Source organism: Urocitellus parryii, chromosome 12, assembly GCF_045843805.1.
Source record: "Urocitellus parryii isolate mUroPar1 chromosome 12, mUroPar1.hap1, whole genome shotgun sequence".
Lineage (NCBI taxonomy): Eukaryota > Metazoa > Chordata > Mammalia > Rodentia > Sciuridae > Urocitellus > Urocitellus parryii.
The window spans coordinates 60,242,474-60,314,562 of record NC_135542.1 but is presented as its reverse complement, the minus strand read 5'-3'; the positions used below and the strand labels follow the sequence as shown (position 1 = coordinate 60,314,562).

The following is a 72,089-nucleotide window of genomic DNA, read 5'->3' as shown; positions in this document are numbered from 1 at the left end:
TAACCGCTTTGCAGGGTGGCTATAAACAGTACACAAGAGACGTCATAAAAGTACCTAACCTTGTGTCAGGAAAACAATAGGATCTCAGTGGACATACTCCTTCCACAATTCCTTTCTAAAGGGCTAAGGAAAATATTAAAGATCTTCCCTGTTCACGTACCTGCCGTGGCCTTTGCACATCCTTGATGGAACATCTAAAGAATCCTGCCTTCTTGCTAGGTTTGGCTCACTCATGAGAACTCGGGGACATTCACTTATTTCAGGCTATCACTCTCTCCCTTCAGGGATCTGGCCAGTCCTTAGGGAGATAAAATGGTGGGATCCCTAGGTCAAGTAGGTTGTTAGAACTGAGATTTCCTTGTTCTAACTTGTATCTAAGAAGCTCCACCTATGGAGCAGACACTCTGCCTGAGACTTCCCATTCAAGACCCTGAACAGCTGCCCCCTGACTCCTCAGGTATATGTTAGTGTCTCCCCAATCTGGTGATGCATTCTCTTCTCTCTCACACCTATCACTTTTGCTTTTGCTCTTGCTTCCATAATATTATAAAAATAAATGTTATCTTGTATAAAGTGAGTGTCTTTGTCTTTGGCGGATCCGACCTGCCAAATTCAGCATCTGCATAGATAGGTAACATTTTAACATTACACCTAATTTACATTTACCACTAGTATTTATTACATTTACCACTAGTATTTATTACATTTACCACTAATATTTCTGATTACCATTAATCAGAAATATTAGTGGTAAAGGAGCCAGACAGGTGGAACACACTTGTAACCCAAATAACTCGGGAGACTGAGGCAGAAGGATCACAAGTTTGAGGCAAACCTCTGCAATTTGGTGAAACCCTATCTCAAAAAATTTTTTGAAAAGAGGGTTTAGCTCCGTTCTCAAGTGCCTCTGAGTCCAATCCCTAGTATTGCAAAAAAAAAAAAAATGCTAAAAGGAGCTAGTCTTCAACATGGGAACTCTCCTTCAAGTTGATATATCCTTGCAGGGCATTATCTTTAAACATAGATGCATGGAATGCCTTCAAGTTCTCTGATTATCCTGCTCACACTGATGTGCTTGTTAATGTCAGCAATTTTGATAGTAACAATAGGTGAGTAGTTAAGTATACTACTGTGTTAAGTATACTGTATTAAGTATACTATTTGAGCATCTTCAGTCGGTGGAAGAGATTTTGGTTTGGCACTGCAAGCTATTTTGTGGCTCCTCCCTCTTAATGGATTGCACAATGCACATGACCTCTGTCTACACTCAGCTAGGAAGACTGATCTCTTAGCTCTGCAGTTGGGCATGACCCATTGGGAAGTGGACAGCCCACCTCCTACCTTAATTGGCAAAGAACATTCTGTAGAATATAAATAAAGCAAACATGGATTCTTGCTTTCTCTTTCCAGCATGGAAGCTCGACCCTTAAGGTCGAAGAGCCGTCCTGCCCCTGCTTTATGAATATTTTCTGTGTCGTGTGATTTTTTGCCGTATTTCTCAGCCAGCTCGCTCCATGCAGGGGAACCCAGCGTCTGTCGCCTGCACATGCAGCAGGCGAGCTACTACCATAAACTCAAATGGTGAAATATTTGCAGCCGTTAAAATGCATTGTATTTGGTGGATGGGCAATGCTGAGAATTAAACCCAAGCCTCATGTAGTCTACCACGGAGCCACATCCTCAGCCCCAATAAAGAACTTGCTAAAACATGGAAAGTGCTACAAGAAAGTTTAAAAAGCAGAGTGGGGGAAAAATTGTATATTCAGGGTAATCACAGCAATGCTAACTATGCAGAGAAATAAATCTAACTGGGAAAAGAAAATACACACACACACACACACACACACACACTTACACACACTCACACCAAACTATGAACTATGTTTTTTTTCTGGATGATAATACTTGGAGTAATTTTTCTCTCTATATTTTCAATTTTCAAAAATGTCTCTAATTGCAATGCATTAATTTCATAATAGAAAACACTAAAGTAAATTTCGTGGGTTTTTAATTACCTTGCTGAATCAGCAGGACCAATGATTTGAAACAAGAGAGGGTGGAGAGATCCAGTAAATCTTCAATGGCTATTTGAACAGAAAAAAAAAAAAAATTGTGCCAGTGGCTTATTGGAGAATACTATGTGTCCCGAAAGCAGAAGCAATCAAAGACAATTCAAATTAATAGCTGAATAAGGAATTCAGATCACCTCTCCTATTATGCCAAGTCTTTAGCAATTCGGAGTCCCATCCACCTTTTCTTTTTCATTTCATCTAAACTCGACTGAAGTCACACCAAAGCAGTGTTTGAAAGTAGAGGATGGTCAGCTATAGAGGCAGGAACAAAATAACACCAACAAGGTCGCCTAGGCTTTACCCCCTCTCATAACCAGAAAACCACAGGCCTGTACTCAGTGGGCACAAGCATAAAACACTTCTTTTTTCTCATTAATCACATTCACCCATGTTCTATTGAATTTCCCTTCCTGATTGTTTTGTTTTAAACTCCACCTTTCACATCCCTTTCAAGGCCTTGTGCTTCCCCCCACCCTACCCCACCCCAGCTCCACCAGCTCAGTCCTAACCCCTGGCCCTGGAGACCTGGGCCGTAGCAGACCTCAAGAAAGGAAGCATTACCTCTCTTTTCCACCCTGTATCCCCACTTTTGCCCCGCCATGGTGGGGCAAGAGAAGGGAGGCAAGCTTGTTTACGTTCCTCTCTTGGCTGCCCTAGCTGTCTGGGCTTTCCTGGAATGAGGTGTCTGCTAGCTGTCTCCCATGTGGGATGCAGGCTCCTCCCATGGGAGATGCTTCCCCGTAAAACTTTCTCCTGGACACACCTTGACTCCTGTGCCAGGCCCTGCATTCCATGGACTTTACTTATAGAGTCCTCTGGCCCTCCTGGGTGGGTAATCCATTCAGACACACAGCTGCAGCAGCGCAGCGTCCACCAATAAAGGGTAGGTACCCAGGATGTCCTACTGAAGCTCATCTCTCCTCCACCCCTAGTCTCAATTCATTCTCCCCAGCACAAATGACAGCCACACTACAAGCACCAACATTTTGCCTAAGAGAACCCCACCCAACAGGGTAGTGAAGTTTCAGTTTTGCTTTCTTGCAGGTACCCCGTCTCTAAAGTGGCTCTCAGAGTCACATGACTTGGGGCTGGGAGGACAGGAGATTGTCAGGAGAGAAAAGAAATGCCCTGAAGCATCCTGGGCCTAGACCTGCTCTCCATCAAACTTTCCCATTCCGTGAATGTCTCTTGGAATATCCTAAGTACTCTGTATAAAGGTTGGAAGTGGATGAGAGCAAATTCCAGAATAAGATTTGCTGCCTCATCATTTGTGCGGAGTTAGGCCTAATGTCTTTTGAAATTTATTACCTTTTTTTTTCTATCTTAGGGTCCGAACAAAAATATCATCTAAAATTTTGTTTTTCAGTGATAAGAGAAGAAACCCAATTCATCTTAGTAAGTTCAGACAGTTTTATAGATCACTCCTTGACACCCATACTCCCTTCCCAGCCATGAGCCTCACTGGGCCAATCCAACTTTTCTTCCTTCTACTATTTCCAGGGCTTTTCCGGGTAGACATAAAATATTAGTCTGCAACTGCTCTTTCCAGACTAGACTGTAGGAAATGTAAAACTGACTCAAGACCTTTCTGCCAGACCACAGAGCCACTTCTACTCCAGCACCAGGTACCAGGACCTTGCCACCAACCTGGGTTTGCCCTAAGGATAAGGATGAAGGCCCCCTTCTGTCTTAGCTTCATTGACTCTATCTGGGAGTTCTGTTTTTCCTACTTCCAAAATTACACAACAGCTGACATACCTATTCTTTCAATTTCTATCTCCTTTCTGCAGCTTTTGAAATATTTATCTAATTGGTGAAATGGGCAGTAAGTGGAGGATGAAGCAAACCTAGCTCTGAGAGAGCACATATTTTTCCACATCCATCATTTAATTCCCAAGTCCTCAGATTTTGAAACTAAAAGCCAACTATGGAAGTACACCTTCTCAATGCCATCCCTCCCCTGAAGCAATTGAGGTCATCCAGCGAATGGAAGAGGAGCTGGACATAGCAGGGAACACCTAAGACAAGAAAACCACACTGGATTATGAGTTTCAGTGTGCACTGAAAAGGGCCTAACACTGTTAGGTTGGGGACTTGGCTAGATATACGACTAATAAGAAAGAGACCAGCAGAGTGTAATTACAGTTTCCAAGTTTCTTCTAAACACCAGTTGAGGGTTCTTTTTATACATTGAACTTAGCGTCCAGAAGAAAACGTGCTATTTAAGGAAAACACCCAGTCTCTCAATCTACCCAACTCACCTGTCCAGCTCCTACCAATCCTTCCACTGCCCCTGCCCATAAACACAAGTCCAGAAGCACAGACACAATCCACATGCCAGACATTTCTCTACGAGGCTGTGTACTTCCATATAGTCACATACACTCCTCCATGTCCCTTGAGTGGCCTACTGCCCCACCTCCACTCTTAGCTCTGTGTCTACTTAGAAAACTACTTCTCTCTTGTATCCAGCACAGGTATCATCTTCTTGGGTGTCTGTAGGAAGCATTAGCCACCTCCTGTGTGTTCCCTATTTGACTGTGAGCTCTACAAGGAGAAAGATCATGGCTGATGCCTTTTATCCCTCACGTCTTGCAACTAAACTGTAAGGGTGGTTAACAATTCTTCAAGCTTTACTCTAAAGAGAATCCAGACTTCACCAGCCCTGTGCTCTCAGAATCCTTTTAACATATCTCATCTCTAATCCACTCACATGAGTGTCACAAGCCTTAACTAATCCCATGCTTTCTGATGCAATAAGGATAGGGGAAGTTCTACAAAATGGTTTTCCTGATAAATGGTTGTCATTACCTTAGGTCATTACCTTAAGATTCTCATAAGACACAGATGCCTTACTTAAAGTTCAAACATCTCTAGCTCTCACTAATACACTTGTCCTCTTCATTACTCTTTAATATGAACAGAGAAGCATACAGATCTTAGATGAAATTATGCTTGTAAAATTTTGCTAAACAAGTCATTGGATCTTTATTTCTACTGCAAACTAGGTCATCTGGCAACAGATAAGGAAAAAAAAAAGAAAGGGAAAAGGAAATCAAGAACGGCCCTGGCCTATCCTGAGTCACTTGCCTCTGGCGATGTATGTATGTGTGTGCCCAAGTACAATAGTCCCCACGAGGAGAAAACAGCTACCTCTTTGCCTGCCAGATGGCTAGGATGGATTCCAAACTAAGAAAGCACCTATGAATTAGGTCATTTATCCCAGCTACTCTAATGCAGAGTTTAGAGGACACTTGTGAGAAAGGTCAGCCCTGGAGGTAAAACGATTTCCCAATAGGAACACTTAGCTCCCTTTGGAGGTTAATCCAGCACCAGTGTGCCTGGTCCCAAACTCTCCTGCCCACAGGGCTTTGAGCCCTCTCGTTGGACAATAATCACATTCAAATCTATATTTTTAAAGTAAAATAAAATGTGTCTTCTCAACCTTACTCTTCCATTAAGCTATTCTGGCCTTCCTTTTACACTAAAGTTTTCAAAAATGTGTCTCAATGACTCTTCTTTCCCACTATATAGAACTATGCTTTATTTAAATCATTATTCCCCAGGATGGCATTCACAAGATTTAACAAGTGAAACGGGATTAATTGAAATGGAGCATGCACTGAAGAGACCAGCACAATCCCGCAGAGCTAGCATGGCTGCACAGAGGGCACCAGTGAGCAGCCCCTCACCCACTCATCCACAAGCCCACCCCATGAGGTTAATCAACAAAGCACCCAGCCTAATGTTAATATAGGAGCTAGAATAAGATGCTGGCTGATCCTGTTTTCGCTAATGCCCTATGGTATTTTTCCAGATCTTCAAGTTCTTGTCCTAACTTAAAATGTCTAAGGAAGCCATTGCCCCCACCCACCCCATTCTCACGTGAACTCCCACTCACAGAAGAGAGATCCAGAGTAGCTGCAGAATAATGCCATCTCTCTCCTAAGAAACTTCAGACCACTCAGCAGATTTTTCGGGTTGAATTGTATCTTCCAAGAAGATATGCTGAAATCCTAACCTGTAGAACTTTGAAATGTGACTTTATTTGGCAATAATGATATCACAGATATCATTAGTTAAGATGAGGTCATACTGGATAGGATGGACCCATGATCATTCCCTTTAAGAAAAGAGAAACTTGGGTAGAAACACAGGGTAACTCACCTTCATAGGTAGGGATTAGGATGTTGCTACCATAAGCCAAGAAACACCTAGGGTTTCCAGAAGCTGCCAGGAGCAAGGATGGATGCTTCCCTCTATGCTCAGAGGGACCGTGGTTCTGCCAACACTTTGATTTTAGACTTCCAACCTCCAGTTTGTTTTGTTATGAGAGAATAAATTTGTTTTGTTGAGTACTCAGTTTTCCATATTTTGTTACAACAGCTCTAGGAAACCAATCAGGAAGCCAACTTGGATCCTCTTAGTACCTCTGCCGGCTTGCAGAGAGCTCTCTGAGATCTCACAAGAAAAGCTAAACCTCTGTTCTTTCTCTTTCTCTCATGCTGACTTCCTCCCAGTCCAAGTTGTTACCTTTTCTCTGCACAGAAAGTCACCTCCAGACTCCCTGGAAGTCCTGTGTCCCCAACTAATAGCTGCCTGAGAAAAGCACTCTTTTGTATTTTGAGACCCAAGATAAACTAAAAATTGAAAGTCTATTTCCAAATTAGAAGATGGCACCTTTGGAAGTTCCACGTGAACCTCTTAGAAACACATTTCATCCCACAATAGAATACTTTATTTGAGGGAGCAAATCTCAACAAGCTGAATGCTGTAATTCTGCCTCAGAGACATAACACTGACTAATATTTCTGAAAAGACATAGTCCTATCTCATTTCTATTCATGTTTCATTCAACATTTCCATTATATGATTGAGACATATTATGGACATGATTTTATAAAATACAAAAAAATTTTTTTTAAAAAAATTAAGCAATAGAAGTTCACCTATGGCTAGATATAAGTATAATTTGGAAAATCTTACTAACTAAAGGTTAGCTTATGCATTTTTTTGAGGTACTGGACATTGAACCCAGGAACACTGAGCTATATCCCCAGTACCACCCCCAGCCTTTTATTATTTTTTATTTTGAGACAAGGTTTCCCTAAGTTGCTTAGGCTGCCCTCAAACTTGTGATCCTCCTCCCTCAACTTCCCAAGTTTCTGAGATTATAGGCATGTGCCACTATGCCCAGTTAGTTTATACAGTCATTAACAATATACTAGTGCTGATAATTTTTAAATATGCAAATATAACCTATACCAATTGTCTCCAAGTTACTTTAATTATTCTCCTAACAGCAAAAAAGAAAAAGAAAAATGCATATTCTCAAAATTTTATAATATATACACATTTGCGATACATTAAAATACATTAAACTTAGAATTTTAAAGATAAAACTAAAGCTAAATATAAAATTTCTTTTGCTTTTACACAGACCATTTTAAGAATTTCACTTTGAAGACCACTAGCTTACATAATAATAAATATAATTTAGGCGAAGAATAAAATCCTGAGTTACTTTTACAGTTGTTGAGGATACTTGGAAGTATTCAAGAAGTAGCATAGAACCAGGCCATGGGAAATCTTTTTGGGGTCCCTCTACTTCTGTGGCTCTTATACAAAACCTCTCTTGGCCACTATTGCACATGTTATCACATTTCTAAAATACAAATATGGATAAAACAGATTATACCAATAAATCATAAATGCTTTCAGCCAATGACATATTGAAGAACAAACCTTAAATTTCAGAACTACATGCATCTTTTCAAGTAGAAATAGCATTAAATAGGAAATACAGTATGATAGGTAGGGCTCTGGCTAGGAAGCCTGGGTTGAGACAAGAGAAATAGGTTGAGAATGTCAAGTCATTTCTTAATCTACACATATAGAAGGTTCATATAATTAAGCAAATACTAAGCAAAGCCAATGTAAATGTCATAGGGTTATTTGGGGTTTACACACACAAATGATGGGTTTGAGTCATTTTTTTTTAATCTACCCACACCAATAATGGGTTCACATGTCTGGAATATGCCACACAAACCCTCTGTAAATGTCTCTCTATACATCTTTCTGGATTTGGTATGGATCTTTTCCAGATATCAGCAAGACCACTGAACTGGCACTTACATAACGAAAGTTTTCATGCTAGAATTATAAACATTTCAGCTCTCATTTACTAAGTACTTGGTAAGTACCTAACAAACCTTATCTTACCCAGTTTCATGTTTCCTCGTGTACAAATGGTATTATAATAATTGCCCCCACTGTGTGGTTAGTGTGATCAAGTACCTCATCCAGGATCACACAGACAAGATTTCAGGGAAGGCAGCCCCATTTCAATGGGCTTCACCACTCTTATACTTTCAAGAGTAGACTGCCTCATTTCACTGGATCAGAGAAATGACATCAATTTACCTTTTAACAACCCTTGCTACTCCATTAAATCTTCTTTCCTACTTGGTAAATCAGACGGTGGGGGGAACACTAAGCAATTAGTTGCCTCCATTCTTGCTCTTTTTTCTTAACAGCCTCAAGTTATTCATTATTGGAAACTGAAAGGAACTAATATATCACATTCTCTCCTACACCAGAATTTGAAATTTATTGAGAGAGACAAAGGAATAAAAATACGGAGAGCACATTAGCACCTCTATTATTAATAAGACTATGTTGAAGGTAATAATTTTGCCCCCAGAAAGCTATAAAATAGGCCCTAATGGTTCATCAATTAAATTTATCCCAGTACCACTCTTCATCCCAGGTCAAAATCTCATTACCTGTATTCTATTTTCCACTGCAAATGAGTCTATTTGCATTCTCCAAAATATCAACAGTTCTGCAAAAATAACATCATGAAGACACTCCAGTGATAAATGCCAGGTATCTTATGTATAAATTTAAGCCTACTCACTGACTTTTCTAGAAAAATAAAATAAAATTCTCAAATAAAATCCTTTTATAAATCTGCCTTCAAAAGGGAAAACTCCAGGGCTGGGATTGTGGCTCAATGATAGAGCACTTGCCGACCATGTGTGTGAGGCATTGGGTTCGATTCTCAGAACCACATATAAATAAACATGTCCATCAACAAATATCTCCAAAAGGTTTCAAGTCTAAAATCAAACTCCTTTCTTTTATATGTTAAAAATCCAAGCCAGATGTGGTGACACCTGGAACCTCAGCTGCACCTGAGGCAGAGGCAGGAGGATTGTGAATTCAAAGCCAGCTAAACAACTCAGTGAGACCCTGTCTCTAAATAAAATACAAAATAAAGCTGGGGATGTGGCTCAGTGGCCAAGTGCCCCTGAGTTCAATCCCTGGTACCAAAAGAAAAAAAAAATCAGCAAGATTACTGAACATTGAAGTCAACAGCTGCTCCAGGGATGTAGTGATCTCTGGTAGCCTACAGTTGAGTCTCCATTGAGTCAAAAACCACAAAGCTATTATCCTAAAGAAGGTGAAATGTCGCATGAAGGACTCCTGATAAAGCCTGGGCCAATAGGCTCAGAGAAAGTAAAAACAATGACCCTATAGAGATAAACCATAAGGAAACTTGACTCTTAGTTATGGATCAAGAAGGAAAAACCATATTCTCTGAGAATTTATGTCTATAAACTTCATCAATTGAGACTGGACTGGAATTTATAGTATGCATGTGGCCAAAAAGCCTCCAAGTTGAAAATTTAGTTTAAAGTAGTCCCAGGTTGGTAATGGCATAAGCTACATAGAAGAATCAAATATAAATTCAGCCTGAAGGAATGCAACATGATCTAGTCCTCAAAGAATTTCCACAGATAGAGGTTTTCAAGAGCATGAGCTAATACTAAAAAACTATTCTAAAATAAAATGAAAATTAAATCAAGAAAATAATATGACTGAGAGTTGATAAGAAAAAAAACACAAACCATAAAAATTTAATCATATCCATAACTAACACAGGTACTGGACTTAACAGGTATAAAATATAAATTATGTTGTGTTTAATAGAATGAGCAAGCTTGAAATTACGATAGAATAAAATAGGTCAGGAAAGTTTAAAGATCAAAATTTTAATTTTAAAAAATTAAAATATAATCCAAATCACAGACTCATGATTGAGCATAAGCTCATTAGATTAAATATAAGCTAAAGAGAACAGTAACACAGAAGACCTGAGGAATTTATCCATAATCAATCACAGAAGGACAAAGAAATGTAAAATATCAGAGGTTAAGAGATATGGAGGACAAAACTGAATATGCACATTCAGAAGAATGAAATTAACCCTTATCTCACATTATATACAAAAATCTACTCAAAATGAATTAAAGACTTAAATGTAAGATCTGAAACTATAAACTAATTTTAAAAAATAAAAAGAAATCTTAGAGGGGTAGAAGGAATTGAGGGAGAGAGAGAGAGAGAGAGAGAGAGAGAGAGAGAGAGAGAGAGAGGAAAACACAAGGAGGTCTAATTCAGTGCTTGTCAAACTTTATCATGTGTACGAAATTTCCTGAAAATCTTGTTAAAGTGAAGATTCTGATCTTATAGTATGGAGTGAGATCTGAGCTCCTGCATTTCTAGCAAACTTCTAGAACAAAGGAATATTGCTAGTTCACAGACCATACTTTAAATAACAAGTGTCTGATAAATATCTAATCAAAGATCCAGAAGAGGAGGGGAAAGGAGGAAATACCAAATTCATAAAATAAAAATATATAAAGTATTAGCTGAGACTTTTTCAAAATTGAAGAAAAACACTTTTAGAATTAAAGGGGTTAATGATTAGCAAATAAGATTTAAAAGTCCACAGAAAGATAAGGAAGGTGTTACTTAGATACATTGTAGTAAAATTACAGAAAACCAAAGAAAAAGATTTTAAAAAGATTAAAAACAGATACATTGCTGAAAAAACAAATGGCAGACTTCTCAAGGGACTCTGTCACAATGGAAGCTGGAAGAACAGCAGAACATGTTTTCGAAGGCTCAGAGAAAAACAACTGTTTCCCTAAATATTTATATATGGCAAAACTATAAAAATGCATTTCCAGAGAAATGAGATTTCTACCAATAAAACTAAAGAATGTACCTGAGGAAGAAGAAAAATAATGCCAGAAAAACAGAGATATAAGAAAAATATTGAGCAAAGAAATTTTTTACAGATGTGAGAGAAAATTAGCAAACTGACTTACACAAATGCTAAAGATAATACCCAATTTATTGCATTTTTAAAAACTAAAGAGAACTCAAATACCACACAAGACAACAATAATATGTAAATTAAAATGTGCATATTGATAGTCCTTTGGCAGCCAGTAAAATATTAGAAATAAGGTATATAATTTCCTAAGCCACATGGGAGGCAGAGTAAAAGGGAGAATAGTTGATTTAAAACAAGAATGAATAGCAGACAAATAGAAGGCACGAAAATAGATGATAGAAATAAATCTAAACAGAGAAGTTATCCCAATGAATGCAAAGGGACTAAACATTCTAGTTAAAAGACAAGGATTAAAAAAAAAAAGACAAGGATCATCGGATTTCTGCAAAATAAAATCTTCTTATATGCATTTGACTGAAGGCATACCTAAAATATAAGAGAAAAAAAGCTATTGAAAAATGAAAACATATACAGTTAAGCTAGGTGCAGAGGCAAACACCTGTAATCTCAGCAACTTGGAAGGCTGACACAGGAAGACTGCAAATTTGAGACCAGCCTCAGCAACTTAGCAAGACTCTGTCTAAAAATATAAAATAAAAAGTGCTGGGTAGCTCAGTGGTAAAGTACCTCTAGCAAAGAAAAAAACATATATAAAATTAAAATTGATACAACTAAAAAGGGAAGTTAATACACAGTATAGTGGGGAATTTTAGTACACCTTTCTTAGTAATTAATAAATCAAGTACACAGACAAAAAATCAGTACACTTGTAGAAATTTGAAATGCCTGCTGGGCACAGTGGCACATACTTGTCCCAGTGACTTGGGAGGCTGGGCAGGAATATCACAAGTTCCAGGCCAGCTTCAGCAAGTTAGCAAGGACCTAAGCAACTTAGTGAGACTGTCTCAAATGGAAAAAAAAATTAAGAGGGCTGGGATATTGCTCAGGAGCAATGCACCCCTGGGATCCATCCCCAGCATGATAGAAAGAAAGAGAGAGAGGAAGGAAGGGAAGGAGGGAGGGAGGGAAAGAGAGGGAGAAGAAGGAAGGGGAAGGAAGGAAGGGAGGGAGGGGAAGAAAGAAAGATGGAAGGAAGGAAGGAAAGAAGGAAGAAAGGGAGGAAGGGAGGGAGGGAGAAAATTGAAATACACAATAAGCAAGCTTGGCATAAACAATATACAAGTTGAATACTCCTAATTCAAATATCCAAAATCTGAAATGCTCCAAAATCTGAAACATTTTGAGCACAGAAATGACACCACAGTGGAAATTTTCACACTATGAAACTGTTTCATGTACAAAATTATGTAAAACATTATATAAAATTACTTTCCGTCTGTGTGAATAAGGCATATAATGAAGCATAAATGAGTTTCATGTTTGGACTTGGATCACATCCCCAAGATGTCTCATTATGTATATGCAAATATTACAAAATCTGAAAAGTTCCAAACCCAAAATACTTTGGTCCCAAGCATTTGAGATAAAGAATATTTAACCTGCATAAAATTCTGCCAACAACAATCCGAAAATACACATTCTTTTTTTAAGCGTTACTGAAAACTAGTCATGTAGTATATAAAGCAAACCTCGACAAATTTCCAAGATTCAGCACGTACTCTCTGATTTCAGTATGTCAAAGTATAATTTTCAAAAAAATTAAAAAACATGACTCACAAAAATATAAAACGAACATGTGCTGAAAAGACAACTGGTAAAATGGTGAAGTTAGTTGTAAGAGAATTTGAGAAACTAGGTATTTATAAGCATTTTTTAGAAAGAACATTCCAATAAGATTGCTAGATTCGATTTTTTAAAAATAAATTAATAACCCATAGGACAAAAAAAAACACAACTTGTTAACTGTCTTCTCTACTGGGTAAAAATCTACCAAGTAACATGTGACTTCACAAAAGTGGGCCTTTGCTCAGAGTGAATTGCTAGTTAAATGAAGGTGCATTTCTCTAGATAGTTGAATAATCCCCGGCCAGTTAAACAATGCTCCAATATGATATGGAAAGAATATGCTGCCCTCTCTTTGCCTTATTCTATGTTAAGATAATTTTTCTTAACATGTGTTAGCTTTGTTGGTTTATATGGAATTGTTTCTGAGCAAGGGGACTCAGAATAGTGGGAGTAAAATTATAACCTTCAGTAAAAAAGAAAAAGCCCTCAGTTCTGCTGTGGTCTTGGCAGAGCTATATTTTAAGACATTTTCAAACAAGCTCCTTTTTCGAGGGTCCCGTCTGCTCAGAAGCACAGCCTCAAGCTTCTGTGATTCTTGGTTTGTGGAAGGTCACACCTCCACCCAAGCCCCACCATTTACTGCAGCCTCAGCCCACTGACCCAAGCTCTCCTTATATCTGGAGCCAGCCCTGCTTTAATTAAAGGGTTGCCAATACGTCCATCCTTTTTTATCATACATTTTTATATCTCCTATGGCAGCCTTCCTGGACAGACCAGATTCTCTCTCCAGGTGCCAGTTATTGCTTTTGCAAATGCACTGCTTAGAGAGTTGCCTAAGTGTTGAGGGCTATGCCCCAACCCTGTTTTTCCCATAAGCCCTGTTATTTTAGTGTGTAACATTTATGGTATGCAAGGTTTTTAGGAATATAAACAGCCTATTATGGCAGAAACTTCTTTGTTTCATAAGGTGTTTGAAATAGCAGGAGACACTTTTTAGATTGTGGCAAAAATTGTGGTAGATGAGGGATATAACTAACAGATTCATTGGTATAGACACTGTAAATAATTTGTCTAGTATTATGAAAAAATCGTATTAATGGTAATATTGTCATAAGCAAAGACTATTTAGGAGTACCACTTGCAATAGATTTGCAAACTTTTAATTGTGAGTTGATTAGAATTTAAGTTTCAAGCATGTATAAACATCTCTCCAGAGGGAGCTATCGCAAAGAAGAGACAGTAACCTTATTATTCATATGCTCATTTTCAACCTTCATTTGATACTATTTTATTCTTAAATGCTTTAGTTGACAAGAAGTGAATGCTGCTATTCACAGATCATTAGCTATTGCCATTAAATTGTAAATATTATTGAATCTACAGTGTTAAACTCACATTTTTAAAATGTCGCCTATGAGGAAGGAATCAACTCATACCCAGTACTTGCTCCCTCAGAAGTGATGTTTGCCATGGAGCCATATATTATTAATATGTTGCTGTTACTGCTGTTAATTTACAAGTGAAAACAGACACTTTCTTATGAAAGAAAATGTGTGTAAGATAAGCTGGACACTTGCGGCTAGCTTTGCCCCTGAAGTTATACGAAGGGCATTTTCCAAAAATTGAATGAACTCAGTGTGCAATGCCAAGAACTTGATTTAAAAAGCATTTAGAGGAAAAGAGAAACACAGAGAGAGAAGAATTTACAGAATTTTATAGAAACCTTGTACTGGTAAAGGTTCATAAATATTAACAATATTTATATTTTCCCAAACACTTCTGTGTATATTGGGTTAAACAGAATTAAAAGAAAATCAGGTAGAATTTAAAGTCTTTTGAATAAGACTCAGTAAAGATTTTTTATTGTTTCATAAGAACTTAGAAAGTGGATGATCTAATGATTGGATATGACATTCTTTTACAAATTTTATGTTTTCACGTCTTTGCTTTCAACAAAAGCATAAATATTAACAAAACCCCACATAATCATATTGATCCATGTTTAAAAAGCATTTAGTAAAATACAATACCTGTTCATGACTTTGAAAAAAATGCTCAGTAAACTATGACTGGAAGGGAGCTTTCTCAACACTACAAAATGGATGTCTAAAAAATCCACAGCTTAATATTATACTTAATAGTGAAATATTAGGAAAAAAGAAATAGTGTCTGTTCTCAAGACTTCTATTCAACATTGTACTAAAGGTTCTATCCAGAGAAATTAGACTAGGAAAAAAAGTGAAAATTTTCCATATTGGAAAGGAAGATGTAAAGATATTAGCTTATTTATAGAAAATCCTAAGGAACCCATTTAAAAACCTATTCAAGCTAATAAGTTCAACAAGGTTGCAAGATACAAGACCAGCATACAAAAATCATTTGTATGATGAATACTCCAAAAATGAAATTAATTTGTATGATGAATACTCCAAAGATAAAATTAAGAAAGCAAGTTCATTTAAAATGCCATCAAAAAGAATAAAATACTTAGAGATAAACTGAACAACATTGAGAATTATAAAACATTGTTGAAAGAAATTAAGAAGTTCTGACAAATAGATATTCCATGTTCATGGATTGAAAGACTTAATATTGTAAAATTGCAATACTCCCCAAAATGATGTACATAGTCGCATTAAGATCACACCAGGCCCCTTTACAGAAATTTGCATGCTGATCCTAGAATTCATATGGGAATCTAAAGGAACAAGAAGAGACAAAAGAAATCTTTTAAAAGGACATAGTCAGATAACTCATACATTCTAACTTCAAAATTTACTACAAAGCTATAACAATCAAGGCAGTGTAGTGCTAGCATAGGAAAAGACATAGAGATCAATGAAACAAAATTAAGGGTTCAAAAATAAACCCTTACATCATGGTCAATTGATTTTCCTCAAGGGTTCCCAGACAATTCAATAGGGAAAGTCTTAACAATGATGCTGGATAACTGCATACCCACAAGCAATAACATGAGGTTGGATCCCCAGCTTCACATCATGTATGCAAATTAATTCATTAAAGACTTAATAGTAAGAGTTAAAATGATAAAACTCTTAGAGGAAAGCATAGAAGTAGATTTTTAGAACTTTGGATTCAGCAATGGATTCTTACATCTGACACTAAAACCATAAACAAAGGAAAAAACAGATATATCGAATGTCATTAAAATTTAAAACTCTTCTACTGCAAAAGATACTATCTAGGGGCTGGGGTTGGGGCTCAGTGGTAGCGCACTTGCCTGGCATGTGTGTGAGGCACTGAGTTCAATTCTCAGCACTATATATATATATATATATATATATATATATATATATATATATAAAATAATTCACAAAAATGGGGTGGAATATTTCAAATTATATATAAGTTTCAGAATATATAAGGAACTCTTATAACTCAATAATAAAATATACATGACCCAATTAAAAAGTGGACAAAATAGCTGAATAGACATTTTTCCAAAGAAGATATATTTAAGTGATCGATAAACACATGAAGACCTCTAAAACTATTATTCATTAGTAAAATGCCAATCAAAATCAAAATGAGATAGTATTTCTCATCTTTTAGGAAGGGTATGATCAAAAAGACACATCATAACAAGTGCTGGTAAGAATGTGAAGAAATCAGAACACTCACACATTTCAAGTGGGAATACAAAATGTTATAGCTACTTTGGAAGACAGTTGGTATGTCTCAAAAAATCACACTTATTTATTATATTACTGGCCAATTCTCCTCCTAGGTATATGTCCAAGACAACTGAAAACGTATGCCTGCCCCCAAACTGTGTCCAATGTTCTTAATTGTGTTATTTATTTATCACAAAAAGTAGAAATAATCCAACATTCATCAGCTGATGAATGAATACACAAATGTAGTATATCCACATATTCAGCAATAAAAAGGAAAGAATTACGGACATGTGCCAAAACATGAATAAATCTGAAAAACATTATGCTTCGGGGCTAGGGATGTGGCTCAAGCGGTAGTGCGCTCACCTGGCATGCGTGTGGCCCGGGTTCGATCCTCAGCACCACATACCAACAAAGATGTTGTGACCGCCGATAACTAAAAAATGAATATTAAAAATTCTCTCTCTCTCTCTCTCTCTCTCTCTCTCTCTCAAAAAAAAAAAAAATATATGCTTAGCAAAGAAGCCAGACCTTAAAGATTACGTATCTGATCTCTTTTATGGCCACAAATGGATCATTGATAGACACAAAAGCAAATTCCTGATTGTCAAGGGTGGGAGTAAATATTGATTGACTGCAAATAGGCAAGAGGGTTGATGGAAATGTTCTGAAGCTGAATTGAGCTGCAAAATTGAGTTGGTTGCACAACTCAATTTAAAAAAAAAAAAACTTAAAAAAGTCATCAAATCATACACTTGGAATGAATGAAATTCATTGTGTATATGTAAATAGATCTCAGTAAAGTTATTTTTAAATAGAAAAAAAGACAGTTTGTAGGCTTAAAATAACACTTTCTCCCTGCCACTTCATCAAACGGTTATTATTTTTCTGTCATTTCCTAGACACTTACTATGAGAGAGATGCTGGATATTACACTCATACTGTTAGTAGCCTACATAGTTTAGCCTCAATCCTATGAAGCAGATGCAGATATGCCTCTTTTAAAGAGGAGAATACTGAAAGGTACATCTTAAGTAACCTGGCCAGGATCAGATAAGTAGCAGAGCTGGAATTCAAACCCAGGTCTGTCTGACTCCAAAGCCCTAAGCCACATTGCTGCTTTGCTAAGGAATAAAAAGAGTACCAATGATATTTTTCTAGTAAAAGAAAGGAGAGTTGTTGGGCTGGGGATGTGGCTCAAGCGGTAGCGCGCTCGCCTGGCATGCGTGCGGCCCGGGTTCGATCCTCAGCACCACATACAAAACAAAGATGTTGTGTCTGCCAAAAACTAAAAAATAAATATTAAAAATTCTCTCTCTGTCTCTCTCCCTCTCCTCTCTCTAAAAAAAAAATTTAAAAAAAAAAAAGAAAGGAGAGTTGTTGCCCAGCAACAAAGCTCTCAGTTTCAAAACATATCACATCCTCTCCATAGAGCCAGTCGAAGAATATTTCAAAACCTTTGTCGCTGACATAAAATGAAGACAAGACAAATGACTTGAAGACAGACCACCCATGGTCAATCCAGCATCTCTAACCATGACTACCAGTTGGTTCAGCTGGTCACAAAGCAGATGAAGTGGGTTCATTTATTGAATACACACAAGTCTCCCAAGTCTTACAAATGCAAATTCTGGTGTTCTATGCCCAGAGGGTCCAGTAAGCCTTGGACAGGGCCCCAGAAACTATATTTTTTAACAAGCATAGGAAAATTGTTAAAATCACAGGCTTCAAAAATAAGGATCTGAATACCACCTTTGACCATTAACTGGTTGTAATACCTTGGCAAGTTAGCATCCCTGGGTCTCAGTCTCCTTGTCTGAAAAAGGCTTTGAGAATAACTGTTGAAATCGAAATTATTATAAATTTGTAATGGTTAGATATCATTACAAGCAGGAACTTTCGTGTGTGTGTGTGTGTGTGTGTGTGTGTGTGTGTGTGTTTCCTGAGAGGGAAGAATCTTGCCAGCAGTTGAGATTGACCGCTTTTTCTCAGAACAGGGTCAGCAGCCAACATGCTGCTGAGTTGGATGAAATCAACCTGACAGAAGAAGCAAATAGCCAAACCCTCAGGCACTGCTGACTTGTGGCCTCTGTAAGATATTTTAATATTTGGAGCTGAACTCTATTGACTCACAATTTCATTCTATCCCTAGCCTTCAAAAATGATGCGGAGAAAAAACAGGTAAGCCACCAAGAGGAGAAACCATGAAGCAAAGATGACACCTACTGGCAACATGAGGCCCTTTGCAAAAGGCCTTCCGCCCCTTGCTTGGCAGCCTCAACCTGGATTCATCTTTGAAGCATCAGACTGTTGTCCTCTTACACACTAAATGCTATTGCCAAGGACTTTAATTAAAGATGTGGACAAAGGTTTACATGCAAAATTTTTCAACAAATATTATTTATAAAAGTGAAATATTGGGAAGAGTATAAATACTCTTATGTTAAAACACTGAGAAATGGGTTAAATAAATTTTGGTACATTCAGACAATGAACCATCAAGAAGCCATTAAAAGCTATGTTTTGAAATCATTTGAATAACCTGGAAAAATATGCAAAATAAATACAGAAAGCAAGTTATATGACAAAACATCAAGATATAATGATTAAAAATGATGTTTGTACATGCTCATAGAAAGAAAATCTAAAATGAAGTGCAGAAAATGTTAATAGTGGTCATCTAGAAAGATTCGTGATTTCTTCTGTGCACATTTCTATGTTTTTCAACTTTAATAAGCATGTGTTACTTTAGGGAATAAAAAGCAAAGAACTAAATATTAAATTATCAAAAAAAGAAAAAGAATTTTAAAAAGAAAAGAATTACAATGACATTTTAAAAGAGACCAGGAACCACACGCAGATAATGATGGGATCGTGGAGAAGATTAGAAGAGAACAGTTAAAACCTGGATCTCAGGAACCTCTTGAGAGAGGCTGGAGAAGCAGAATCTGGACAGCATCAGATCAGATACCACATTGTAGGACACTGGGAACAAAAAAAAAAAAAAAACTACATCATTTCTAAGAAGCAGAAAAATTTTTACTTCCCCTGACCTTATCATCAGATGTCTGTCTCTCCTTTTGTGTTACCTCTAAATGATTTTATTACATAAATAGCTATGATTAAAAGGTCTGCCCCACTGGGGGCACCTCCAATAGATGTCTGGTTGATGCACCTCTTGTTCCTTATGACGTTCTTATCAAGGCCTCTGGCTCTATCACACACCAGCTCTATGGCCAAAGGGAAATCACCTGCCATTTACACTATTTGCTCTTCTCTTTGTTAAAGGATGACAGCAGCCACTCCACTGACCTCCCACAATTGCCAGCTGTACAGAAGATCATATGCTTTGAAATCCCATGCAAGGTCATGTAGCCAACATCCTGCGTGAGCAACTAGGTGACAGACCTCAGAGGCGTTTTCTTAGAAGTTATTTCATTTAATCATCATGAAAAACCTATGAATGAGTAGAATCCCATTTTACGATTGAGGAAACTGTACTGTAACTGGCTCAAAATTGACTGTTTTACATTGTAGAGCCAGCATTTGAATTCAGTTCTATCTCCAAAGGAAAAGCTCTTACATAGTAACCTGTTCTACTGCATAGTATCTTGGAATTCAAAGATCATTAGGTTGAACCCATGTAGCTTGCAGACAAGGACATCAAGGCCCAGAGAAGGGACATGATTCATCCATAACCCAACAAACTTCACTACACAGAACACTAAGATCCACCACACAATCTTCTTTCTAGCCAATGTGGTTCCCTATTCCCAGGGAGTGGGCTGGGGTTTCTGTTCTCATTTAGCACCACTTCTCTATTGCTGGTAACTGAAACTTTGTTTCCACCCTGTTATTCAATGGTAAAATTACATATTCTGAACTGTACCCGGTGAACCTTTGAACTTCTAGGGAAAGTGAAATTCCACACAATCAGTTTCCACCAACAACAAAGCCAAGACAGGAGCAGGGGAGGGGTGCAGAGAGGCCATGTTTTAGACAGCTTTTTTTGCTGCTGTGACTAAAGGACCAGACCAGAACAACTATAGAGGAGGAAATGTTTATTTGAGGGCTCACGGTTTCAGAGTTCTTTGTCCACAGAAGACCCGCTCCATTCCTCGGGGCTCGGGGTAAGGCAGAACACCATGGCAGACGAATGTGGCAGAGGGAAGCAGCTCACATGATGATCAGGAAGCAGAGAGAGGTCTCCACTTGCTACATACAAATATATACCCCAAAGCCACAGCCCAAATTCCCATCTCCTCCAGCCAAACCTTGTCACTTCAGTTACCACTCAGTTAATCCCCATGAGGGGATTAATTCACTGATTGCATTAAGACTCTCCCAACCCAATCATTTCTCCTCTGAACCATCTTGCTTTGTCTCACACTTGAGCTTTTGGGGGACACCTCACATCCAAATCACAGCAGGCCACTAATAGGAGGGGTTCAAGATCACCAGAGGACCTGAGCCCTAGATACAGGATGCTCACCCAAACTTAACATCTTAATTAGAACTCTTGAAAGGGAAGGGGGTACTCCTAACCATTCCAGTCACCATATCTACAAAACAAAGCTATTGTCAGAAGCACCAAGTTGGAGAAACCAACAAGAGACAGAGTTACTATAACTTGGGTCAAAGGGTCTGAGGCCAGAAGCAGGAAAATGCAACCATGTTTGAGCATCCCTGTGGGTTGTGTGGGCTTAAATACTGAGGTTATCTGCTCTTCATCAACACTCAAGTGCCACTTCTCTGATGCCATGCTGTGGCCCACATCCTCTCTGGCATTTATTATCATTTGTATTCTTTTTTTTTTATTCTAATTTGTTACATATGACAGCAGAGTGTATTACATTTCATATTACACATATAGAACACAAGTTTTCATATACCTGGTTGACCAGAAAATATACTCACACCATTCGTGTCCTCATACATGTACTTAGGGAAATGATGTCTATCCCATTCCACCATCTTTTCTACCCCCATGCCCCTCCTTTCCCCTCCCACCCCTTTGTCCTATCTAGAGTTCATCCAATCCTTTCATTCTCCCCACCCCCTCAACCCCATTATGAATCAGCATCCTTATATGAGAGAAAACATATGGCATTTGGTTTTTTGGGGATTGGCTAACCTTACTTAGCATTATATTCTCTGTATTGTTTGTATTCTTTATGACTGCCATTCTGACTTGAATGAGATGAAATTTCAGCGTAGTTTTGACTTGCATTTCCCTGACTGCTAATGACTTTGAACAATTTTTCCCTGTATTTGTCAGCCACTTGTAGTTTCTTTTTTTGAGAAGTGTCTGTTTGAGAAGTGTCTGTTTAGTTCATTTGTCCATTTATTAATGAGGGTGGGGGTTGGTGTTGAGTTTTTTTCATATATTCTGGAGTTAAGTAATTAGCAAAGATTTTTCTCTCATTCTGAAGGTTTCCTTAGCTGTGCAGAAGCTTTTTAATTTGATGCCATCCCATTTATTAACTCTTGGCATTATTTTCTGAGCTTTAGGGTCCTAATGAGGAAGTCATTGCCTATGCCTATATGTGGGAGTGTTGACCTACATTTTTTTTTCTGGGATTTGCATAGTTTCTGGTCTAATTCCTAATTCTTTGATCCATTTTGAGTTGATTTTTGTTCAGGGTGAGAGATAGGGTCTAGTTTCATTCTTTACATAAGGATAACCAGTTTTATTAGTACCATTTGTTTAAAAAGCTATCTGTTCTCCAATGTATATTTTTGGCACCTGTGATTTATCACATGACTGTAGATGTGTGGGTTTGTCCCTCTGTCTTCTATTCTGTACCATTGGTCTATGTGACTGCTTTTATGCCATTACCATGCAGTTTTTGATACTATAATGCTGTAGTATAATTTGAATCCAGGTATTGTGATGCTTTCAGCATTGATTTTTTTGGTTTAGAGTTGCTTTGACTATTCAGTGTCTTTTATTCTTCCAAATGAATTCTAGGACTGTTTTTTTTTTTCTAGTTCTGTGAAGATTGTCATTGGTATTTTGATGGGGAATTGCATTGAATCTGTATATTGCTTTTGGCCATTTTAACAATATTAATTCTACCTATCCATGAACACAGGAGATCTTCCTATCTTCTAAGATCTTCAGTTTCTTCCTTCCATGTTCTATAGTTTTCATTGTAGAGGTCTTTCACCTCCTTGGTTAGATTTATTCCTAGGTGTGCTTTTTTAAGCTATTATTAATGGAATTGTTTTCCTGATTTCTTTATCAGTAGATTCATTATTGATATTTAGGAAAGCTATTGATCTTTGTATGTTGATTTTGTATCCTGCTACTTTGCTAAATTTGTTTATTAGCTCTAGCAATCTTTTGGTAGAGATTTTTTTGGATCTTCTAAGTAGAGGGTTGAATCATCTGCAAACAGTTATGATTTGACTTCTTCCTTTCCTATTTTTATCCCTTTTCTTGCCTTATTGCTCTGACTAGAATTTCTAGCACTATATTAAATAGGAGTGGTAAAAGTGAACATCTTGTATCATCCCGTATTTTAAGGGAAATGCTGTCTGTTTTTCCCCATCCACTATGATGCTGTCTTTGGGTTTTTCATTTACAGATTTTATGATGTTGAGGTTGGTTTCTTCTTTCTTCGTTTCTTCAGTGTTTTTATCATGAATGAGTGCTGTTTTGTCTAAGGCTTTCCTTGATTTTTTTTTGTTCTTAATTCTATTTATGTGATGAATTACATTTATTGATTTGCATATGTTAGACCATCCTTACCTCCCTGGGATGAAACCAACTTGTTCATGATGAAATTGTACAGTATGTTAGAGGTTGATTAAAGAAGGAGTAGAACACACAGAGAGAGAGAGAGAGATTGAAATTCTGAATAGAGGATATGAGGAAGATCTCATTGAAAAACTACATTTTTAATAAGGTTTGGAAGAAGATAATGAAATCAGTAGTGAAGTTATCTTTGGGGAAAATACTCTAGGCAGAGAAAACAGCCTGGGTAAATGTCCTGTGGTAGGACCAAGTCTGCAGTGTTTAGGAAATAACAAGCAGTCCAGTGTAGCTAGAGCTGAGTGAACAATGATAAAGACTAACCAAAGATGAAGTCAGAGTGGTGTTAGGGGCCAGATCACACAGGGCCAAGTAAGCCACTGTAAGGTCTTATGCATTTACTGTGAGTAAATAAAGAACTATTTCAGAATTTTGAATGAAGGAGTGACATAACCTGACTTACTTTCTTGAAGGATCACTTTTCCTTCTGCATTAAGCAGAGACTAAATGGGGCTAGGGTAGAAGCAAGAATACTTGATAAGAGTCTCTTTCAATAATGAAATCCAGGGATAATGGAGACTTGACCACTGTGGGAGCAATCAAAATGCTAAAAGGGGACTGAGTTCTGGATGTGTTTTGAAGATAGACCTGGTCTGCCTATTTCCTGATTTAAAAAAAAAAAAAGAGAAGAGTTAAGAATGGTTCCAGTATTTCTGGTTGAGCTGCAGGAAGAATGGAGCTACAGTCAATCAAGATGGAGAAGAACAGGAGTGGAACAGGTTTGTGGGAAGAGGATCCGAGGTTCAGAGGGAAGATGTGAAACTTAACCGCCGATGGATCTGTTCCAGGGGTCGTTGTATATGTGAGTCTAGAAGGCAGTTGGGAATTCTGGAGAGCTATCCATCAACATTTGGGTGTTACTTAAATATTTGAAGCTAGATGAGTTCCGTAATGACCTAAGCAAGATAGAGAAATAAAGAAGATCAAGAACTGAGCCTTATGGATGGCCTTTTAATGTTAACAAGTCTGGGGATGAAAAGGAATCCGCAAAAGAGCCAGAGAAATGGCTTTAAGTGAGTTGGGGAAGAACCAGGATAGTAAAGAAAGATCAATTCTAACTTTAGTGGGCACACAGGTCATTCTTTTCCCCAACAATTTTTTTCCTTGGTTCCCTGAATCAATGCAAATAAACTCCACATTTCTGAGTGCTTTTTTCTTTTGCATTTCATGTCGAACCATCTCAAGCCCTCGTCCTTGGTTGCTGTGTAGGTGTGGTGGCAGCCAAAGTGGTAGCCCTGATATCAAAGAAAGAAAAAGAAGGGGCTCAGATGGGCAGCATTTCTGTAGCTCTATTGTACCCCATGTCCAGATGGAGAACTTTAAATCACAACAGAATCCACAGATTATGCTGTGAAAACACAGAATGACAGAATACTCAAACACTCTGCCTGTGGCAAACTTTCAGTTATCACACAGCTGGTGGGCACTCAGCAGCATGTAGAAGACAGTGCACAGAACCCAGGGAAGAGGACGAAAAGACTAGGGAGTCCAGCACCATCCTACAACTTGAGATGGATAGCCTCTTGCCCTTGTAAGTTTCCTTGGCCACATGTTGAAGTTACACTTAGGAGGAAAGCAATGTCTAAGAATTAACTTCTATAGTCCTAAGTTAGAACACAGAAACAGCTTCAAAGCTTTAACTCTACAATCTGATTATACACTGAAATTTCACCATTACAGAGTTTAATCCCTTAATTTAAAAACATGCTTTTAATGAGCCTGCTATTCCTCATTCTGAGCTTCAAATGGGAGAACAACAAAGGAGAGGACATGGTATGATATCACAGACAAAGCCCCCTTTACTTCTACCCACCTCCCACCCCCCAGGAAGGCAAATGGTTTAGCACAGGGAAGCAACCTCCACCTCTGGAGTTTCCCTGTTGACAGATGTAGGCGGGAGTCAAAGGGATGAGTCAGAAACTCTCTGGAGGAGGCTTTAAAGCTGCCTCTGCAAATTTTCTCAGATCTTCTTTGCTACCAGAGAAACCAGCCTAAACCCAAAGGCCTTGCTGGTACACGGAAATCACCAGGAGAGCACATGGGCCCGTTCCGAAGGTCTGAGGATGGGTTTCTCGCTCAAAGCCTGAAAGAGCCTCAACTCCCTCTCCTTCTCTTTCCCTTTTCTGCCAATTTACTCTGGCCTTTTGCTCCCCACCCCACATCTCCTTCAAAAATTTCACCAGTGCTGAAAAAATATTCAGTATTGTGGTTCTTCTTTCCACTTTATTTCATATCCACATTTCTCATCTCTCTTCCAGGAAATTCTTCAAAATGTCCTCTTTGGAAGGAAAGAGGTCAGAGGAAGCAAGAGGCAGAACCAGGAGATTCTGTGAACCCACTGAATCTTGTGGCTGTTCTAAGTCTCACACTTTTCTGAGGCACTATGCTCAGAAGCTACTGGAATCTGAAGGCCAGATCCCCAACCTTGAGCTTGGAGCCTCCCTTTGGAGGCATGGGGTAGGAGGTCAGGCATACACAGTTCACCACCCAGTGCCTGGCTCCTGGATATGAATCTGGGTCTATGACTGCTTCTGCTCCCTAGGTGCCTAATTCCAGCCCTGTGTATAGATTTGATCTCAATAACTGTCTAATCAAGATTTGTCTGTCTACCCAAAGGCCTGAATTATCGTTTCTTTTCTGATTTTAAGTGATCATGTCCTCCATAACCTTTGGGGAGCCCATCTGAAACCCCAAGTAAGTCACTTTGATTTGAAATGAAGATAAAAGATTAGCATGATACAGTGAAAAGACATTGGACTGGACAGGAGTCCCCAAACTTGACATTTTGGTCCTAAGTCTACCTACTGTTAACTTATATAAGATCTCTTTGTCTTTGTTTCCCCCATCTCCTCTGAAATGGGGCGGGAAAGGCCTTAAATGAGTATAGAGGACCTGAAGACTAGAGTTGGGTGGGGTGGAAGCCCAAGGCAGCCAGTAGATACAGTAGCAGAAGACAAGCCCTGTTCTTACAGAACACGAAAGGCCCAGACTAAGAAAGAATACCAAATTTCTCACCAACATCAACAGGCCAAAGCCAGGAAATACATTGGTATATCTTACATAGGGTGGCTAGAGAAGGTCACTTCAGCAAAGGGACATTAGAAAAAGTCCTGAAGTCAAAGGATTAGAAGCCACATCAATATCTGAATAATTTTTAATCACCAAGTATTTATTAAAATCTGCAACATGCTAATTGCAAGTCACTAGGAATGCAATAATAAACAAAAGAGTGATCTTGCCCTCAAAGGACTTACAATTTGATAATGGAGACAGCCCTCCCCCCGAAAAAAAAAACTAATGACAAGTCATAATAAATATAATGAAAAAAATGAGCAAAGTGCTGAGAGAGAAATAGGGAAGAAACAGTTGAGATAAGGAGATGGGAGGAGAAGCTCTGTGAGAATTCCAGGTGGAGGGAAAGATTGCCCAAAAGCCTCCTCATGGCAGGAAAGAGCTTAGTAAGTTTGAGAAACAAAAACAGAGGCAGGAGGGGCTGCAGCTGAGAGAGGGACAGAATGGTATGTCTTTGAGTTCCGAGTGGGGTTTGTAGGCCAGGGCACTGAGTTTGTGTTAATTCTTCATGCAATGAAATGCTATCAAAAGGTGTTAGACCACATAGTGATGAAATCTGATTTACATGTTTAAAAACCTTCTCTGATTGTTGCATGGAGTCCAGATTGAAGGAGAGCAGAACAGCTTCAGGGAATCTATCTGGGAGGTTGCTGCATTACTCCAGGTGAGAAATGAGGGAGTGGGGAACAAGATCAAGGACAGATTAAAGGCAAGATGCGTCAAGATGATTACATTTGGATTGAGTACGTGACCTACAAGTGCATCATCCTGGCTGAAGGTCTAGTATTGGGAAAGACAAGTTTCCTCATCTGTGAAATTCATTCAACACGTATTTAATGCACATCTGCTGTGTGCTAAGGACTGGGCTGATCACTGAGACCATAGCAATAAATGAAACAAAGTCCCTGCTCTTCTTGTGAGCTCAGCTTCTAAAGGGGAAAGAGAGATAATACACAAATTAACAAATAGATAACAGTGATAAGTACTGTTTTAAAAGAGAGAGAAAAGGGGATTGGCTAACAGGAAATGGCTAAAGCTTTAACAGAGAGAGAGTGCAATTAATGGAAGTAAAAGTGAAGGCAAGTGGGAAGAAAAGTAAATATGTTCTATGTTCTGAGCTCTGTTCTGCAGAGCCCTAGGTTTCATGGAAGTGCTCAGGAGTCCCTGTGGGAGTGGATGGGGACAAGGATGGTGGGGATTTGGATAAGGTTTGGCCAATAAGGTTCTCTCCTTGCTTCAACCAGATCTGCTCTACTTTTATCTTTGTGGTTTCCATTTGAAAAATCCTTGGGGGGGCAGAGAGTTCTACTGCTTAAAACACAAACCTTTGGAAACCATTGCAGCACATTCTACTTCTGGGAAAGGAACAAGACTGTGGAGAGGGCCCCTGTCTGCATTGCTGCCCCAGGGAAAGTCTAAAGCTGAGGGTGAGAACCACAGCTGGATGATTTCTAAGGCCTATTTCAGTTCCAAGGTACTTGTATTCTACTCTCTTGGTCCTAATCCCTGAACAACAATCTCAGTTCAGTCTCCAATGGTAAGGTGGTCTGATAGTGGCCTTGATGGAGACCTAAACCTGGCTAGCCCTCCTACACTGGCTTGATAATTTATGGGCTTCTAAGAAGCAATGTAAGAAACATATATTTTGTGGTATAAGAAGCCAAGTGCTGCCTTCAATGCTGATCTTGGGGGGGAAAAAATATCACTGGGCTGAAACATTCACAGCAAGTCAGGAAACCCTTCCCTGGTCTTCAGTCTGCCTGGCCTCAAGCAGTATCTGGACAAGGTCTCATCCATGACTGCCAGCTTCCTTGTAACAGAGAAGTTTACCTTTCCTGGGCAATTTTTCAGGGTCCTCCATTTTTCTTGGTGTCTTAAATAAGCAATCTCTCTGCCTCCTGTCACGATGAAATGTAAACAAGTCTACCCTTCTTCCCTTGGACAAAATTTTCTAAGCTCTTTCAATTTACCTGTAGGTCTGGAGAAGAAGTACAATCATCTTGAAGAAAATCTGTGCTTAGTTGAAGCAACTCTGCTTGTCTTTGATAGATTCATTTCACTGCAGAAAATAATGCATGAGCAGATGAATTTAGGAACCTCTAATGCATATATTTAGTGCCTGAGGTATAGAATGTTTTATAACTCTTGTGGTCTTCTTCTTAATGAGACTTTAGCCCTAGATTGTATGGAAATCAAGTGTATCTTCCATTCTAACACCATTTATTGCCACAAAAGAAAGAAAGACACAGAGGTCACTTGCCGAGTACAGTGGACATCTGATGTCCTTATTTGTGCAGCATCATTTCTCTACACCTCCCTGTCCCACCTTCCTCCCTGTAGTTTGGTGAGGTTGATCCTCCACCCTGCTACAGGGATGGGTATAAGTCAAAGTCCATCAGGGCATTCCATCCTCCAGCTCAGAGACTTGGCCACCAGAGGTTAAAAACTCACTTGGACCGTGTGGAACTGCTGCACAGGTGATGGATACTCTCCTAAACCTGAAGTTATGGGGATATGAACCTGATGCTACTACCATCCATCTTGCCCCAGGAGGAAGCACTTACCTAAGCTGAGAGCCTAACTCATCAGACAAAAGAGCAGAAGAAGAAATGGTGTTTCGGACTCTGTGGTGTCTAAAGCCACAGACATGAAGTAATTCTGTTTTTCTCAGATAATTTTAATTTTTTTTTTGGTCACTTGCAAACAAAGAAACTTAAATGATTGAGCCTCTCTAGATCTTGATATCTGACACTGGAAACTAATCAGTGTTTCTTAGTGGGGGCACCATTGGCACTGGGCTGGGACAATTCATTATTGTGCAGACTGGCCTGAACATTTGTCTTTGCCTCTGCTCACTAAATGCAAGAAGCAACCCTCAGTCTTTTCTTTGTATTTTTTATTTTTTTTCTTAGTTGTAGTTGGACATAATACCTTTATTTTATTTATTTATTTTTATGTGGTGCTGAGGATGGAACCCAGTGCCTTGCACATGCTAGGCAAGCACTCTACAGCTGAGCCACAATCCCAGCCCAACCCTCAAACAAACAAGTAGGCACCACATTCTAATGAACGTGCACACACACACACACACACACACACACACATACACACACACACAATTTCTACATGCGCTTTACTCTCAGCTAAAAACCAATAAGCTAGAAAATTTCTCAGACCCCTCATAATCAGCCTGAAATTAGACAATGTTGTGCATCAAAAATTAAATTCCCCAGAGTCTACTCCTAGCATCAGTTGAGAATAATTTAATTTCTGTGTTAATTTCTTTTTAAAATGAGGATACTAATGTACAACAACATGGGTAAACCTATCAAAGGAATATTGTAATAAATTCCTTGATGTGAAATAACTCTAGTATGACCCAAAAGGGATCTTAGCTACTTTTGAATATCATTGTTACATAAAATTTGCCCCATTAAAAACATTGGGAAAAAAACTAAAGTGATCTTTTTCCTACTCTTAATTCTTCTTTTGACAAGTGATTAAAGTAACTTACAAAGCTACTCTCTGTACCATTGCTTTTCTAGGCCTCTTTAATTGTACCTCCAGCAAGAACAATAGTCTTAACAGAGGTGTAGTGGGCACTAGAGAGCAGTGACATTGATGGCAAGGGGCCACCATGTTCATTCACTTCTTTCTGGTCACAGAATTTACTAAGTGTCATTCTTTGTTAGCCAAAACCCACAAATATAAAATCCATGAATGCCAAGGACAGAGGGCTAAGTAAGTGTAAGAGAATAAAGTTTTCAGTGTGATTTATATAAACTTGTTCGTTTTTAAATCTATTTTAATGTTACCCTTGTCATCTTTGTGAATTTGGGTTTTCTTTGTTTTGGGGATTGGGTTTTTGTTTGTTTGTTTGATTTAAGCCATGTTGCTTTTCCTTCTTGGCAATTGTGTGCTCTTGATATTAATTCTCAAACACATGGTCTAAACTCTCCACTGGCAAATTTGGATTGGTTGAGAGAGTGGGCTAGAGTCCATGCCTTGTCTTTGAAATCTGAGCCCCATTAGATGACTTCACATTGCGTGAGCTCCCCAACCAAATTCAGGCAAAGGGATACAGCCCCGACACAGACGGTCTTTTCATCCCAGCTCTCTTCAAAAAGGTCATAAATTATTGTTGCAGGCTGTATTTCCAGGAGTCTGGGGACAATTTTCGTGTTCGAGAAGATTAGAGGGGGATCGTGTACCACCCTATGGGTTCAATTAGCTAGCAACTTCTCCTCTCGCCTCAGCCCTTCCGTGAAGCACAGTAGTGGCTTTGCACAGTGACATCAGCCCTTTGCAACAAAGCAGTCATTTTGCTATTTGAAAGCTGAAAAAGATGTACCATATATGTTGGAGAAGTGAGACAGGAGGAGGACGTTAGGGGAGGAAGTAAAACCACTTCAAAACAACTTTTAGAGTTTCAGGCTGTGTAGAAAGTGGCCCTGAAACTGAGAGGAAAACCTCAATCTTTCTTACATTCATCTTTGAAGGCAGAAGTTGATGAAAAGGCAGGCCTTGAAAGCACAGTCCCAAGCCTTCACGAATAGCAAACTTCAATAATTTCCTCAGATTTCCTACATTCACTTTGCTTTAAATTACTGAGCTGTCCTGAATAATCTCCTTCAATTTCTCTTTATTTATTTCCTTTATCTCCAAACCTTCATTCCTCAGATTTAGACCCTGAAAAAAAAAAAAAACTGAAATGTAATACTCAACAGAATAGACCATGACCAAGCCTCCTGTGGGGCTGTCTGTGCATTAGAGAAATGGAAGCTTCTAGAGTCTTATCCCTCCCTTCTTTATGCAAAGTAATCACCTCCAGCTGGGCCAAGCTGATGGAGCAAATGTTCAGTTTTCACATGGTTTTGCTGTAACACCATAATGAATGTATTTCTTTGATGGAAGAAAGAAGCTTCATGGAATAAACTGTTTCAGGATTTGAAGCTAGAGCTGGAAACATGGGCTGCTTTGTTCTTATGACAACTGCTTCACTATCTAAAACATTTCTCCATTTCGAAGGATCTGTCTTTTCTCTTCCAGCCACAGCCCTCAAGCTACAATAACAGGCTCATGATTTTTCTAGATGCCAAGGTTATGAATGCTCTTTTATGAATATTTTCCTTTGAACTCACTTCTCCTGAAGAAGAAAAATAACCTTATGTATTTCAGGGTTGACAGTAATAGGCGAAACATACAAATTGTTCTCTGAGGGGCAGTAAAATGCTCCAAAATGCATACAGAAAAATTCCAAATGTAACATAATGTTTATGGAGCACCGCCTTTATGGCCATAATTTTCAAAAAGTAATATTTCTGACTGGCATGAATTACACAGAACATATTACAGAGATTAATATCAAAGTTAATACCTTAAAATGTCTCCCTTTATGACATCATGATTGCTTTTCTCATATTAATGCACATTCTTAGTGAATTTCAGGATGTGCCAGTCTAAAGCAAGGAAACCTTCACTGGATTAAGCTGCTTATGTTTTCACTTTTCCCGTCATCTCATTTCAACATATCCCTCAACCTCCTCTAAAAATAATTCAACCAATGCCAACTCAAAAGATTATAGTAGATCTCCTATTAATTTCACTCTGCCTCAAAAGGAGCTTATCATTTCAGCTTATAATTATATATGCAGTGCTGTCAACTAATGTGTAAGTTCCTTGTGAAAACTTATTTTTATGCTGTTTATCATCAGTTAAACCATTTAGCAATTAAACAATAATACCATCAGTTAAACCATTACTCTTATGGTGTAAAAAAAGAATATGTTTTCCCTGAACTCCTTTCAAATGTTTTATCTCATCCAAAAATTAATCTCAAAAATTCAGCTCCCTTTAATCCTGCTTTGTGGCTTAGATTCTTTAGCCCCAGAAGCCCTTGTGTTGATTTTCTGTTATACCCAAGCTAATGTAAAATAGCCTTTGGTACAGTGGGGAAATAATTATGCACAGAGATGATGTGCCTTTGATGCTTGACATTGTCAGGTAGATCATGGTAATAAGGATTTAAGAATGTTTTCCCAGATATAAGGAATGACCTATAAAAACTTCAAGATGCAAATGTTGCTTTGCATTTGACATTGAGAATATTCTGCAAAATTCTTTTTGTGTACAGAGGCAATGCTTTACAGTGGTTCCAAACATAAGTTTAGAGCCAGACTGCTTGGGTTCAGATCCCACTGCACTTATTAGCTATGTGATTCTGGATACATTTACAATGAGGGTAAATTCAAGAATCTAACTATATTCTTGATTATAATCATACATAGCCATAAATTTTTAAATTATACTTCTCTTACCTGGACAGTATGTTTAAGCAATGAAACTACTTTTCCAATGACTTACACTGTCACTGAACTTAAAATTGACATTGCTTCCCCACTTACCTGGTCTGTCTCACTCTCTATTCGGCCTCAGCAGAATAATTCAGTGATTCGTTACTGTCTACTCCAAACACAGAGAACAGTGGCCCCAACCAACTTCATCTATCTGGCAGGATCAATTTCCTAATTGTTCAGTTGATCAAGTTTATATTTCTAGATAATTGTCTCCTAAGACTAAAGGCAATTTGTGTGGCCTATGTATTTCCAGGGGGAAAAAATATGTGCTATAAGTAATTAGCCAAATTTGAATACCATATAATTTACCTGCACAAAAATTATTATAACTAGTGTGCTTTAACTCTTACTTTAATGTTGACTTTAGAGGAGCTGGGATTGTAGCTTAGTGGTAGAGAGCTTGCTTACCACACATGAGGCACTGAGTTTGATCCTCAGCACCACATAAAGATAGATAAATAAATAAAATAAAGAAAATTTAAAAATATATTTTTAAAAATATTGACTTTAAAAGGTCACACTCAATGGTCTTTGTCTGTCTTCAGCTCAATCCAAGACCAAAACAACAAATACCTGTCTGGAAATTACAATGATTAACAGGGGAAAACAGGCCAAAATAATAAGCCTTTTAATTAAACCTATATAAGAAAAATCTGCACTGAAAAAAAAATAGAGAAAAAACTTTAAAAGCAATGATGATTCTGTCAGTACAATAGGATATTCTTTTTTAATCAATTTTCCAATGCTTTTATTAGTTACTATATTATTTTTACAAGAATAAAGTAGCAAAACTATAAAAATTGGGCTTCGAATTTAATTACATACTTCTTCATTTATATATATGACAAAGAAATTCACAACATGGCATTTAATTCTTACTTTAATTCCTTGAAATTAATCCTACAAACATTTCTCAAAGAAATTTGAAAGTCTTCAAAGTACATCTCTGTTTTATATTATAAAATAGATTTCCATGGTTGAAAAATCACAAAATTAAGGTTACATATTGCACACCACCATCATATTTAAGTACTGTTTAAAAACTATGATATTGAATAATTGAATCTGATTTAATTTCAGAGCTTTTATCTAAAGAATTTTTAAAGACATTTATTTTCTGTTTTCTTTACATGTTCCCTATTATTTCTAGATGAAAATTAATAGGTAATTGAAGACATAATTCTATAATTCATTGATCACATATTCAAAGATACCTACAAAACGCATCTCCAGGATAGAAGCTTCCATACAGCATCTATCTGGAATCGGATTATTTAAATGGTGCCTTGAATTTTGAATTTGGTGCAGAAACAATTACCATGTACTAAACCAGAATATTACAAATGAAGATATTCCAACACAAAGACTTGGATGATTTTGTTTAGATTGTCAATGGTTGACTCATCCAAATTCTCCTCATTGTCATCCATCGTGTGCCAGACTTCAGGGAAAGGAGATGGTATCAGATGCAGAACTGGAACACCTAATAAGAAAGAAATCACTTGTCATTTGGGGCAGGTTTACAGCAAGTAAAGCAGAAAGTGGCCTTCTGCAAGCAGAGGGAGCTCTGTACCACATAAGGACACCTGATAATTCATCACCTGTTGGACACTTCTTTATATCTTACTCTCATACTCCAAAAACATTCACTCCTTTAACAAGTAATAATTGACTCATTAAATAAGTAAAAAGCACCTACCACCCACCAGTTCTGGTTCTATGAGTTGAAGTTTCTTTAGTGAAAAGACAAAGCCATGCCATGTGAAGCTTGCATTCCAGTGGAGAAAGAAGCAAATAAACACATATCAAACATAATTTTAGAAAGTGATAAAGTTTATTAAGAATAATTAAAGAGGGGGTTGGGGTGTGGCTCAGCACCTAGTTAGTGCGTGCAAGGCCCTGGGTTCAATCTTCAGCACCACATAAAAATAAATAAATAAAACAAAGGTATATAAAAAAGAATAATTAAATAAGGTAAGGGAATAAAGGATGAGAGGCAGGTAAGGGGGGTGGTGGGGGCACACACCAAAGGAAGGGAAAGCAAGCCACACACAGATCCAGGGTTAAGCATTGCAGACAGGGTATTAGCACGTGCAAAGTACTGAGGCAGGAATGTTCTTATCCTGCTTGAAGAAAAACTAGACTGCCAGTGTGGCTGGATCACAGCAATACCTGGAAAGTGAGGTAAGAAGTGATACTGAAGAAGAAGAACAGAGCCAGAAAATGGAGGGTGTTATAAGCAATGGTAAAGACTTCAGGTCTTTTTCTATAAGAGCAAGCCATTAGACCTTTAAAATAATAACTATCACAATTTGATTTACATTTTTAAAAGATAGCTCTAACTCCTATACAAAGAATAGAGAAACAAGAACAAAATCTGGGAACAAAATCAGTTGGGAGGCTACTGCAAGAGTCCTTGGGTTGATTCAGACTTCCAACATCCCTGCTTTTTTTACTGTAATTCCATTTTTTTCAAATTCAAAAAATCTTTATTGGATTAATATTTTACATGTACAGTGTATACACTACATGGTGACAATATTTACATACGATTCATATCCTCATATGGTCTTTATAATAAAAAGTTTCTCACAATATAACCAAATGCAATAATAGGATATGATCAATAACTTAGAAGAAGTGATGCATAGAGGTTATTAGGAAGTTTAACAATTAAAAGCATGTTTAGAACTTTTATAGACACAGAAGTGAAAAGGGACTTTGTATTACAAATGCTTAATTTAGATATACCCATCTACCAAAAAAAACTTCCACCATCTTGACACAAGGATATTGCTCCCTTATTGACCAGACAACATTAGAGTTACACAAAGTGCAAAAAATACAACCTAACTTTTTAGGCGGTGAGGCAGGATATCAGTATTATATAGGCTCTCATCAATATTCTACATGTAAAAAAATGAAAGTGTCCTCAGGATTTGGAATGACTTCCATGAAAAAAAAAATACAAGCCATGTTATGATATGGGAGATAGTTAAAGTTATGGTTTAGATTTGGAATGACCCTCAAAGCTCAGTGTCCCCAATGAAGCAATGTCCAGAGGTGGGGCTTTGGGGAAGTGATTGGATCATGAGGACTCTGATGTCATGAGTGGCTGAATGGACCATTGGAAGGTAGGACCTAATCTAAGGAAGTAAGTCAAGTAGTCACTGGGGATAAGACCTTGAAGGGTTTGTCTTCTCTCCTCCAACTTCTCTCTCATTCTTTTTCTCTCTTTTTTTTTCTTGCTTTGTTTTATTTTAGTTTTTGTTTGTTTATTTTCCTGGTACAGGGGATTGAACCCAGGGCCCTTTGCATGCTATGCAAGCACTCTACACTGAGCTACACCTTCTAACCCCTTCTCTCTGTTAATTAGATTTAATGGTTCCTCACATAGATTGTTGCAAATCAGAGGGAATAAGAATTATTACTGAAGTCCAGTACTGCACACCAGTATTCAACTTGGATGCTACCTCAAAGACCTAAAAATGGATGTGTGTTAGATATGAATGTAGATCACAAGGAAAGAGACAAACTAAGGACAACTCCCAGGAGTCTGACCTGAACAACTACATAAATGTAGACTGTTCACCAAGAAGGGCAACACTAGGAAAGTAAAATTTACTTTTAAGCCAGTCTTCCTCCATATCAATGAACAATGTTGGGTTCCCTCATTTCATTTTATAACCTGAAGAGAGAGGCCTGGTAAGGGAAAGTAAAAGCATTATATGTTGTATCTAAATCATATCTGGTGTCACTAAAGATCAGGTGAGGAACTGTCTAGACTTCTTTCTTCTCATTTAATGTGGTTCAGGCATCCAACTTCTTATAGGCACATAATCAGAAGATACATATTGGCCAAAGTTTGTTCATAGTACAACGTGTATACTTCCTTTTGAAACTATAGTTCTCAATCAAATTAATTTTATTGTCTATTTTTAAATATTTTAAATACTTTTGGATTGGTTCAAATCATTAATACATAAATTTAGCATAGTCAATCCTTAAAGAACAGTCTTAGTGATTATAAATCACTAGTTATTATTTATGTTTAATATGCTCCTTGAATGTACACAGACGTTAGAGACCTGAAAATCTTCAATACTAAAGAAAAATATCTGATGGTACCAGGAAACTAAGGTCTGAGGATGAACGATGGCCAAAAACATTGATCTTAATTTACTTTAAAGATGAGATAAGCGATATGTAGCCTTAAAATTTCAAAATGCACATAAAATACAACAAATACAATAGATAATAAATAAGTGCACCTGCAGAGGTACTGCTACACACACACACACACACACACACAAACATTACCTTTTCTTAAAAATGGAATATGGTCATCCTGAATAATACCTCCATGACCCAAATTCTGGAAATACTTCCTCTCCAAAGAGTGATCCTTGAGCAAACCCAATTCATGAAGTTCATGTTCTGCAGATAATAATTAGATAGCAATGAATATCTATTTTTATCTGATCAAGACTCAAAACATCCTTTTGAAGGAGTTGAAATCTTAATACATGTAGCCATCATTTTTTAAAAGACTATGCAGCAGTGAGCATGGCCATACCAAGAAGATACACATCTGGCTTAAATTTAGTATTTACATTTAGAGTAGGAAGAGAGAAGAATGGCTTTAACCTTCAGATGAGAATCTCCTTGAAGGTGGAAACTCAACAGGATGATGGAGAATGAGAAATCAAAGGAAAAGAGGGGTAAACTCAGGTGTGTAGGTGCTTATAAGTCCAAACGCTGCATAAAGAATGCCTAAAGAAGAGATATGGAGCTTAAAAGTGGAATACTCAAACATAATAAGGATGAAGTATGTCAAAAGACCACTATATGAAAAAGAGGTACCTATTGTGACCCACATGAGTGGTTCCTGATCAGTAGCATCAGCATTATTGGGAACTAATTAGAAATGGATATTATCTAGTTTCCCCTCAGATCTACCAAATCAGAAATTCTGGGGTGGAAACCAGCAACCTGTGCTGTAACAAGCCCTCCAAGACATTCTGATGCTTACTCAAGTTCAAGAACCACTATCCTACATTCTGTCACTCTTGTCATCTTGAACATATAACCCATATACATAAAATCCATATGACATATGTTACAAGATGATGAACAATCACAAGAAGATTATAAAATAACTAAATAAAAGTTTCTAAGATAGCTATTTATTTTTTAATTGCTAGATTTATAAGGTGAAACGAGGCCACCTAGTAAGCAAGCACATATGATTTTTGGAATATTGGGAAGCTGTAGCCACCATCAAAAACAATATTCCTATTTATTGATATTCATAATTTAATTTCTTTATGATAGGATAAAAAAAATTTCCTTATACAATTAGAGATAGAGTTTGAAGTGTAAATACCATGCAGAGGAGTAGCACAATACATTAAAATTGCATTAAGGTAAATGTTACTGATATAAGTTCATTTGAGTACAAGAAATAAGAGAAGAATGCAAAATCCTTAAAAGAAGATAAACTCAATCTCTGGAGGTTACCAGTAAACTAAGAAAAACATGGTTCAAGAAAGAGGTCCAAGGAGTTTTTATCAATAATGCCAGAATAATGATTCTTTCAAAAAGGAATTGAAATTCGCCAAAGACAAGCATCTGGAAATTCAAGTTTCTCTTGTATCATGTCTAGATCTTGATATTGGCAAATTCTTAAGTCATGGCAAAGGCCTGAGCTAAGACAGCAGTGCTTTTCCCACTGCTTAGAAATAATAAAATTCCATCTTTCTCCAAGAAGTCTTTGTGTCCCATAAAACATTTCTGGCATGAAATTATTGCTTCAAAAGCAGCCTCCTAGCCTGGGTTTTATTATAAAAATCCATCTCAGTTTCATCTTTTCCTGACGCCTCGATGGTTTGTCTTGTTTTGTTCTGTTGGTTTTGTAAAGATGGGAACATGAAGGGAAGAAGTTAGGCTTTCCTTTCTCCAAGTCCCAACCTCTCTTTTGAGCCACAGGGTATCACTGCTCCTTGGCCTGACCATCCTTGATCTCTCCTACTAACCCTCCATTTATTTGGCTTAAAGTTTAAATGGCTCATACTGGATCTCCTCTCTTATATCCTGATCACTTACTTCCTTGAAAAATTTAGCTGAGATTGTATTATATCAAAAAGAAAATATTTGATAAAAGGAGACTTTTATCAAATATTTTTTGATAGGGAGCGAGAGCATGGGAGGAATAGAGGAACTCTAGATAGAGCAGAGGGGTTGGAGGGGAAGGGAGGGGGCACGGGGTAATTAATGATGGTGGAATGTGATGATCATTATTATCCAAAGTACAGGTATGAAGACACAAATTGGTGTAAATATACTGTGTATACAACCCAAGGTGGGGGGAGGCTTAAATGCATATAGTTTTGTGAAATAGTCCAAGTCTGTCAAGGATGCATGTATATTTTTTGTCTTTGTGACAATCTAGAAAAGTCATAACTATAGAGGTAGAGATTTAAAAAAAAAAAGAAGAAGAAGAAAAGGAAGACTATTGGTTTCCTGAGGAAAGGGAAGAAAGATAAATAGATAAGCACAGGATATGTTTAGGGGAGTTATATTATTTTGCAATAATGTAATGATAGATACCCAACATTATACATTCATAAAAACTTGCAAAACTACAGAATATGAAGAATAAATCTTAATGTAAACTAAGAACTTTATTTGATGATATACAGTTACTAGTAATATATCAATACTGTTTCAATTTTAACAAATGTATTGCAATATCACAAGATACTAATAATCAAGTAAACTGAGAAGGCAAAGATTAGGGGAGGTGTATGGGGATTCTCTGTATTACCTGTCCATTTTTTTTGTGAATCTAAAATTAAATTAATGAGCTCTATTAAGAAAAAATATCACTTGGTTTGAATCCTACAAAAAAATAAAGAAAATAATGTCTATTTAAGGCAGGAAATGGATGATGATAAAAGTAGAAAGAGAACAGAATAAAAATTAACGACTATCTTTTGGTATCATCATAAGGACATAATATTCATTATTAGTCGACACACTTTACTAAGGAAAGTTTACCCTAGAAATTCATTCTATATGCATCAAACAGGATTCTGAGGAAATATTTTCAAATCATTTCTAATAATATGCAGATGTAGAATGTAGTTAAAATACTACATTGAAATATTTCCCTTTCAAAATAGAGATACACACAGGAAAATAAACTGGCCCTATTAAAGAGATGGGTAAGGATTACAAACTAATCATTAAGGCAAGAAAAATGTCATTAAAGTGCATTAGACATTTAAATCATACACTTGAATCATAAAATTTGAATTTTAAAAAGGTAGTATTTGTCAGTAGAAAGAAGCCATGTGTTACTTTTTATTAATGGTGCTTACCGATTGCTTCAAGTCTCTGAAACCATCTGGCAGAGTTTGGGAAAAAATTGGGAAATGTTGGGTTTGGAGCTCCAATTAAATCCAATAAGACCATTAAATCCTAAGGGAGAAAAATACGGTTACTTAATCACAGTCACCTAAGTATGTTTCATACTCATCAATAGGGAAAAACAATCAGTCAAAGCTAACTGCATTGTAGTAATTGAAAATGCTACAGGGAGCTATTTAAAACAACAAAAGCTTTAATAAGAGAGAAAAGCTTCTGTCAGGGAATGGGGAGTAAATGGGAAGATACAGGTAAGAGGACACAAAGTAGCAGATATGTAAGGGAAGAGTTTATGACCTAATGTACAATCTCAGGACTGTGGTTAATAAGAGTGTACTGTGTTCGGGACTCTTGTTAGATGAGCAGGTCTTAGATGCATTTGCCAAATAAACAAAGGGGAGGCAGGTACATGAGAAGATGGACATGTTAACTAGCTTCACTGTGGTAACCATTTATTATCTATATGTATCCCAAAACATCACCTTGGATAATTTAAATAAACACAATAAAATTTTAATCAATATTTTAAAAAAGAACAAAGGCTTTGATAATATTGTATGTTAGTTATTTTGGAGAACTTTTTCAATCTTGCTTATGCAATGTGGACAAACTGGCAAAGTGTTAATTCTTTGTGCATACATCCCCCCAAAAAGGATGTCACGAAGGATATTAGTGACATCCGGATTTCATAGATTAAAGAAGAGTATATTTATTTTCAGATGGGAGTCCAAGCCTGTCAGATCTTCTACTCCATTCTAATTAGCCATTTTATCTTTATGATGACATGACAGTGTATTGGAAAGCACTTGAATAAATAGTAACTATCCATCAAGGAACAGGAAAGAAAAAGTCCTTGTAAAGGAGCTTTATAACGTTGTGTCTCCAGATTTCCATTTCCTTGTGAATCAAGTGAAGAGCTCCAACTAGCTAATCCCTAAAGATCCTCTCAAGTTATATGCCTCTATAATTAAACCAGTGTTCCTTGACTTATTTGAGCCATAAAGCATCAGCAGACATGAGGACTCCCTCAAGACTACTTCCTAGCTTAAGACCTCCTGATTTATATAAGTGAAATGATGTGTGGGTAGATACCTAGTATAGATCTTGACACATAGTAGATGAATGTTGTCAGAGTCTGAGATTCTAAAAGAAATAAAGATACACTTACTAATTTTTTATTAAAAAAAGAGTATGTTCTAAAGAGGTAGTATGTATGAACTCATGAATGACAATTAAATGTGCACATTTTGAAAATAATAACCTTTGAAGCAGGAACATATTAACAAGGTTGGGTAAGCTACTAAAAATTTGTTTCTGGGGAGAAAAAAAGTGCCTTTGCCATCACTATGGATTCATATATTTAGAATGAAAAATAAATAACTTTGTTCTTATGCTGGTCAACCAATTGTCTCCTCCTTCTCGGATCCTTTCAGTTGCTTAGGCACAAGTGAATGAATGAAGCGTGGACTATATTCCCCTGACCCATACAGGATAATACAAACTTAAGGTATGTTAGTCATAGAAGACATTAAATGTGGCCACTTAGACTCCTATGGTGAAGGTCAGTGGAGAGTTTAGGAATAGGTTATCATTTATGCTTGGTGTGAGGATCAGGGATGAATGAAGCATCCTGGGAAGAATAAAGTAGCACAAGATCCCAAGGTGGAGTTAGTGAAGTCTTGAGGACTAAGTAAAGATAAAAATGGGAAAAGTGGAAGAGTCAGGAAAGAATTCAGGAATAGGGGGTGAGGGATTAGGGATGGAATGTGAACTCAGGAATAGGAATGAGAAAATGAAGCTGGGTGTTGAGTCCATTTCCTACTGGGGTAGAAGGGTTTTAAGGCAGCATCAAAATGTCCCCAACCCTCATGTCAAAAATGCCACAATCAAACCAACACATGAAAATATCATATGCACACTACAATGATTACAATGTTTTCATGACACTGAGAAATTCCTCATCCCCATCCTCCCCTTACCCCATTTCCCAGGACATCAGTTTCCATTGCTTTTACAAAGGCTTCAAGGAAGGAATTTGCTCTCTCTACCTCCGTACACTATTTGAAGACTGTGCTGCCCTCAAACCAAATTGAATCTGATGATTCCTTAATCTGATTTTTTATATCATTTTAATTAAGCTCGGTCAAACATGGCTTCTAACCCAGAATCATTTTTCGTAGCTCTGGGATTCCTCAAAAACCCAGAGCCTGCCAAGGAATGTTCTATTATAAACACTCTACTCCAGGGATTTCATGGCACTTTTAGGTCTTTACTTGGCTTTAGCAACCTTTTCTTTAGAGGCAGAGCCTGAGCAGCTCCATGGAAATCATCCAGACTCACCATGCCATGCAGTTGGTTGGTGTCTCCTGCTCCAGGTGGGTGCGAGGTTGACGCCATCTTCAGAGCTAAGTGCTGAGACCCATACAGAGAGTCTTGAGGAGACCAGTGAAGGAACGCCTCTTCCCCATCAAAGAAAATTAGCTGGAGTGAGAGATCTGGCTTGGAGTCTACGGCATTCTGGCAAAAAGAGCAATAAAACGAGAGCAAAAATGCTGTGATGATTTAAAAAAAAAAAGAAAATAAAAAACAGCACTCTTTCTTATTAACTGAGAAAAAAATAGACATGCCGTAAAGAAAGATACCAAAGCAAGTGAAACGATGCCAAATTTTATTTCACACCACTTCCTCTCCAAAAATCATCACATTTCCCATGATCTACACTCTTATAAATCTCACCTTCTCTCTGTCCCTCTGAAAATAGAAGGCTCACATTTGTTTTCACTCCCCAGAGAATTGTGAAACTATGGAACTGCTGTGATGAACGCTGTGATAGGCCACCAGTTCCCCTTCAGGGGGACATGATACCCCAGTTGCTGGGGGAGCTGTCAGCAGCTTCAAGGACTGCCTGGGTTGCCCATCCTGGGCCAGTCCTACATCCTGTCACTGGCCTAGACAGGTGTGAAGGGCTCCCTAATGATGGTTGTACCTCCAGAGCGCCTCAGAGATTGGCGGAGGCTGCTGTTGAACCAGCACCACAGCTTGACTTCTCTCTCTGTCCAGTCCCATATCTTTTCCCTGCCAGTGTTCATCCTCCCTCATAAATGACCTGAATGCTAAACTCCACCTCAGAATGTGTTTCCTGGGGAACACAGATTGAAATAAATACACATCTTTCTTGCCTCTCACCTTACTGAACTCTGCAATTTTTTATTGAACCTACATTCAAGAATCTGCCCTAGGAATGTTATAGGGACACTAAGAAAAATTATAGGCTTTCCTTTAAAGGGCCCACACTTTAGTTGGGTTAGGAGAGATAAAATAAGTTCATAAGCATGGTTAAATGTGCCAAGAGCCACAAGTGTAATATAAGTCCTCTGGAAACTGGAAAGAATGAGAGACAAAAATCCTTGGGACCTCAAGGAAAGCATTATAAAAGAGACAGCATTTGAGCAGGACCAAGAAGGTGAACAGGATTCTGATCCACTTTCCACTTTCCACTCTTGGACAACTTTTACCCTTTGGCTTCGTCCTTCTGGTACTGAAATCCCCACAGTCCTTCAACCTCACTGAAATCACTCATACTGAATTGTTTACCTTTTCACAGCCCTTGGCCCCCATGATATTCTCGCTTCATTCCACATTCAGCTTAAATTCCAGTACATCATTCTAATTGCTCCCTTGCCTCTCTCTGCCTGGTCAGACTTTCCTGGCAAAACATTACGTCCAATTCTTTACCTACCTTGTGCCTGCTCTCATGGAGCTGAACCAACCACACTGTTTGGTCTTGCTTAAAATTCATGACCACAAACCTCAAGTTGGCGTGTCATGTGAACTGCAGTCACACTGCTCTTGGCTCATTCGCCCTCATACTCTGCTGGCTTTTCACATTCCTCCTCTCCCTGACCTGCAACACCTCAGCCGAGCTCACTCCCAACTGATGACCTTGATTTCTTCCTGCAGTGCTCATATTAGATGCCAGTCTCTCCATGTGTGCTCTAAATCCTATCCCCTCTCATTTGTTCAAGGACATCACTCCAGCAAATACCATTTCTCCTACATCATCAATGTTTCCATTCCTGCTGGATAATCCCCATCAACCTGAAAATACACATTTGCAACTGTCATCTTAAAATATTTGGCCCCACTACTTCTACCCCCATTTTTAAGCCCTTTTACAGAAAAACTCCTTGACAGAGTTTATCTATTTTCACTGTCTCCAATTCCTATTCTTAAACCTACCCCAATGAGGCTTTATCTCCTCCATCTACTGAAACTGCTCTTGTCCAGGACACTATCACCTCTACATGGTTAAGTCCAAAAGTCAACTCTCAGCCTTCATACTATATTTTACCACATAATCATCACAGATTTTGTGCCCCAAAAATAAAAAAGAAATTTTTTTTGGAAAAAAAGTGGGGGGTATGACCACTGTGTAAAGCTTTTTTTTAAAAAAATTATGCCAGTATTACTTAAAAATCACTTATTACTAAACTGTCTACAACGCAAGATTAGGATGCACAGAGTATTTATGACTATATATTAAAACTGAAGAGTCCAAATTGGCACACATTTCTTCATGACAATTTAGCAAACATATTTCCAGTCTGAAAAAGAAGTGACATATTGATTGTCATTGATTTGTGCATTATAGTCAAAATACTACTACACTTGAGAAAATTTACTACAGTGTTGCAAAGTATTAAATTTAACAAAATTTAATCTGTAGCCAAAGAGTCTGCAGGGCTATCACTGATTTTGTTATGTGATGCACTTTTCTCAGTGCCACTTAGACAAGATGTGTTTACCATTAGTACCACACAGCACTTTAAACTAACCACACAAGTCAGCTTTCAGAAATATATCAATAGTGCACCAAATTCTCAGCTCACAGCTTGCAGTTCCCAAGAAGAAAAATGTGCCACCATGTGCCACTGGTGAATACATTGCTGCTCTGGTTACCTTCAAAATGGTATGATGAACAGAATCACAACCATGCAACGATTTACACAATGAAAAGTTATAAGCCAGATTTTGGACTGAAAAAACAGGGCACAACAATTATGCCCTAAGGGACTCCCTCTGCCTCTCCTATATGGCCCCAGAAACCAGATCCCATGACTTCTTCTTCTTTTTTTTTTTTTTTTCAATTAATTATCTTGCTGGAGCATATCTTTTAAGGAACTTCTAAAATGACACAATACATAGGAGTGAACATTCTTGAGCCTTTACACAAATGAAAATATCTTCATTCTGTTGTCATATTTGATTTGGCTGGATATGAGGATTCTGCAATGCAAATTATTTCTATTTAAAATATTTAAGGCCCAATTTCATGGTCTTCTAGCTCCCACGATTTCTGCTGAGAAGTCAAATGCCATTCTCATTCTACTTTTTTATGACCTATTGGAATTCCTGGAATGATTCTCCAGAAGTATTCATTATCTCTTTTCTTACTGTTCTTCGTTCTAGAAAAGATAGTTCTTCTACTTTAGAATCCAACCCTTTTACTGATGTTTTAAATTAGTTTTTGTTTGTTTCGTATTGGGAATTAAAGCAGCCAGGGATAGTTTGTCTCCAAGCTACATCCCCAGCCTTTTTTGTTTTTTATTTTGAGACAGGTCTGGCTGAGTTGCCGAGGCTGACCTTGAACCTGCAATCCTCCTCCCTTGGCCTCTCAAGTCACTGGGATTACAGGTGTACACCATTGCAATTGTATTTAAATTAATATTTAAGATAGGGACTGGGATTGTGACTCAGCGATAGAGTGCTTGCCTAGCACATGCAAGGCCCTGGGTTCGATCCTCAGCACCACATAAAAATAAAATAAAATAAAGATATTGTGTCCAACTATAACCAAAAAATAAATATTTAAAAAAAATATTTAAATAGTATTTTTAATTTTCAAGAGCCTTTTCTTACTCTGTGATTGTTCTGTTATTATGCATTCTGGTTTTGTTTCATGGATGTAACTACTCTCTCTAAGGATATTGAAAATAGTGTTGAGTCATCTTCTGCTCTTTATACTATTCTATTTCCTCCAACTTCATTTTTTTCAGTTTTTATTATTTATTTTGCTTTTTTTTTTCTTTCATGATGGAGACTGTTCTCAAATGTCTGGTCATCCTTTGTGTTTATTCATATTAAAGAATAAACACTGAAACCCTGGTTAGAGACACAAATCAGTTAGCTTTGCTGCAGCACAATCTAGCACCCATGAAGTGTTTTTATTGAGAATCCCCAAATGTCCCTCTCTGTGACATAAGGTGATCCACATTCTCCAATCCTCCAGTTTCCTATGTGGTGAGTATCTGCTGGCTGCTGGTTATTGGGTTTTGGAGATGGAGAAACGACTGACCATCTCATTGTTCAAAACGTAAAAATGTTCACTTAATCTCCCAGATTTCCCTGTGGCACCTCATTACTGCTCTTGTCTATATCTGACGTCCCTAAATCCAGAATCTCCTTGATTCAATTTCTTTAGAAAATATTCTCTCATCTTCTGCAGAGGTGCCCTGGGGCGCTCACCTACCCTACCTGCTGGTTATGAATCAGGAATGTAAAATCTGAGTGTTCCTTATATGGACTTATAAATTCTCTGCGCCAGCTCCCTGCCTCTCCTCTGCCTCCCTAAGAACATTATTCCTCCAATTCCTGAGTCGTTCCAGGATTTCATCAAGAGACCAGCTGACTTCATCTGATTCTCTCCCGATTCTGATGTGTCATTTGCCATCTCCATCCACTTCTACCTTCATGTTGTGGTTCCTGTTAACATGTGTGCCCTACTTTCTTCAATGGTGGAATTTTTCTTATTGTCTTTAGGGTGCTCTCATAAAAAAAGAGAAGAAAGTGTCTTTATCATCTGAAAACTAAGTTATCTGTTGCCAAACATTTTGATCATCTTAATGTTGCTCCTTAATTAGCCCACAAATTTCATTTCATTTTAAACCTCCAAAACTCCTGATAGCACTGAGCAGAGGATGTAGCTGTGCAACATACATGCACTCAGGATTTAATAAGTACCAAGCAGCTAAATAGATTTTCTCATTGGCAAAGATGCAAGACGTATTCTTCAGAAGAGACATTCTAAGCTTCCGGCTATTTAAAGAACTTTTAATGCTTCCAAAGTTCTAGCTCCAAATCAAAGAGCATAATTCCAGAGCACGAGGGCAGTTCCAGGAGGTAATGTCCATCTTCTGCAAGCTTAAAGGTTTGGGTGCCTCACTGAAATTTCAACAACAGAGCGATTCCAACAATCAGAGCAGTGACTTACTTTCATTCTGTTCTCTTAGTACAAGTTCATTTAGACAGGAATAGACTGTTGTGAACACTGATTCTGAGTCCCATGAGGCAACCTGCTCTTTTTGCTTCTTTTCAGGAATGACAGAAAAATAACAATGGCCTTCCATTTCTAGTAACTTAGCTTGCACCTTGGAGCTAGAAGAATCTTTGTGGCCTGATTTGTGCAGGTCTTCATGAAAATATTATAAATGCCTAGTTATCAGAGTTCACATAGTTGGTGAATTATCTGCAGTCATCCCCAATTAAGAGATTAAGCTAATGCCACAGTAACAAAGTATAACAAGTCACCCCAAACTCAATGGATTAAACACAATAATTATAAATGCTCCTGGGACATGAGTCAGCCCAAGGAACAACAAGCCTACAGTGGGTTGGGGTGGAGTAGCTCTGTTTCACCCTTCAGCGAGGTTTCCTCTGCTCTATGGGTGTCTCTGATCCTCCTGCTAGAACTGGAAGGCCAGCCAGAGTCTGATCTTCTCAGGGTGACAGCAAAGAAAGACACAAAATAGCAAGCACATTCCCAGCCTCATGGCATATCTACTAACAACCCACTGACAAAGGCAAGTCAATAACCAAATCCAGAGCCAAAGGATGAGGAAGTGTAACTTGCTACAAGGGAGGACACAGCAAAGTCACAGGCAAAAGATGTGGATATGTAATTACAATCCTATTACTGGAGATGGGAAGGGCTGCCAAGAATTGCCATCTCTCAGGTCACTTCCCACCATCACCGGCCCAATCTATGATGGCTGAAGAACTTAGAATAAGACCTTAATGATAATTTAGTTAAAATATAACTGGAAGAATAAATTTGATGCTCTCCAAGCGTACAGTCAAAAAAATTTTTAAAAATCTTCCACATCACCCTTTACCTCTAATAGAAAAGGCAAAGAAGAGAACGTACATGGTGAGTCAAATTTTTAAATGGCAATCCTCATCCAACAATTCATTCGGTACTTTTTATTTCTGGTGACCAAAAACATGTGTGAGCTATGTGGCAAAAGGTAAAGCTGCTCACCAAGAGAAAATACACCAGCTAAACAAAACCGTGCCTTTACATAACACTTCATTTCATGTCCTTACACTAGAAATGCAAAAATGAAAAATTAAGCTGTTAAATCAGCTTCTGAACTCCCTCACCCTATTGCTGGGGAAAGGCACATGTGAAAAGCAGGGCAGAGCATGGGATAAAAGCATCACAGAAGGTTCAGAAAACAAAATAAGATGAAAAAAAAACCCAGAAAAACGAATACTGAGAGTTATAAACAATCCTTGCTTTCTTCAAGTTCAGGACATCCACAAAAATAGAACCAAATATCTCTATTACTTCCATTACAAGATAAACCTTTTACTTCTTTATACCCATTGTATCAAAGGCTGGACCCTTCATAAAGCTCTGGGGGAAGAAAAGATATTTTTTGCCCGTGAACAAAGTTTTTTGTTTTTGCTTTGTTGTGTTTACTTGGTTATGAGTGATATCAGAACAAAATGTCTTCATCTAGTTTAGCACTTTTTTCCAATAGCCCCTAAGAACACAGAGACTGAAATAACATCTGAGAGTCCCCAAAGTACTTTGAGCTGGGAGGATAACAAAAGCTCTGCTATGCTACATAAAACTGAGCTGAGATTCAGAGATAATAGCAATAATGCATTTCTGCTTCATGCTTTTCATCTCGATATGTCTGAATTACCCACTCTACTTTAGAACCACGTCCCTGCAGCTCCCTTTCCCCAACTCAAGACCCACCATCTCTCAGATCAGAAGGTTGTGATGTTTCCTCGCTGTATAAACAAGAAATAAACATAGTTTATTATATAACAAAATTCTTATACTTGGGCCTGTACTAACCTTCCTCCTTTTTGATTATTTGTAAAGAAATGTTGTATTTAATTTAATACGTACTCAAGGATGGCAAACCAGGGGCCAATTAATGAGTGTACTGTCACATATGTTAGGCTTATTATCCATCATTGACGCTTTGAATCATGTCATCTTCCAACGAATATTGCTTCAAACTCATATCATTTTGAAACAAAATACAAAAATATTCCAAAAAGTTTCAATTTCCAAATGACCTTCTCACTTCCCCAAGGATTCCAGAGTTCACTCAGAGTTACTGCTAATATATGTTATCCTAGGAGTCAACAAAAGGAAAGTAGATACCTTCAAGGAAAGAAGTCTCTTGTCTAAGGCTCGAGCAAGTTCCAGAATCATTGCACACGGCACAGCTGAATCAGTGGCTCCCACAAACACTCTGTGGTCCCAATGGGGAAAATACTTGGAGTCGTAGTGGCAGGCAAGGACCAAATGTCGTTTAGCAGTGGGGTCAAGGGTGCTGATGATATTTGAGAAAGACCGGTACCCAAGGGGCGTCTTACTCAGAAAGGTGTCTACTTCCAAGACCCAGTCGGCCTGAAGTCTCTGAATTCGCTGCAGGATGTGCTGATCAAAACAAAAACCAAAATTTCAGATCTAAACAGTTTTCATTTATTAGTTATGTTTTTAAAGTTTTATGTGATAGATTTCAGTACACATTCATTGTGCTTATTAATAGTAAAACATTGCTATTAATTGCTCTTATAATCCTTAGCCATTTTCCTATTTAAAGAACAAACTCATCCTCTCCCTCTCCCCTAATCTTCCATCTATCAATCAATCCCAGCCAATTGTTAATACTAACCAGTGTTAATAGTTTGATGTAGGTCTTTCAACATAGCTTCTCCTTGCTTATATGAACCTGTTAGCACACCAACGGATACATCTGCTGGAGGGTTGTTCATTTTATAGGAAAAGAATCCTACTTTACACATTATTCAGCCCTGTTGCATTCCTCACTTAACAATATATCATAAACATATCTACACATTAGGATGGAAACAGCTGGTTCAGAAGTATTAAAGTCAAGTTTTAAGGGGTTGGGGTTGTGGCTCAGTGGTTGAGTGCTTGCCTGGCATGCATGAGACACTGGGTTCGATCCTCAGCGCCACATAAAGAAATAAAATAAAGGTATTGAGTCCATCTACAACTAAAAAAAAATTTTTAAAAAGTCAACTTTTAATATTTCTAAGAGTCTAAGAAGGCATGATTGAGAAATCATATATATCAAGGTCCTACAGGTCTCTAAGCTCTTTGAAGCTAGGAATCTCTAAAGGTAGCTGTTTTTGTCTCAAATGCATAGCATGTGCCCCAGGGCCAGCAAATGTTTCATATGTAATGAATATTAACTGAAGATAATTGACATCCACCTGCCAAGGGTCATGGAGAAAGAGCTCATAACAAGGGAATGGGGATAGTTGAGGCCCCTGCCCACTATAAGAATCAATAAGCAACTCTGATCCATGTTACATATCAAGAAGCTTTGCGGGGGGTGGGGTGGTCTGGGGTGTGGCTCAGTGGTAGAGAGCTCATCTAGCACGGGCAAGGCCCTGAGTTTAATTCTCAGCACCAAATAAATAAATGTATTTAAAAAAAAAAAAAGGAGGAGAAGAAGAAGCTTTCCATCTGCATCCAAGACAGGTCCAGACCCATTGCTAATGCTGGGAAAAATAGAAAAGAATCTCTTTCCACGCTCTCTTGCCCACCTTGGGCCTTATGAGCAACATAGTGACTACTGGGAAGAAGCAGCAGATGGAGAAAGGACCATCACTTTTGGGACTGGAAGTGTCTGCCTTAATGACCTAAAATTTGTGGTGTGAGAAGAATGGGTAAGTTTATTGCTATTTCATTTTCCCTTTCCAGTCCTTATTTTCCCCTTGCCTCATTTTTCTTATTGTATTATTTTTTTCTTTCTTTCAAATATTATATACATGTTTATAAGTTATTTTTTTAAAAACTAAAAATGACAAACTAACAATCAAAATAACTAACAATTTGTCCCACAATTAACATCCAGAACGGATAGACTTTGAGAGAATGAACAAATAACTTAAAATAATTGAAAACAAATGGGAAGGGTTTATTCCCCAAGGAAACATAGGATTTTTCTATGCTAGCCAAGTCTTATGTGGCCTGCTGCTTGCTAATGTGATATGACACGTAGGCAAGGGCTTTGGAAAAACTATTGCAGGAAGCTTCCGGAGAAAGGGAACTTAACAGGGGTAAGATACTGATTTTATAATCAGTCCTAAACAGGCCAAATAAACAAGATTCTCAGCAAATCATTTACTCCTTGCTTTTTATAGTGGGTGAGTGGTGGCCTAAAGAACATTGTCACTGTCAAAGCTTGTTTTTTCTATACAAGTTTACATGTTACGAAATCCGCATTCATGTTTCACTTATTTTGTAATTCTCCACAATTCTTAGCACTGTGCTTTGCTTACAGAAGGCTATGGATTGACTGTAATAATAAATTGGGGTAGATGCAATAAGAATACATAAAATTATATAATACAGAACCTAACTCTTTGAATAGAGAGAAAAAAACTGTGCGGCTAAGCTTTTGTACATATGGAAATGAGTTATCTCTAGAGTATAAAAATATTTTTCCATAGAAGAGATCATTTTAAAAAAAGTATGTATATATATACATACACACACACACACACACACACACACACACACACACACACAAACTCCAGAATGTATATGTATGTGTTTGTATATATATATACACACTCCAGAACATCTGGTATCCACATGATAAACTGCTCCATAAAAATGGCTTCTTCAACACCAAGAGTAGCCTAAAGAATGGACTGGGATTTTTAGAAGTTTAATCTGTTAGCATTGTTCAGAAGCCTCACATATAAACTCATTTATCAACTACTAGCGAGGTCTGGGCCATAATTTCTGATGTCTACATGGATACTAAAATACACACACAAAAAAAAAAATAGCAAATGCTCTAAAAGAGTTCTTCCTGAAGGAACCTTTTTGCATTCAATATAAATATTTGTATTTATCTTAGCAACTGAGACAAATAATATTTATAAACAATCAAATTGGCTGCAAAATCTGATTAGGTCACCAACCACCCTGGTGGTTGTACTTCTGACTTTCAGACTTAGTCTGCAAGTTCCCACTACAAGTCTCCAGGGTTGAAAGGCTGGCCCCTTCATGTCTGGTAAGGAGCCTAGTAGATGACATTCTACTTCCAGATAGGGCAATAGGCTGATAAATTCTAAGTTAACATTAGTGGATGATCCTGGGTCTAATTTTAATTAAACTTAAATTCTAATTTTCAGATTTTGAGGAACAATGACATCAGTAGACCATAATTGTATGGAGGAAGTAGATTCTCCAGTATTTGTACTAAGTCTACAAACACTGTTGTCAGATACTGCACTCTGCCCCTGTGAACTTCAGGTACATCTTCTTGGATGTACCTGAAATAAGTGTGGGGTTGCAAGCTGAAGGCCCTCCATACAGGCCCTCCACACAGTGCCTGAGGGTGGACACTGGAATACCCACACCACTGGATACGTTCAGTTTGGTGTCTCAGAAGCACTGTGCACCTTTGGAAGATTTTAGATACTGATTCTTTTTTGTATGATGGATGTTTTTGACGTTTTTTTAAAAATCGTTGTATTAGGGTCATAGGTTCTGTGGGCAGGAATTCAGATAGAGGAGAAGACCCCACCATGTCTGGGGTCTCCTCTGAAGAGCCTCAAACACCTAGGGGCTGGAACAGTGAGGTGCAGAATTCTTCACTTTTGTGAGTGCTGCCTGGACTTGGATGACCAAAAACCAGATAAGATGGACCATTGACCAGAGTACCTCACATGTGGCTTCTCCACATAGCCAGGCTTTTTTCAGCACAATGGTTGGGTCCTGACTCTTCTGGTTTGCTTCTTTAAGACAAAGGATATTTCTTGATCCATCATGAGGCCTTATCATTCTGCTTTTTTAAGTTATTTTTTATTCCAACCTTAGATAAAAATCACTGACTACTTCAAAATTCAATGCCTTCACATTACTTATTCTATAAACAAGTTATTTAGGGGCTGGGGATGTGGCTCAAGCGGTAGCGCGCTCGCCTGGCATGCGTGCGGCCCGGGTTCAATCCTCAGCACCACATACCAACAAAGATGTTGTGTCCGCCGAGAACTAAAAAATAAATATTAAAAATTCTCTCTCTCTCTCTCTCTCTCCTCTCTCACTCTCTCTTTAAAAAAAATAAAATAAAAAATAAACAAGTTATTTACTCAAATAAAAGTATTCTAATAATTCTATAGGTAGTTTTAGGGTCATTAATTAAAGACCATGAAAATGTAGATTGTAACATGTGATCTCCCCAAATATTCTCTTATCCTGAAAAAGAATGCATAGCAATGCATATCTTTATTGATAACTGCAAAAGTTAATTCATTAATCAATATTATATCAAGTCCACAGTTTTTCAGATTTGAGAATCTTCTCTACGTATAACCTTATAGCTTTGTGAGTTATAAAACTTCTGATCTAGCTCTCAAAAAGCCTCAAAAGGAAAAAAAATGCTAAAATTCTTGTCTCAGTTCAGAGTGAAAGACTCTAATCCTAATCAAATTAAGATTATTAGTGTAGTGCCCTCATAATTACTCTGTCATCTACCTCATTTTTAAAAGGAGATGCCCTTTTGTCTTTTACAATGTAGGGGATAGGTCTCTAAAAATTAAAGGTGATTTTGCTTCTCAAAAAAATTATAAAACTGAATCTCTTAAGTGAAATTTCTAACACAACCATCCTGTTATGATTTATTGCTAAATCAGCCGTCTGCACGGAGAGCCCAGCCTCATTCCCAACACATTCTAAAACAACGTCAGTCAATTATTCCTTTGCCTCCACCCCTAGGAGCAGTGGAAAATATTACTGTGGATTTAAAAACTTTTAAATGAATATGTATTTTGTAACTCACTGTGTTTGTTGACTTTTACAACCCATAGGCAAGGAATTCAGACCTAAAGTATACATGTGTTTCCAGGTATAAACAGCCTTCTGAGCAAATAGTGTGGGAAAATGAAAAAGGTTGAATCAAGTGAGCACTGTAGACCTATGTTTTCTTCTAACAAAGAACTGAGGGTTTTGGAAAGCACAAGTGATTGCCTTGACCTTTTAAGAAAATTCTTGGGAGATGAGGTCCAGAGAACACTGTTGAAATGAATGGTATGTACCTCACACTCCAACTTGGATTTGAGAAGACACAGAGCTGGAACTGTTTAAGTATGCCTACCACAGAGTTGGTTCCTCTCAGCTCTCGAGTGATAGGATGGAGAAGTCAAGCACATTTGGGTCCAGATTCTGGCTTCATCACTAGTACACGCATAACCTTAAGCAAATTAATTCATTTTCCTAAACCTCTGGTCTTTTTAAATCCATAGCTTTGGGATAATAATGGCACCCACAGGTGGCATTGTTTTGAAGACTGAATGAAATATAAAAGGGCTCAGTGGAAGTCAATCATCATCACTGTTGTTCCTCTGTCTGCCTAAAGGTTAGAAAGTACCAAGGTCCTCTTACGGTCTGTCTCCACCATCTAATTCCTTAAGACAAGAGGAGCTGATTGGACGAAGACAAGAGGTTGGTGGGGCAACAGATACATGGCTGTCCTGTAAGACTAATGGGGCAGAAAGGGGTAGGAAAAGAAGAGCCCAAAGCCACAAAGTGGACCTTGCAAGTCTCTCTGGGCAGCTGGTATCAAGGTCTTTGCTCTGAGAAGTGCAGGGCAGGTGGAGTAGTTTTAGAGGAAGATTAGAGGGGCCAGTCCCATTCCTTATCAAGATGTCCCTCAAGATGGAGCTAGTTTGAAAAAGCAGATATTCAGAGGTGGGATTTCAGATTGCTTAGGAAGACATACAATAAGGAGACAAAGAGAAATTCAAGGTCTAGCCCAGCTAAAATTCTGATTCCACCCTTCACAGCAGAGTCTGCCAAACAGCAGTGGTAAGATTAGTGAATCCTAACATCAGTTTAGTGGGTCATGACCAGTATTTTTTTTTAATTAGCAAAACAGAAATTAACAATATCCCGGTGTATTACAGGTAATGAGAATGAGCATTTATCACAAAACATTGGTTTCAGCTACACATATCTTTATGTTTGTATGTATAAAATGTAAAAAAAAAAAAAAAAGAAAAGAAAAATACTTTCACTGTGGGTCAAAGTCAGAGAAGCACTACTCTAGAAAAAGTAGCTCATCACTGCCTCTGAGGAGAAAGCAATTTCCCTAAGGGGAAAGAAAGATGACTGACAACTGACAATACAGTGATTCACTCTTTGCCCAAAGCTGTTAGGAAAGGACTGGCAAAAGTTGCTGATATTGGGTTTAAGGGTTAGGAGCCTGGGGCATGTTATTGAAATGGTCAAGAGCTGACACTTCAGACCTAGATTTCACAAAGATCTATTGAGATAAACATGTATTGCTTAATTCAGAAGACATTTCTATGACAATGAATAAAGAAGTGACAAATCTGAACATTAAATACTTCAGAACTTCAGCCATGACATCATCCCTTATTGGAAAACTAAATATTTAACAACCTTTAGATTTATACATCATCATCTTACCTGCCGAGCCGCATAACTTCCAGGGGATCCCGGATATCGCTCTATGAGCAAAGGTCGTAGATCATTTTGCCACATTTGAGAAATACTGGTGCCTTCTGCAACTTGCCGAAGAGAGGATGAATTCAAAATGGCTGGTTGGTGGTAATTCTGAGGATCAAATGAAATTGCTTAACTGGCTATCACTGTGTATTTAAGACAGACTGACACATTCGCAAATAATTGCATTAACTCTCAAAATAAAAGAATATTTTTATATCATATGACATGGGTAAATCAAACTACTCAACTAAGAAATTGGCCTCTTCCATTCCCAAAGTTAAAATAAAAAGTTTGGCAGCTTATTTTAAAAACAAAATTGTCAGAATGCTTTTAACCTAGGAATTACTGTTTCACACCTATTACGTGTATAAATTTGAATGATGTCTGAACAATTGCTTTGTAAAATTAGGTTTAAAAATATCAGTTATGGGGGCTGGGGATGTGGCTCAAGCGGTAGCGTGCTCGCCTGGCATGCATGCGGCCCGGGTTCGATCCTCCAGCACCACATACAAACAAAGATGTTGTGTCTGCCAATAACTAAAAAATAAATAAATATTTTTTAAAAAAATATCAGTTATGGAGGGGCTCCTGCTTCCCACGTGTGAGGCACTGGGTTCAATTCTCAGCACCACACAAAAATAAATAAGTAAAGGTATTGTGTCCCTCTATAACTAATAAATAAATAAATAAATATATCAATTAACTGTCTCTTAAGAAAACTACAGTCAACAAAACAATATGCTTTGCTAGCACACTTACTTTGTAAAAAGTAGTGTTGTTACAGAATAAGTATTGTCACAAACCAGAGAGACTGTATTCAAAAGCTTCCAGCTGTCATTCATAGGTGCATGACCTTGGGTAAGTTTCTTAACTTCTCCTTCCCCCAGAAAAACTAATAAAAGAATTTGATCTAAATTCACACTATCCATCATGAGAGCCACTAGCCATGTGTGACTAAAAAGGACTTGAAATGTAGCTAGTCAAATCGGGATGTGCTTTATATAATATCAACTCTGGATTTTGAAGACAGTATAAAAAAAGGTAAACTATGTCATGCATAATTTATAGTACATTATTAAAATTAATTTCATTTGTTGTCTTTTTACTTTTGTAATGTAGTTACCAGAAAATTTAAAAATGACATATGAACATATCATTATCTGTTTCTATTAAACAGCACTGATTCAGATATTGTTGCCATTCCTTTCAATTCGAGCTTGATGATCCTACAATCTGCTAAATAGTAAACTTTTAAAAAAATGCAATTAAAATTATTTTAATATTCTATTGACATTCACACTCTTAGATACACTTACATATTAAAAACGAAACTTAAAAAGCTAAATAAACTTCAATTTCAAATTTGCATCTTTGGTGTGACTTCACACATGCCATATTTTCTTATGATAATGGAAATGATGAATCATTCATACATTGTATGTTTATTACTCAATGATGGAATGTGTTACACTCCTCTTCAAAGGGAAGTAGATGATGGATCAGATGACTTCTTCCCTGAGGGGAATGATAAGAGTGACATAAGGATACTGAGTTCTTTGGAATGTTAAAGAGAAATTGAGGGAGACTTGTCTAGTTACAGTTCCTTCCTGTACCAGTGATGTTGAAATAATCATGCAGATAGTTTCACTCCAGATGAATTACTGCGTGTGACTGGTGAGAAACTGTGGAATTAGAAAATGCTTATTGCCTAATTACTTAGATTTCTCTACACTGTGAGATGGCCAGTCTCTGGTATTTATCATGCAAAAGAGCACAGCTGTTGGATCAGACATATCCTCTCAACTCAGCATCCTCTGTTTAACATGCTATAATTCTGGCCAGGATACTTAACCTCCTTAAGGGTCCATTTCCTCATCTATACAATGGAGGCAATAACACCTACATTCTAGGCTAAATAGAATTAAGTTAGCTAATATATGTATACTATCATTGTAACTATTCAATGTTTTAGTTCTATTTTATTATCTTCTATCAAACACTGAAGAGGGATAGAATGTTAGAGCTGAAAAAGCCACTTACAGATGATCTAGCCCAACCTCCTTGATTTATAAATGAGGGAAAACTGAGGTTCATAGAAATCAGCTTGTTATCCAAAGCTATAGGAGAGCTACAGGCAAGTCCATGTAGAGATCCCTGGCCTGTGGGCTCCTAATCCTGTGCTCTGCCTCATCTATGTACTCCAGTTTACTCCTGAATGCTGTTGCTGTGCCTGAATGTCTTCAGGTTTCTGTTTGTTTATTAGTAACACATTTTTAGGTATGTTTTCTTAATAGATCTGTCACTGCCATCTTGATATCTCTAGGGTCTAAGTCGTCATGTTAGGTCTCAAAATAGCACTTGAAGAAAAAAGCTAAAGCTAAAAGACAAAACAATGGAAATGGAAAAAGAAGAAAATAGAGGCAAGGTCTTAGGACTTCTATTGTTAAGTAATACTTAACCTCCTAACAGGAGCCTGCCTGTCTGTCCCACTGCCTTACAAGCCCCTTGCACTGGGCCCCCCACTGGGCTGTGGTCACTAGCCTCCCTACAGGCCTCAAAACACTGTGAGGCTCTGCTCCCTTGGGGCCTTCGACCAGCAGTGCCACTTCAGGCTATTTTTCTTCCTCTTCACCTGGCAAACTTCTACCCGCTCTGGCTATGGTGTAAAGGCCTCCTCCTGTGGGTTAATATCTTTATTCATACACCCTGTATGAAATATTAGCTGCATGAGGGTTGAACTGTCTTATTTACCTCTCTCTTCCTCTCCATAGCCACTCAAGGGGCTAGTTCATGTTAAGCATTCAAAAAATGTTGGGCAAATTCATCAAATAAGGAATCAATAGGTGAACTATCTTTCTAAAATTGTCTTCATTAAGAATGTGTTTATATGTTAATAAAGTAAAATTTGCATCTTTGTCATCAAAAACATCAACTCAGTCAAATACACAAGCAAGTATAAAGACAGGACACACAAGAGGCTACCTGCCGAGGAGCCAGGAGGTCACAAGGTTCAATATTAGCGGGTTTCATTCATTTTGCATTTCGGAATGTAGATGCTTCTGCCAATTTTGATCTAGGTTGGCCCAGGGCGGTCAGAGTGATAGTCAAAAACTGTTGTGTTGCTGCTTGACTGGTGAGTATCTTGTTTTCTATTTACTATCTTACTCTAGCCCAGAGCCTACCTGGTCATTGTACTCAAAGTCCTTCATTCCTGCGCTTCACATTCACAGTGAAAGAAAATCAAGTTCATGTTTAAATGAGTGATTTACAGAGGCTTGAAAAAGTTCTTATGAGACTTATGAAAAAACAGAGGCGAAATATTCCTTCAATGTCTCTAACTCTAAGGCATATTTGTAGATGAAACACAGCTGAAAAATAGCACCCCCAAAATTATATATGGGGATACTATTTTTCAGCTGTGTTTCATCTATAAATATATATATAAATTTTTATATAGACACTCATGAATCCAGAGACTAATGTGTGCTCCTTAACCTCCAGAGATCAAGCAATTCATTAATGTACTTCCGTAAAGGGTCCTCTTCCTCCCTGCCTCTCTGGGAGTAAAGATGTCCTATTGACTCACAGAGATACAAGCTTCCCAGTCATTGCAGGATAGAAAAGGTAAAACAGCTACACTTAGTTTATTACTTAGACTCATCTACTATTAAACCCCGTATGGAAGAGCATCTGACCTTCCCACTCTAAATAGTATATACATTCAATTATTAAGGAGTCTTAGTCTCAGAACTCCATAAATATAAACACCTATGTGCAGATGAAAAGACCAAATAAGAGGAGAAACCTGAGGGGGGAAAAGGGTGTGCTCAGCGGGAAGACAGTAACAGAGGCAAAAACAGAGTTGAGCCCAGCAGTAAATGCAAACCCCAAGTTATTCTAGGTTCATTTCAGTTTAAAGTCACTTAGACAATTTCCATTGGTGCAGGCATTCTCAGAGGAGCAAGGTTCTATTACAGTCCTGGCCTTGTCTTTTCATCCAGGCAGAAAGGACAATAAGTCTGCTCTGGGTGACAAGAATCTTTTAGCTAAAAAAAAAAGTGTGAACCAGCTATCCTGAAGCATCTCCTCTCTGCTAATCACATGGTGCTAAGTCAGAGAGGGGTTTAGTTACATAATTTAGAGAGTTGGCCCAGCTTGCAGAGTAAGTTGAGGTTCCAAACCACTGAATTAAAGGGAAATCCTCATAGACATGCCACCAATTCAAGTCAAGCTTCCAACCTATAGGAGGGCTCCAGCCAGCCCTCAGATTAACACTTCTGTCTGCCTGCAAATTTAACTCAGCCAGCACTTATTGAACTTCTATGTGTTACATGCCACTGACATTACAAATGCAGCTGGGAAAGAGTTGGGAAGTGAATGAGATAACATCTGTCTTTTTAAAATGCAAGCAGTCCCTTCTTAAAATTAGAGCAGAGCAGGCTTTAAAAACAATTGAAGGTCAATTCCCAGCTTCCTCATTTATTAGCAGTGTCTTAGAAAAGGTTTCTAATGTGTAAATGGGTGTTATAGTACTTACCCACAAAACAGGAGAGGTTCCAAAAGGATGTGTTCTTTTTCCCTCTGTCAACACCCAGCCTACCACTGAGCTCCCTGTCCCTGCCTTGGTGTCTCCATGGTTGCTTCCAGAAGACTCATGCAGGTGGAAGGGTGGATGACTAAGGTCTTAGAGTAATGGAGGAGAGAAACCCTAAAGATTTAAAATACATGTAGTTCTGGCCAGGCATGGTAGTGTATTCCTGTAAAATCCCAGCAACTGGAGAGGCTGAAGCAGGAGGATTGCAAGTTCAAGGCCAGCCTCAGTCTCTTAGCAAGGCCCTCAGTAACTTAGTGAAACCCTGTCTCAAAAATAAAAAACAAAAAGAGCTGGGGATGTAGCTCAGTGGCAAAGTGCCCAATTTCAATCCCCAGTACAAAAAAAATTAAAATACATACGGCTCCATAAGCAGAAGAATATAAAATGCTATAGAAAACATTTAACAGTTTTCCAAAGCCCACTCTGGAGTAGGCATCCTAGGCGATGCCAATTATCCTGTATGTGGTTCCCATCTTCAAAAAAAAATCTACCTTTTAGCTGGGCACAGTGGCATAATATATAATCCCAGCTATTCTGCAGGCTGAAGCAGGAGGGTTGGCAACTAAAAAAAAAATTCTTTTTAATGATTGGTGCTTTTCATGAAAGTACCATGCTCCACACAGGCCAAATAAACATTAGCTGAAATTTAAAAAAAAAAAAAAAAAAGATTGGTACTGAAAAAGAAAAAAAATAACCATGCCTCTTCATCCTCCCTAATTATATATGTATGGGCCCACTTGGGAGTTTAAAGATTTATGATACTGTTTCCATGGAAAAATTGTTTCCAGGTTTCAAATAACCAGATCATGGTCTTCTATACACAACCATACACCATTGTTCATCTGTTTTTACATATTAGATGCCACTGAAAGAGACACACCTTTATTTCAAAACAAAGGAAATAGATTTAGAAATCGATGCTTTCTTTACCACACCTCTCCTGTTGGCAGACCAGAGTACCAAGGGCAACCTCACATGATTAAAATATCCAAATGTCATAAAAAGCAGGAAGGCATGTATTTTAGAGTGAACTGAGTCATCACCAGGCTGCAAGCTGTAGCTGGTTGCCTGGAAGACTTTATGAAGGCCTACAGCACAAGGGAGGGGGGGCTAGAAATGTGGAAATGTCACGGTTGATTGTCATTTACTTATACCATTTGCTTCATCTGCTTATGCCACTTGAAACTATTTAATTTCCCAATGGAACAGTGATTAAAAGCTTCTTAATATTAACTTAGTAGGAATTCATGCATTAAAGACATTTCTCAAAAGTTAAATTCTCATTAACTTAAAACATTTTAAGAATCACACGGCACCTTCTCCTACCCACAAATACCCCCTGCTTACACATGCCTACAAATGATCCCTTCCGAACAGCTAGTTCTAACAGTTTCCATCTCATTCTCATTCATTTAGAAGTGTCTTACACATCTGGTGTGGCCCCACATTCTGGTTATTAATATCCCCTTCCCCATGTCTGACCCATACGGTATTCCCAGAGGAGTAATGAATATGAGAATTTTGCATGTAATTTAATGGTCTTCTTCATGGGCATCACTTCTAGCCAACCCCAGTGGGAAGTTATTTTCCTTGAAATGACTGGAGTTGACCTCCCTCTCACCCCCATCAGGTTCCCTGTAGCTGCTGGTCTCCCTAGATAAGTGGGTGCCTGGAGTAGGGTGAAGCTGATTAAGCCTGATCAGGACAGAAGTGGGCTATTCTCATACATATGCATGTGTTAGTGTGGGAGCGAGCAGTCACCAATGTGCCCTGCATTTCAAAAGTTTGAGTAGACACAGGCGTTCGTTCGGAAAGCATTTGGAAGAGCTGTTCAATAACATTGAAAAAGTTCGTATCACTCCACTTTGCTGCTTTTTTGTAATTTCTTTAAAAGTATACGGTTTCACTCCAATGCCATTAACATTTGCACGAGCCCTCAGCAACTTCATGATTTCAAAACTGTTAACCCAAGAAAAGGAAGTAATTGTGAATCTATTTACTTCACAGAGGAGGAATTACAAATCACTTTCATCATAAGTTCCTATATGAGAATTCCACTACAACTAGATGTGTTTCCCTGAAAACAGCATGTACCCTCTTTTAAGGGAAAAATTTTTTTTTTTTTTTTTTTGTAAAGTGGAATTTCAGTTAAGGTTCTCCGTTCCTTAGAGTTGCTCCGCGTAATAAATCTAAAACAACACACGTAGGTCATGAGATGGCAGGGAAACTTCAACGCTAGGAGCGCATCCTTGGAGATGCAGAATGGGGAGCTGCGGGCACATCCCCAAGCGTTCCCAGCACCCTGGCACCCTGGCGGCCCTGGTGCGCCAAGACTGCTGGCCTCCAGGGTCGCGATGTGCCCTCCTTTGCTGCTTGCCCACCGCGGACAATACACACTCCCGGTGCCTATCAGCACGCCCATTAGACCATAGTCGAGGGGAAGCCAGTGACATCACCCAGGCCCCCACCCCCCACCCCACGTCTGCTAAGCAGCCCCGGGGCCAGCTGAAGCACCCTGGCGAGGACGCATTCCCGACTCCCCGGGGCTGCTGTGTTGGGGCGCCGGCTCCTGAGCCCGGGACCGCAGCTCTGCCCTGCCTCGCCTCCCACTTTGCCTAGGTAGGGTTGGCCGAGCCCCGGGTCCCGGCACCCGCCAAGAGCCACTCAGGTACAATTACGCAGAAACAGACCCTCACCTTCTCTTGGGTCCAGGCAATTGGGGCCCGACTGTAAGCACGGGCTGCCAGGGGCAGGGCGGCCAGCAGCAGCAGCAGGTGGAGGGTGCCCACGACGCGCCGGTCACCGCCGCCTGCCATCTCTCCAAAGCTGTGTGGGCGCGGGTTGCCCGGGCCGCCGGCGGTCACGAGCCCGAGAACGCGCGTCCGTCGCCTTCCCCCTTCTCCTCCCTTGGGTCGACTGCGCCCGCCTTCCCATCGCCTCCAGCTGCGCAACGCAGGCCGCAGCCGCAGCCCTCCTCCCCCAGACCTTAGCAAACCAGGGGGCTGGGCTGCCCTGGGTGACACAAGCTTCCGAATCCGAGATAACAAAGAAGGCCACTTCTTTGTCTTGAAGAGGATGCAAGGAAGGAAGGAAGAGACATGGAATAGCCTTTTTATGATCTTCAGTGCCATGCAGGGAAGAGAAAGGGAGAAAGGGTTCATCAGACCTTGGGGCTTAGGAAGTGTTTTTTTCTGAAGCTCTTTAAGAATTAAACATTTACTGAATATTCTGTACCAGGCCTTGTTCTACTGCCTTTTCCGTGATCCTCTAATCTACTAATCCCATTTGACAGATGAGGAAACTGAACCCCCTGGAGAAAGCCTGAACTGGAACCCTCAAAAATAAATACTTATAACAGTGCATCTTTATCTTTTCTCACAAATAGTTGCCTGCCTTGTGAGAAATGAACATCCAAATTGAGAAGTATGGTTGAAGTAATTATATGAAATATATAAATTCTAGAATATATGGAGGCTCTCAATCTTCTCTAGTGTATGCCTCCAAAAGGAAAACCGAAAAACAATTTTATTTACAATTGTTCCTCTATTTCCATGGGTTCTGCATCTATTTCCAGGATTCAACCAATCATAAATCAAAAATACTCAGAAAAAAAAAATGCATCTGGCCGGGCGCAATGGCGCACGTTTGTAATCCCAGGCGCTGGGGAGGCTGAGGCAGGAGGATCGCTAGTTGAAAGCCAGTCTCAGCAAAAGCGAGGCACTAAGCAACTCAGTGAGACTCTGTCTCTAAATAAAATACAAAATAGGGCTAAGGATGTGCCTCAATGGTCGAATGCCCCTGAGTTCAATCCCTGGTACCCTCCCCCTCCAGAAAAAAAGCATCTGTACTAAATATTTTTTTCTTGTTGCTATTCCCTAAATAATATAGTATAGCGACTATTTACATTGCATTAGGTGTTGTAAGTAACTTATAGATGATTATACAGGAGGATGGTCATAAATTATATGCAAATAAATAAACAACAGGGTTGGGGATGTAGTTCAGTAGTATTGTACTTGCTTAGCATGTGCAAGGTCCTAGGTTTGATCTGCACACCAGAGAGAAAGAAAGAAAGATTTTGCATGTAGGTTTCTGATCCAAATTGTTATCAGGACTATTACTTCGCCATCCTCTTTTTCTGCCACAGTGAGGTTTAGGGCTTGGTCTCTCCTGAGTCATCTTCCAGCAACAGAGTTCCCAGAAAAAAAATCAGAAAAGGGATGTTGAAAAAAAAAAAAAAACAACTATTTCCTAGGAATTAGAGCAAGAATTGGAAGATAATAAGCACTGCTACAAGACCCATCCACTCTATTTTCCCAGGCTTGACTACAGGTCAGTTTTTAAATTCAGAGGACTGGCTGGGGAATATACACTGTCCTGCCCCCATCTGGAACTGCTAGGGAAGACAGCATGGAAGTACCTCCTTTTCTTAGATCAAGATTGCTAATCTGGTTCTTTTTTTTTTAATATTTATTTTTTAGTTATAGGTGGACACAATATCTTTATTTTATTTTTATGTGGTGTTGAGGATAGAACCCAGTGCCTCATGCATACTAGGTGAGGGCTCTACCTCTGAGCCTTAACCCCAGTCCTGTTAACCTAATTCTTGTCCAAGAGTTTGAGTGACAAAAATATACAGGCTTAAATAACATAAATAGTTTCCTTATTACATACAGGAACAGTATGTAATAAAGAATATCAGTATGTAATAGAGATAATTGAATCACTTCAGAACTTTCTATTGGTCCAATGTTCAGATTCAAACCATTATTACACATCCTAATATATTTCCTCTCTTGATGCTTAAGCTAGCCTTGAAATAGAGGATTTCCAGAATGGTAATAAAGAAACTAGTTTTCTTAACCTATTATTACTTTTTTATATTTCCACAGTATGATTTTTATAAGAAAAGGGGTGTAAATTGCAAACCTAGATGAAACAAAATGTGAATATAATATTATGCTAAATATAAGCAACTCAAAACAAAAAATACGGAAAAGTTGAACTTGCTGCCTTTTTTTTAATAGGAACATGAACCTAGGAGTACTCTGCCACTAAACTATATCCCCAGTTCTTATATTCTTTATTTTGAGACAGGGTCTTGCTAATTTGCCCAGGTTACCATCAAACTTATGATCCTCCTGCCTCAGCCTCCCCAGTTGCTGGAGATTTTATTTTTTGGTGGGTGGGGCACCAGGGTTTAAACTCAGGGCCACTCAACCACTGAGCCACATCCCCACCCCTTTTTGTATTTTATTTGGAGACAGAGTCTCACTGAGTTGCTCAGTGCCTCACTATTCCTAAGGCTGTTTTTGAACTCACGATCCTCCAGCCTCAGCCTCCCAAACCACAGGGATCACAGGCGAGTGCCACCAAGCTCTGGTTTGAGCTAAAATTTTAACAAGTTACTTGACAATGATTTTCGATTCCCTAGAGTTCTCCAATTTGAGATACATTTAAGTAAGTAAGATGCTATTGCAGTTGGGATTTACAAAAAAAAAAAAAAAAACAGAATCTGAAACAGTTTAGCAAGCAGATGTGAATTAGGAAGTACCTCTGGGACAGACACCTGTGGGAAGAAGGAGGAACAGAATGAGGCAGAGGGACAGGTTAGCAGGGAAGTGGGCCCCACAGCCTCACTCAACCTCAGAGGGAGCTATGGGATTTAAATAGCCTGTCCTGTGATGGCCAAAATGATTGGGGTTTTATCATCCTACCAGATAGAGGGATTTCCCTTTAATATCTCTGCTGCCAAGTAAGTTGCACCCAGCCACACTCAACAGCCAGAGCAGTCTTTCCCTGAAGGCAGGTCTGAGCAACTCATTTTGTGGTAAAGCACCACAAATGCATCCATATGACAGATCTCATACAAACTAAAATATTTCACATAGTAAGTGAGGCTGATCTATTTACTCAACCCAACTGTAGGTATCCCTACCTTTCTTATTTTCACATTTCTGTGTCTAAATATCCTTCTTCCATTTTCCTTCACTCATTTTTCTGTTCTTTCCTCCTTTATTCTAGAAACTTATAGAAATCCCTTATGTCTGCTATTTTTTCCCTAGACCAATTTTTGCTGCCCTAAAACTCTTTCTATGGGACATAACCAATAACTTTTACACTTTAATTATAAAGTCCCAGGCTCTGCTTTTTATCATGGAAATAAATCAGTTGTCTATGCAGTGATCCCTAGGCAAGATGGCACATACCCGTAATCCCAGCAATTTAGGAGGCTGAAGTAGAAGGATCACAAGTTTGAGGCCAACCTCAGCAAGTAAGCAACTTAGACTCTGAGCAACTTAGTGAGACCTTAAGCAACTCAGTGAGACCCTGTCTCAAAATAAAAAAAATAAAAAGTGCTAGGGATATAGCTCAGTGGTAAAGCATCCCTGGTTTAATCCCCAGTACAAAAAAAAAAAAAAAAGCACCAAAAAAACAATAGGAGTGGTTATCATCTTAGTATAGATTTTATACTGTGGTTTAAAAGAGTAGCAGAACCCAAATGCAAAAAAAAAAAAAAAAAAAAGACCTTCCTCACAAAGCTGCCACAGCAGGATTTTCACACACATTGTCCCATCTTTAAAGTGACATCATTGCACTAAAGAAATACTGATAGAATGTTCTATTAAAAACAACAGTTCTCTCCAGGCATGGTAGAGTACACCTGTAATTCCAGTGACTTGGGAGGCTGAGGCAGGAGGATTGCTAGTTCAAAGCCAACCTCAGCAACTTAATCAGGCAATAGGTAACTTAGCAAGACCCTGTCTCAAAATAAGAGATAAAAAGGGCTGGGGATGTCACTCCATGGTTAAGTGACCCTGGGTTCAATCCCCAGTACTGAAAAAAAAAAAAAGAAAAAAAAACAGCATTTCTCAAAATGTAGTCTATGGACCCCTGAGGATTCCCTGATAATTTTTTGTATTTCTCCAAAGCCAAATTAGTTTTTATAATAATACTAAGACAAGAGTTAGCCTTTTAGTGCAATGACTTTGCACAAATGTTGCAAAAACAATGGTGGGTAAAACTGCTAGTCCCTTAGCTCCTATCAAGAATGGTCACAGAAGGACTGGGGTTGTGGCTCAGTAATAGAGTGCTCACCTAGCAGGTGTGAGGCCCTGGGTTTGATCCTCAGCACCACATAAAGACAAACAAATAAAGACTGTGTCCATCTACAACTAAAAAATATTAAAAAAAAAAAGAATGGTCACAGAGTTACTATTACTTTCTTTTTTTTTTTTTTTTTTTTTTTTTTTGGTACTGGAGATTGAACCCAGAGTGCTTAACCACTCAGGCACATCCCCAGCCCTTTTTATATTTTATTTTGAAACAGGGTCTCGCTAAATTGCTTAGGGCCTCACTAAGTTGCTGAGGCTGGCCTTGAACTAGTGATCCTTCTGTCTCAGATTCCCAAGCCACTAGGATTACAGACTTGTGCCACCCTACCCAGCAAGCACACAAAATTATAATATTTTAAAAAACTATATTTGTAGTCATAGTCTTTACTGCCATGCAGAGAGGGGGAAAAAGAAAAGAAAGATAAAACAAAAGAAAAGAGCCATTCTCACTTAGGAGAATTCATTGATAAAGCAATTAAAAATTATTGCTTTCATTAAATCTCAACCCCTTAATACATATATTTTAAAAGCCTTATTACAAGATAATTGTAATGCTATAAACTAAACATATGTAAAATATATGATGAGTTTTAACATAGGTATATATCTATGAAACCACAACCAGTGAGTGGACATATTCACCACCTGTAAAGTCTCCTTCTTTTCCTTGGTAATCCATCTCTCTACTAGCCCAGACAACCACCAGTCAGTCACATGGTCTTTCAAAGTCGTTATATGAGAGTGTGTGGTAATTTTAGTTCTACCACATTCTCAACAAAAGTTTCCTGAGTTAATCTTTAACTTAACCATAAGACCAACTGACTGATTTCATTGATGTTCTCTATTTATGCTTCATTTTTTCTCCCATTAATTTCTACTTTGATCTTATTTGCTTTCTTCCGCTTACTTTGGGTTCACTTTGATACACAACAAACTCCATTTAAGTTTCAAATCTTGGAAGCCTGAGTCTTCAATTTACAGCATTTTACTTTTTTCTGATAAAAAGGCTTTGGTCCCTGATTCCTCCTTAAGTACTACTCCGCTTTGTTCTGTGTATTTTGCTGTTGACTTTGTTTTCATTCAATTCAAAATGCTTTCTAGTTTCCTTTTTATTTCTTTTCAATTGTGCTATTTAAACTGTAGTATTTAGTTCCAGTTGAGGATTTCCCTAATTTCTTTTGTTATTGATCTCAAATTCAATTCCATCGTGGTCAGAGAAGACACTTTGTTTAGATAATTTAAAAATTTTTTTGAGATTTAATTTATATCTCAAAATAATAATCCACTTTGTTAAATGTTCCTTGTGCATGTGAAAAGAAGGTATATTCTCTTATTATAGGGTAGTATTCCATAAGTGGCAGCTAAGTCAACTCTATAGAGTTGCCTAAATCTTCTATAAACTGGTCTATTTATTCTATTTATTAATGAAAGACTGGTGTTAGAATCTCTGACTGTAAATGTGAATTTCCTATTTCCTTTCTATTGAAATGTCCTCTTAACAAATTGATCATTTATCATCATGAAGGAATCTGTTTGTACTTGGCAATATGCTTTGCTCTGAAATCTACATTTTCTAATACTAATATAACTAGTCCAATTTTATTTTGATTAGTGTTAATCCTTTTATTAGTATCCATCCTTTTATTTTTAAACTATGATCTTATCTACATTTTAAATGTATTTTCTATAGGCAACATACAGGTAACCTTTGCTTTTTTATACAATTAGACAATCTTTGGCTTTAAAGTGAGGTATTTGGATGCGAATGTGATTATTGAGTGTGGATATTGGATATCGAATGTGATTATTGTAATCAAATTTAAATAAACCACTCTGCCATTTCTTTTCTATGTGTTCCATCTGTCCTTTGTTCATTTTTTTACCACTTTTTCCTGATTAACTTGATTTATTTTCTTAGTATTCCATTTTATCTCATTTGTTGGCTTTTTAGCTGCATTTTCGTTTTTGGTTTTGGGTTTTCATTTTTGTTTTGCTTTGTTTTTTCTCTTCTTCCTTTTTGCATGTTTGCTTTGGGATTTGTAGTGTACATTTTAATGGAGCACTATCTGTCTTCAAAAATCACTTACCTTGTAGTATAAGAACCTTACAGCTGCATATATGATAGCCTATATTCCCAGCTTCTCAGGAGGCTGAGGCAGGAGGATCACAAGTTCAAGGCCAGGCTGGGCAACTCAAAATAAAAAATGTTAAAAGCTGGGGATGTAACTCAATGGTAAAGCACCCATGGGTTAATAATCCATGGGTACTTCTACTTCTATTGGTCTCCATGCTATTTTGTCATATATATTACTTATATACCTCAAAATATATTATCTTTGCATTAAACAATTATCTTTCAAACTTATTAAATGAGTTTTTAAAATCTTTTTCATCTACCACATATTTACCATTTTTTATATTCTTCCTTAGAAGATTAGATGTGTTTCCTAAAATGTGTTTCTCCCTGTTCCCCTCTCCCCAATCACCAGTAGTGGGGATTGAACCCAGGGTTTTGCACATGTAGCTCTGTCACTGAGCTACATCCTCAAGCTTTTTAAATCTGCCCAGTCCAGCATTGAATTTTTGGTCTCCCTGCCTCAGCCCCCTGAGTAGCTGGGATTACAGGGATGAGCAATTGTGCCAAGCCCAGAATATATTCTTTAGTATTTCTTGCAGGGCATTACTACAGTGATGAATTCTGTTTCTGTACAATGGAAAAAAAATATTTTTCCTTAATTTTTTAAAGTTATTTTCTGTGAGTTTAGATGTCTATGTTGAAAGATTTTTTTTTTCTATCAGTACTTTATAAAGATGTTACTCTGGCAGGGTATTTTTGTTTGTTTGTGTTGTAGTGGTTTGGGTTTTGTTTTGTTTTTTTGCTTTGTTTTTCTTACCCTTTTCTGATGATAATTCTGCTGCCATTCTTATCCTTGATCCTCTTGGCATGTAATATGTCTTTTTTCTCTATCTGCTCTTAAAACTTTTCTTTATTCACAGGTTTTAAGAAATTTGATTATGATATGTCTTGGTGAAATTTTCTTTATGTTCTTGTGCTTGTTGTTTACCAAGTTTCTTAGATGAATAGGGTTTAAGTTTTCATCAAATTGGGAAAAATTTTAGCCATTACTTCAAGTATTTTTTATTCTCTCCCCATTCTCCTCCTGCCCCACCCTCCACACACTCCTTTAGGGACTCCAAGTACACACTTATGAAGTTGTTTGAAGTTTCATCATAAGTCAATAGTCTCTGCATCTTTTTCGTCTCTCATTTCTATTTTATTTCTGTCTTCAAGTTTGTTAGTCTTTTCTTTTGCAGTACTTAATCTGTTTAGTCTCAATTAATGTTTTTTCATTTCAGACATTGCTTTTTCCCCCACATTTATGTTTGATTTAGGTCTTCTTTATTCCATCCTGTCCCTTCCTGCATGCTCATCCTTTCCTCTGTCTTCTTAAATACATGGAATATGGTTATAACAATAACTGTTTATCCTTATCTGTTCATTTTTTACCTGTGTCAGTTCTATGTCTTTTTGTACTGATAGTTTTTCCTCCCCATTATGGGTTATATACTCCTATTTCTTTGCATATCTGGTAATTTTCAAATAGATATGAGACATTGTACATTTTGCTCTTTTTCAATGCTGGGCATTTGTGTGTGTGTGTGTGTGTGTGTGTGTGTGTGTGTGTGTGTGTTCCTTTAAATATTCCTTATCTTTGTTCTGGGTCATAGTTGTGTTGGAAACAATTTGACCCTTTAGAGATTGATTTATAACTTCTATTACACTATGCAGAGCAGCCTGTAATTCAGGACTAATTTGATCCACTACTAGGACAACACTTTCCTGAGTATTCTACTGTTTGTCCCTTATATTTGAAGCTTTTCCACTCTGACTGGTAGAAACATGAAATAGTCCTGACCTCATCCTCGTTCCAGGGCTTGTTGCTCCTGCTTCTTTTTGGTTCTTCTTACTCCCACTCTGAATATTGTTGTCCTTCTCACCTAAAAACTTGTGGAGAAATCTTTACTGACCTCTAAAGGCTTCCTTTCATGAAGCTCTCTCTTCTCCCAGAGTTGCTTCTGCAAACATCTGACAACCTGACCTTGCCCTGTGCTCAACTCTGTCTTTTCATCTCCTGGAGACCACTTGGCTCTGTTTGGATCTTCTCTACCTGCACTGCACTAGAAGTTTTCTCAAGGCAGTAAGCCAGGGAAAGCACCAGGCTTATTTAATTTCTTTTCCATTTTTTCATCACTCTCCTGTAATGTCTGGTTTCCAATATTTGAACATCATTTTTAGTATTTGTTTTTCAAAATGGGATTATAAATACAGTTCCATCTTA

General features: G+C 38.1%; 1 protein-coding gene across 2 annotated transcripts; it reads right to left on the bottom strand.

Annotated features, from left to right (window-relative positions):
* Positions 1-33,584: 33,584 nt before the first annotated feature.
* Positions 33,585-63,523, bottom strand: Qpct (glutaminyl-peptide cyclotransferase). 2 transcript variants are annotated; one of them, XM_026405870.2, is made up of 7 exons: positions 63,331-63,523; positions 56,002-56,148; positions 49,684-49,962; positions 42,561-42,737; positions 40,175-40,274; positions 37,113-37,229; positions 33,585-34,275 (listed from the first exon to the last, which is right to left on the bottom strand). In XM_026405870.2, the coding sequence occupies exons 1-7, from the start codon at positions 63,448-63,450 to the stop codon at positions 34,130-34,132; spliced, it is 1,086 nt and encodes a 361-aa protein (XP_026261655.2). In that variant the 5' UTR covers positions 63,451-63,523; the 3' UTR covers positions 33,585-34,129. The 2 variants fall into 2 exon arrangements, with proteins under 2 accessions (XP_026261655.2, XP_026261657.1); XM_026405872.2 differs by lacking the exon at positions 63,331-63,523 and adding an exon at positions 57,474-57,557.
* Positions 63,524-72,089: the final 8,566 nt, after the last annotated feature.

Excerpts from the sequence above, each read along its gene's own strand:
- Qpct (XM_026405870.2), bottom strand. The coding sequence starts at position 63,450 with ATGGCAGGCGGCGGTGACCGGCGCGTCGTGGGCACCCTCCACCTGCTG. Across the intron at positions 37,230-40,174 it reads TCAGAGACTTGAAGCAATCG|AACATGAACTTCATGAATTG; the intron begins GTAAGCACCATT and ends TATTATCTGCAG. Across the intron at positions 34,276-37,112 it reads TATTCCATTTTTAAGAAAAG|GTGTTCCAGTTCTGCATCTG; the intron begins GTAATGTTTGTG and ends CTTTCTTATTAG.